At 35.8% G+C, this 72089-nt stretch overlaps 1 protein-coding gene and 3 long non-coding RNA genes across 16 annotated transcripts in view; 3 read left to right on the forward strand and 1 right to left on the reverse strand.

Moving 5' to 3' along the window:
- Nucleotides 1–8390: 8390 nt before the first annotated feature.
- On the reverse strand, nt 8391–19944 carry LOC141379968 (uncharacterized). Its single transcript, XR_012397106.1, has 2 exons — nt 19843–19944; nt 8391–11636 (listed from the first exon to the last, which is right to left on the reverse strand). It is a non-coding gene; the product is annotated as an uncharacterized lncRNA (long non-coding RNA).
- Nucleotides 19945–20289: 345 nt separating this feature from the next.
- On the forward strand, nt 20290–23004 carry si:dkey-93m18.3. The gene is made up of 4 exons (NR_170095.1): nt 20290–20484; nt 22264–22422; nt 22571–22629; nt 22717–23004. It is a non-coding gene; the product is annotated as a si:dkey-93m18.3 (long non-coding RNA).
- A 6649-nt stretch (nt 23005–29653) lies between these two features.
- si:dkey-93m18.4 lies at nt 29654–32434 on the forward strand. Its single transcript, NR_170101.1, has 4 exons — nt 29654–29879; nt 31384–31539; nt 32014–32072; nt 32160–32434. It is a non-coding gene; the product is annotated as a si:dkey-93m18.4 (long non-coding RNA).
- A 6457-nt stretch (nt 32435–38891) lies between these two features.
- fnbp1b (formin binding protein 1b) overlaps nt 38892–72089 on the forward strand; it is a 175508-nt gene continuing 142310 nt past the window's right edge. For all 13 annotated transcript variants that reach the window (XR_012397107.1, XM_073935755.1, XM_068215986.2 and 10 more), the window contains exon 1: nt 38892–39034. Coding sequence is in view for 12 of the 13 variants with exons in the window: in XM_073935755.1 (XP_073791856.1) it covers nt 39011–39034 (24 nt within the window). In the remaining variant the exon portion in view is untranslated. The remainder of the gene's footprint in view (nt 39035–72089) is intronic.

Consider the following 72089-nt stretch of genomic DNA (forward strand, 5'->3'; position numbering starts at 1 on the left):
CTTTATATTAGATCTATACCCCATTTCCCCAAAGCAGTGCAGTTGGAAGGTTTAGTGTGAAGTACACATATAGTATAGGATGCCCTGTATAAGAATTGACCATTGTTTTTTCTACTTATTTGAATAAAGGTTTTTATAGCACTTTATATTAGGTTAATACCCCTGTTTCTTTAAAATGCTGCAGTAAAAAGTTTTCATGTAAAGCACACACATAGATTAGGATGTCCTATATAAGAACTGACCATTGTTTTTTTTTTACTTATTTGAAATGGGGTGTTTATAGTACTTTATATAATGTTAATAGCCAGTTTCTTTAAATTGCTGCAGTAAAAGGTTTCATGTGAAGTACATAAATAGTATGGGATGTCCTGTATAAAAACTGACCATTGTTTTTTCTACTTATTTAAAATGAAGTCTTTATAGTACTTTATATTATGTTAATGCCCCGTTTCTTGAAAATGCTGAAGTAAAAAGGTTTCATGTGAAGTACATATATAGTTTAGGATGTCCTGTATAAGAACTGACCATTGTTTTTTCTACTTATTTGAAATTAGGTTTTTATGTCACTTTATAGTATGTTAATACCCCATTTCTTTAAATGCTGCAGTAAAAAGGTTTCTTGTGAAGTACACATATATTATGGGATGTCCTGTATAAGAACTGACCATTGTTTTTTTCTACTTATTTTTTAATGAGGTTTTTATATCACTTTATATTATGTTAATACCCCTTTTCTTTAAAATGCTGCAGTAAAAAGGTTAATGTGAAGTACACATATACTATGAAATGTCCTGTACAAGAACTGACCAATGTTTTTTTCTACGTATTTAAAATGCTGTGTTTATATTATGTAAATACCCAATTTCTTTAAAATGCTGGAGTAAAAAGGTTTTATGTGAAGTAGATATATAGTATGGGATGTCCTGTATAAGAACTGACCATTGCATACTTATTTGAAATGGGTTTTTTTTATATAATTTTATATTATTATGTTAATACCCCGCTTCTACAAAACATTGCAGTAAGAAGTTTTCATGTGAAGTACACATATAGTATGGGATGTCCTGTATTACAACTGACAATTGTTTTTTTCTACTTATTTAAAATGCGGTCTTTGTAGTACTTTATATTATATTAATAGCCCATTTCTTTAAAATGCTACAGTAAAAAGGTTTCATGTGAAGTACACATATAGTATGGGATGTCCTATGTAAGAACTGACCATTGATTTTTTCCACTTAATTGAAATGGGGTCTTATTAGTACTTTTTTCTATTTTAATACCAGTTTCTCCAAAACAGTGCAGTAAGAAGGTTTAATGTGAAGTACACGTATATTATGAAATGTCCTGTATAAGAACAGATCATTGTTTTTTTCTACTTATTTAAAATGGGGTTTTTATAGTACTTCATATTATGTTAATACCCCGTTTCTTTAAAATGCTGCAGTAAAAAGCTTTTATGTGAAGTACACACATTGATTAGAATGTCCTGTATAAGATTTGACAATTGTTTTTTTCTACTTATTTAAAATGCGGTCTTTTTAGTACTTTATACATTTACATTTAGTCATTTAGCGGACACTTTTATCCAAAGCGACTTACAAATGAGGACAAGGAAGCAATTTACACAACTGTTAGAGCAACAATGAATAAGTGCTGTAGGCAAGTATCAGGTGTGTAAAGAGTGTGAGAAGCAAAACATTAGTATTTTTTTATAGTTAGTGTAGGAGTCAGAGAGGGAGTTGCATATTAGCAAGGAAAGTGGAGACTAAATTGTTATATTAAGTTATATTATATTATGTTAATACCCCATTTCTTTAAAATGCTGCAGTAAAAAGGTTTCATGTGAAGTGCACATATAGTATTGGATGTCCTGTATGAGAACTGACCATTGTTTTTTTCTACTTATTAGAATTGGACTCTTTATAGTACTTTACAATATGTTAATACCCTGTTTCTCCAAAACGCTGCAATAAAAAGGTTTCATGTGAAGTGCACATGTAGTATGGGACGTCCTGTTTAAGAACTGACCATTGTTTTTTTCTACTTATTGGAAAGGGGCTCTTTATAGCACTTTATAATAGGTTAATACCCTGTTTCTCCAAAACTCTGCAGTAAAAAGGTTTCATGTGAAGTGCACATATAGTATGTGATGTCCTGTATAAGAACTGACCATTGTCTTTTTTTCTACTTATTTGAATTGGGGTCTTTATAGCACTATGAATAATGTTAATATCCCGTTTCTCCAAAATGCTGCAGTAAAAAGGTTTCATGTGAAGTACACATATAGTATGGGATGTCCTGTATAAGAACTGACCATTGTTTTTTTCTACTTATTTGAAATGGGGTCTTTATAACGTTTTGAATTACATAAGTAACTTAATACTCCAAAACCCTGCAGTAAAAAGGTTTCATGTGAAGTACAGATATAGTATGGGATGTCCTGTATAAGAACTGTCCACTGTTTTTTTCTACTTATTAGAAATGGGGATTTTATATGACTTTATAATATGTTAATACCCTGTTTCTCCAAAACGCTGCAGTAAAAAATATTTCATGTGAAGTGTACATATAGTATGGGATGTCCTGTATAAGAACTGTCGATTGTTTTTTTCTACTTATTAGAAATTGGGTTTTTATGTCACTTGATATTGGCTTAATACCTTGTTTCTCCAAAACGCTGCAGTAAAAAATATTTCATTTGAAGTGCACATATAGTATGGTATGTCCTGTATAAGAACTGACCATTGTTTTTTTTCCTACTTATTAGAAATGGGCTCCTTATAGCACTTTTTAATATATTAATACCCTGTTTCTCCAAAATGCTGCAGTAAAAAGGTTTCATGTGAAGGGCGCATAGTATGGGATGTCCTGTTTAAGAACTGACCATTGTTTTTTTCTACTTATTGGAAATGGGCTCTTTATAGCACTATAAAATATGTTAATACCCAGTTTCTTTAAAATGCTGCAGTAAAAAGGTTTCATGTGAAGTACATATGTAGTATGGGATGTCATGTATAAGAACTGACCATTGTCTTTTTCTACGTATTTGAAATGGGGTCTTTATAGCACTTTATATTATGTTAATACCCCCTTTCTCCAAAATGCTGCAGTAAAAAGGTTTCATGTGAAGTACAGATATAGTATGGGACGTCCTGTATAAGAACTGACCATTGTTTTTTTCTACTCATTTGATATGGGGTCTTTATAACGTTTTGAATTACATTAGTAACCTAATACTCCAAAATGCTGCAGTAAAAAAGATTTAATGTGAAGTGCACATGTAGTATGGTATGTCATGTATAAGAACTGAACATTGTTTTTTTCTACTTTTTTAGAAATGGGCTCTTTATAGCACTTTATAATATGTTAATACCCTGTTTCTCCAAAACGGTGCAGTAAAAAGGTTTCATGTGAAGTACACATATAGTATGGTATGTCCTGTATAAGTACTGACCATTGTTTTTTTCTACTTATTTGAAATAGGGTCTTTATAACACTTTATATTGGCTTAATACCTCGTTTCTCCAAAATGCTGCAGTAAAAAGGTTTCATGTGAAGTACATATATAGTATGGTATGTCATGTATAAGAACTGACCATTGTCTTTTTCTACTTATTTAAAAATGGGGTCTTTAAAGCACTTTATATCATGTTAATACCCCCTTTCTCCAAAATGCTGCAGTAAAAAGGTTTCATGTGAAGTACACATATAGTATGGTATGTCCTGTATAAGATATGACCAATGTTTTTTTTCTACTTATTTGAAATAGGGTCTTTATAGCACTTTATATTGGCTTAATACCCCGTTTCTCCAAAATGCTGCAGTAAAAAGGTTTCATATGAAGTACATATATAGTATGGTATGTCATGTTTAAGAACTGACCATTGTCTTTTTCTACTTATTTGAAATGCGGTCTTTAAAGCACTTTATATTATGTTAATACCCCCTTTCTCCAAAATGCTGCAGTAAATAGGTTTCATGTGAAGTACAGATATAGTATGGGATGTCCTGTATAAGAACTGACCATTGTTTTTTTTCTACTTATTGGAAATGGGCTCTTTATAGCACTTTATCATATGTTAATACCCTGTTTCCCAAAAACGCTGCAGTTAAAATGTTTCACGTGAAGTGCACATATAGTATGGGATGTCCTGTATAAGAACTGACCATTGTTTTTTTCTACTTATTTGAAATGGGGTCTTTATAGCACTTTATATTATGTTAATACCCCCTTTCTCCAAAATGCTGCTGTAAAAAGGTTTCATGTGAAGTACATATATAGTATGGGATGTCCTGTATAAGAACTGACCATTGTTTTTTTCTACTTATTTAAATTGGGGTCTTTATAACACTCCGAAATATAATAATATACAATTTCTCCAAAACACTGCAGTAATAAGGTTTCATGTGAAGTGCACATAGTATGGGACATCCTGTTTAAGAACTGACCATTGTTTTTTTCTACTTATTGGAAATGGGCTCTTTATAGCACTATAAAATATGTTAATACCCAGTTTCTTTAAAATGCTGCAGTAAAAAGTTTTCATGTGAAGAGCACATATAGTATGGGATGTCCTGTATAAGAACTGACCATTGTTTTTTTCTACTTATTTGAAATGGGGTCTTTATAGCACTTGATATTAGCTTAATACCCCGTTTCTTCAAAATGCTGCAGTAAAAAGATTTCATGTGAAGTACATATATAGTATGGTATGTCATGTATAAGAACTGACCATTGTCTTTTTCTACTTATTTGAAATGGGGTCTTTAAAGCACTTTATATTATGTTAATACCCCCTTTCTCCAATATGCTGCAGTAAAAAGGTTTCATGTGAAGTACACATATAGTATGGTATGTCCTGTATAAGAACTGACCATTGTCTTTTTCTACTTATTTGAAATGGGTTCTTTATAGCACTTTATATTATGTTAATACCCCCTTTCTCCAAAATGCTGCAGTAAAAAGGTTTCATGTGAAGTACACATATAGTATGGTATGTCCTGTATAAGAACTGACCATTGTTTTTTTCTACTTATTTGAAATAGGGTCTTTATAGCACTTTATATTGGCTTAATACCTCGTTTTTCCAAAATGCTGCAGTAAAAAGGTTTCATGTGAAGTACATATATAGTATGGCATGTTATGTATAAGAACTGACCATTGTCTTTTTCTACTTATTTGAAATGGGGTCTTTAAAGCACATTATATTATGTTAATACCCCCTTTCTCCAAAATGCTGCAGTAAAAAGGTTTCATGTGAAGTACACATAGTATGGTATGTCCTGTATAAGAACTGACCATTGTTTTTTTCTACTTATTTGAAATGCGGTCTTTATAGCACTTTATATTATGTTAATACCCTCTTTCTCCAAAACGCTGCAGTAAATAGGTTTCATGTGAAGTACAGATATAGTATGGGATGTCCTGTATAAGAACTGACCATTGTCTTTTTCTACTTATTTGAAATGGGGTCTTTATAGCACTTTATATTATGTTAATACCCCCTTTCTCCAAAATGCTGCAGTAAAAAGGTTTCATGTGAAGTACACATATAGTATGGTATGTCCTGTATAAGAACTGACTATTGTTTTTTTCTACTTATTTGAAATGCGGTCTTTATAGCACTTTATATTAGGTTATTACCCCGTTTCTCCAAAACAGTGCAGAAAAGAAAGTATATGTCAAGTACATAGTATGGGATGTCCTATGTAAGAACTGACCATTGTCTTTTTCTACTTATTAAAAATGGGGTCTTTATAACACTTTAAATCATATTGATATACATTTTCTCCAAAACAGTGCAGTAAGAAGGTTTCATGTAATGTACACACATAGTATGGGATGTCCTGTACTAGAACTGACCATTGTTTTTTTCTACATATTTGAAATGAGGTCTTTATAGCACTTTATATTATTTTAATACCCCATTTCTCCAAAATGCTGCAGTAAAAAAGTTTTATGTGAAGTACAGATATAGTATGGATGTCCTGTATAAGAACCGACCATTGTTTCTTTCTACTTATTTGAAATGGGGTTTTTATATCACTTTGTTGTGTTAATACCTCATTTCTCCAAAACAGTGCAGTAAGAAGGTTTCATGTAATGTACACACATAGTATGGGATGTCCTGTACTAGAACTGACCATTGTTTTTTTCTACATATTTGAAATGAGGTCTTTATAGCACTTTATATTATTTTAATACCCCATTTCTCCAAAATGCTGCAGTAAAAAAGTTTTATGTGAAGTACAGATATAGTATGGATGTCCTGTATAGGAACTGACCATTGTTTTTTTTCTACTTATTTGAATTGGGGTCTTTAGAACAATTGGAAATATTTTATACACAATTTCTCCAAAACACTGCAGTAAAAAGGTTTCATGTGAAGTACACATATAGTATGGGATGTCCTGTATAAGAACTGACCATAGATTTTTTCTACCTATTTAAAATGTGGTCTTTATAGTATTTTATATTATGTTAATACCCCGTTTCTTTAAAATGCTGCAGTAAAAACGCTTCATGTGAAGTACATATATAGTATGGTATGTCCTGTATAAGAACTGTCCATTGTTTTTTTCTACTTATTAGAAATGGGGTTTTTATATTACTTTATAATAGGTTAATACCCAGTTTCTCCAAAACGCTGCAGTAAAAAAGATTTCATGTGAAGTACACATATAGTATGGGATGTCCTAAATAAGAACTGACCATTGTTTCTTTCTACTTAATTGAAATGGGGTCTTTATAACACTTTATATTATGTTAATGTCCCACTTCTCCAGATTGCTGGAGTAAGAAGTGTTTATATGTAGTATGCATATTGTATGTGATGTTCTGTACAGGAACTGATCATTGTTTTTGTCTACTTATTGGAAATTGGGTCTTCATAACACTTTGAGTAATGTTAATGCCCAATTTCTCCAAAACGCTGCAGTAACAAGTCTTTATATGAGGTTTAGTATGGGATGTCCTGTATAAGACCTGACTATTGTTTTTTTTTTCTATATCTTTTAATTGAGCAATTTTTTTTCCAAATTGCTGCAGTAAAAAGGATTCATATGTTGTATATATGTATATAGCATGGGACATCTAGTATCAGACCTGATCACTCTTTTATTTAACTTATTTCAAACAATGTATTAATAGCACTTTAAAGACTTTATAGCTCATTAATAGCCCATTTCTCCAAAATGCTGCAGTAAGTTATTATGAGGTATGCATATAATATTGGATGTCCTGTCCATAGTTTTCTTCTGTTAACTTAAATGAGGTCTTTCACATGAGGTACGCATGTACATCCTGTATCAGAACCAAACTTTGTTTTTTTTTCTACTTATTTCTTTTTAGCACTTTAAAGTGTGTTAATGGTACATTTCTCCAAAATGCTGCAGTAAAACAGGCTTCATATGATGTATGCTTAGTATTTGACTTCCTGCATCAGATCTTATTGTTGTTCTATTCTACAATTAATAAGGTCTTTACAGTCATCTAAAGTGTAATAATGCCCCATATCCCATATACTGAAAGAAGCATACATTTTTAAATCCCCTTTAAATAAAACCAACATATATTTGTAACTTAAACAATGCTATGTTGGACTACTTCATGATTATTTTCACTTTCTGAGGTTAGCCACGTTGTATAAAATTGCATTCAACCTTATTTGCAATGTACTGTTGTTGGCTAGGAGAAATAAAAACGCATTCTGGGTATTTAGAAATCGTATATTTATTCTGTCCGTTTGATCTGCTATAAAATCATTTGAAGCAAAAAGATAAACTTGAGGAAATTAAAGGTAAGCCCAGAAACCAATTTCTTAAAATAACAACAGTCAAAAAAAAGCTAATAAATTGTTTAATAAAGCATACGCGGGAAGAAAGAGGGATAAACTTATATTTCGTTGTCATCTCTCTGTTCTGGGCGAAATGGGTGCTCTGTGGAGCGCTCTCTGTGTGGCTGCTGACATTACCGTAATGATAATAATACGCGCACACCGAAATATAAAGCGCGGCTGGCTTGACTGTGTTTTTCCGAACCGCGGCTGGCTTGACCGCAGTGGGGGTTCGGGTAGTTTGGAAGACCCACCCCTCACTGACAAAAGTCCAGAATTTGTCCCATACATGAGCTCATTTGTCCAATTTTAACTGCTATGCCATCATAAATAGTGAAAACAACCCATCGAAATTGGTTTTAACACCAAGCGGAATCCCCTGTTGGCTGTCGCTTCGGTGTTCAACTTCAGCTAATTAGTTTTGGCCAATGCAAACAATTATTTATCATGAGTTCAACATAAAGCAGGAGTTTCTGTAACTTGTAGATTTTACATTTTGTAGACTGTTTTAAACACTTATTTATTTGCGAGGGGGCTGGACAATTGAAGAGATTATTTGTTTATTTTTTATGAAGAGAATGTTATGGGGTGATGCAGTGGTGCAATAGGTTGTGCTGTCTCTTCACAGCAAGAAGGTCGCTGGTTCGAGCCTCGGGTGGATTAGTTGGCGTTTCTGTGTGGAGTTTGCATGTTCTCCCTGCATTTCCGTGGGTTTCCTCCGGGTGCTTCGGTTTCCCCCACAATCCAAAGACATGCGGTACAAGTTAAATTGTCTGTAGTGTACGAGTGTAAATGAGTGTATAGATGTTTCCCAGAGATGGGTTGCAGCTGGAAGGGCATCCGCTGCGTAAAACATGTGCGGGATAAGTTGGTGGTTCATTCCGCTGTGGCGACCCCAGATTAATAAAGGGACTAAGCTGAAAAGACATTGAATGAATGAATGAATGAATGAATGAATGAATGAATGCTTTGTATGTTTATGCAGGGTTCAACGCTAAGGATTTTTTCTACTGGCCCGATCGGGCCATTGGTTCTGATTTTTACTTGCCCGGCCAAAATTTTCACTGTTTTTTTCTACTTATTACTTTATAGCACTTTAAAGTGTGTTAATGGTACATTTCTCCAAAATGCTGCAGTAAAACAGGCTTTATATGATGTATGCTTAGTATTTGACTTCCTGCATCGATCTTATTGTTGTTCTATTCTACTTATAACAAATAATAAGGTCTTTACAGTCATCTAAAGTGTAATAATGCCCCATATCCCATATACTGAAAGAAGCATACATTTTTTTAAATCCCCTTTAAATAAAACCAACATATATTTGTAACTTAAACAATGTTTTGTTGGACTACTTCATGATTATTTTCACTTTTTGAGGTTAGACACGTTGTATAAAATTGCATTCAACCTTATTTGCAATGTACTGTTGGCTTGGAGAAGTAGAAACGCATTCTGTGTATTTAGAAATCGTATATTTATTCTGTCCGTTTGATCTATTATAAAATCATTTGAAGCAAAAAGATAGACTTGAGGAAATTAAAGGTAAGCCCAGAAACCAATTTCTTAAAATAACAACAGTCAAAAAAGCTAATAAATTGTTTAATAAAGCATACGTGGGAGGAAAGGGGGATAAACTTATATTTCGTTGTCATCTCTCTGTTCTGGGCGAAATGGGTGCTCTGTGGAGCGCTCTCTGTGTGGCTGCTGACATTACCGTAATGATAATAATACGCGCGCACCAAAATATAAAGCGCGGCTGGCTTGACTGTTTTTCCGAACCGCGGCTGGCTTGACCGCAGTATTTATTTGTCGCGGGCGCGGGCGCGGATGCGAGCGCTGAGCGCAACTGCTGGATATGCCAAACAAACCGCGCTAAAGGGGGAAACCAGACAGATTCCGAAACAAACGTCTCTGTGTGAAAGCACCATAATTGTATTTGCACACAATTGACAGACAGTCGCAGCTCGCAGCTCTGGCTCGATCTGGCAGGCAAAAAGGCAGCACTGGCCCGATCGGGCCAGTAACATTCTGTACACTGGCCCGAGTGTCTCGCACGCTGGCCCCGGGCCATCGGGCAGTCCTTATTGTCGAGCCCTGTTATGTTTTATGTCTTCCTGTCCAGACTCCAGTCGTTGTTGTCACTATGTGAGTTATGAAATGAGAACTCTTGACTGCAAACCAAATCTACCTTCAGGTATAAATAAAGTAACCTAACCTAAAACACATGAGACAGTCTGGAGACCTGATATTTTTTAAACATGAATCTATTTTTATCTTCCAACATGTTTTTTATGTTGTCATGACTACTGCTGATGTTGTAAAAGCTTAATCAGAGTGCTTAATATGTTTTTATTATACACTTTTAGATTATGAAATTAAAGATGCATAGCCTATGAAATACGTCGAGTACACAAGATAGAATATATGTAAATATGTACGAGTATGCTAATGTGATATTGTATATTTAAAAAAAATGGATAACTCATTTGCACAAGAAACACAGGCTTTGTAAACTATATTGCTAAATGATGTTTGGAAGATTGATCTCAAGCAAAGATTAAAGATCTGAACAGTATGAATCTAAGCAGTTTGTTCATTTATGCAAATAGTTATTGATTATGTATTCATATTTTCTTTGGGATTTATAAATACCTAAACACCAGAACACCACGATTGCATTTTTTATTTCATGCAACACTAAATAAAAACTAAAAAGACTTATAAATGATCCATGTGTACAGTCTCTGGAAAGAACAAGCTCACAGCAACCACAAGAACCACAAACGACACTGAGAAAAGTAAGGCGCACACGGCATGAATCGTGTAAAACCACATATGATATGAGTAACACAAGGTATTTTCCGTGTTGAGTTCATGCCTTACAGCTGACAATACTGAATTTCAAGTAAAACAGTGTTTTAGGCTACATGAACAGTTTGTGAATATTATGATTAATTAGACTATAATCTCTCTTTTAGAAAATCAACATTAATGTCCATCACTGATGTCTTCATCCTGTTTTATTCATATTCATCCTCGTTCTATTTTGTAAAAGCTATATGCCGGAATTATTTTTGTATTAAACTATGTCATCTAGTTCAATAGTAAAATTTGCACTGTGCTCTTGCAGTATTTAGATGTTGGTGTGTTAAACTTTTTAACATTATAATTCAAAAAGTCGTGATCCAAACTCTTTATGATCCAATTTCTTTATTTAACTTTCTTCGCAGAAGTATCCAAAGAATGTGAAATAATGTAATTATTTAATCACGATCACGATTTTTTAAAATTAAACTATGTTAAACCTACTACCGAAGACAGGCAGCATCTCTGAAGTCAGGTATTGACAAGGTTTTGACTGTATACTCTCCCTCAGTTGATGACTTGAAATTGATAAATATGTATAAAAAATCTGTATTTACTTTGAAAAAAATTGAATGTTTTGTTAGCACTGCTTTACCTTATTATGTCTGTCTTAAAACTGTCACTGTAGACAAGTGAATATTAATAAATAAAATAATTCAGTTTCCACTGCTGTTAGAAAAGCAATGTAGCCCTATATACATTTCTGGAGATTGCGAGTTATGTAGCCAGAGATATGGCTGCATTTCATCTTTAAAATTAACACTAGCAGCTGACCGCTTACCTCTGTATGGACAGCTTTTCTGCTGTTACTACTTTGTCCGGTAGTTTGACATGTACGTCGGCGGACTTGAGACACAGAGCGGAGCTGACCGCGACAACTGGATTTGAGTCCGTTGAAGAACAATTCCAGAAAGCGGGTAAGACAAATGCCTAAAAATAAAGTGAACAAGTAAATAACAGGGTGAGAATGTTGTAAATTTAGTATAGTATAATATAATAGTGTTTTTAAAACACTATTGATTGGGTTTAGGGAAGGTCAGTCAATTAGTCAGTCAGTCAACAGCAGCCTCTGATGGATTTACGTGAGAACTCCAGGCACAAATGGCACTCGTGAGAGAAATTTGAGAACTGAAAAAGTGCAAAAACTGCAAAAAAAACATAGCTCTTGGGATGTATTTTGTTCTTTCCAGATATGTATATATGGGTACGTAATCAGAGTGAGCCTGGGTTGTAGAAATGGCCTTTCGCAGGTTTGTTTGTTCTTTCTATTATTCCTGATCTTGTCTTCACTGTGCTGGTCTCTGGGATTTTTGTTTTTGTGGAATAACATTACTTTTGCTAAACCACTTGGAGTCTCATCTGTTGAGCAATACAGAAAATACTTTGTAGGTGACGAATATTCATTTGTTTAACTCATACTGGCAGGAGTAAAAGAGACAAGTATAAGAAAATAAAAACAAATGATAAAAATTATTAAAAACAGATTAAAATGTGTTACAACAGGTTATTAAGAATGAAAAAGAAAAGAAAGACACAATAGTGTGATCTGTTGGCTGTAGCACAGTGCTCATTCAGTAAACTCACAGCTAAACAGATGTGTTTTCAATCTTGATTTGGACGTGCCTAATGTTGGAGCACATCTGATCATTTCTGGAAGCTGATTCCAGCAGTGGGGGGCGCAGCAGCCGAAGGCGGATACACCCTGCTTTGACTGAACTCTTGGAATTTCTAGTTTATATGATCCTAATGATCTGAGGGATCTGTTAGGTTTGTATTCAGTGAGCATGTCTGTAATGTACAGTATTGTGGTCCTAGGCCATTTAGTGATTTTTAGACTAGTATTAATACTTTAAACTCTATTCTGAATGTAACTGGGAGCCAGTGTAGAGATCTGAGGACAGGATGTGTGCTCTGATTTCCTGTTTCTGGTCAGAATCCTGGCCGCAGTGTTCTGGATGAGCTACAATTGTCTGACTGTCTTTTTAGGAGGGCCAGTAAGGAGGGCGTTACAGTAATCTGATAAAAGCATGAACAAGTTTCTTTACGTCCTCACTGGAAACAAAGCATCTAATTCTTGCAATGTTTTTGAGATGATAGTATGCTGATTTACTGACTGTTTTGACATGACTACTGAAACTCAGATCTGACTCTAGAATCACACAATGATTCTAGACATTTTTTTGTGGTTTGACCTTTAAAGCGACCCGGAAGGGACGTAGTGGAGTAGAAAAAAATTGGCTGGGTGAAAAAAAAATGGGTGAAAGAAAAAAATGGGTGGGAGGAAAATATATATTTCTAAGTTTTTGCGTTCTCTCGCAAAGTTTTGCGTTCCCTCGCAATATGTTTTGCGTTCTCTCGCAAAACTGTTTCTCCACAAACACTTCCTGTTCACTGCACTCACGTAAACCCTCCCGTTTTTGCCGAAATTCTCCCGTATTTTACCATTCTACCCAACTTTCTTTACATCTATGTGCGCTGATCGTCGCCTTTCACTTTGCAACCTCTGAACCAGTGAATGCATGTATGAGCGCTGACTGACAGATGCGCTCCATACAATAAACTGATCCCAGATCAGCGTCTGTACGCGCCATTTACAGAGGAGCGGGTGTATGTTTAAACAGACAAATGCACTAATAATATGAAACATCTCCGTCCTGCATGTTTTATTTTAAACAGCTTATTTTCTCTTAAATGAGCACAAACAGTTTCTAAAGTAATTGAATGCTTTCATTATAGATCTGTGCATTTTTACAGAGACACCTCTGTTATCAAACTAAACAAAACATGGGGGGCCTGTTTCAGTAAGGAGGTTCAAACAACTTGGAGTTTAAACTTGAACTCTGAGTTGATTTACCGAGAGATTAAAAACTCTGGTTTTCGGTTTCAGAACAGCTGATCTGAGTTGGGTCAATCAACTCCGAGTTAAGCGCGCACACCGTGACTATAAAAAGGCATTAATAATTTTAATTAATAATAAAATTATTTTTAGACAGTTTAATAATCCCATTAATCTAGTAACAGTGCATGTCGAAGGTTAAGCTAATTATTTATGAAAAAAAGGACAAGCCTCGTACGTGACTTTGTTCTGTGTGTCAATAGCTATGTTTCCATCAAAATATAGGCTATTACATAAATTTGTGCAAAACTGGGGCCTGTTTCAGTAAGGAGGTTCAAACAACTCAGAGTTTAAACTTGAACTCTGAGTTGATTTACCGAGAGATTAAAAACTCAGAGTTTTCGGTTTCAGAACAGCTGATCTGAGTTGGGTCAATCACCTTCGAGTAGACCAACTCAGAGTTAAGCGCGCACACCGTGACTATAAAAAGACATTATCAATGGAGCGCAGACATTACGAGTGACTATGGCAACATCTTATAAAAGAGATCACCATTTCTTTCTCCAGCTGAACTTGATGTTCTCATGCAAAGTTATAGCAAATATGAGCGTATATATTTGAAAAGAAGCAACCATCAGTGAAGAAGAGACAGTTAGCGTGGGAAAACAGCTGCTCGAGTTAATGCCTAATTTCACTTTTTTAAGTATTTAAATATTTAAGTATAATAAAATAAGTAATGTAATTTGTGACATTTATATATTTTTTCTAAACTTTTTTTTTTTTTATACATTTATTAGTTTTAAATTATTTAACAGTGCACTTGTGTGTCTACCTTTTTTATTGATAAAGTGATAGAGGTTAATATAACATTTAGAAGGTAAGCAGTACTAAAAATTATTTTTAGAAAGAATAATAATCCCATTAATCTAGTTACATGCAGGCTTTTTATAAATATCAATAGAATCTGGCCCGCTATACAAAAATGAACGTAATTCAATAAATAACCACCGGGTGTCGCTATTACATGCATTCAATTAAGCAGCAGTTCTTGTTATGATCTGTCTGTCTGTCTGTCTGTCTGTCTGTCTGTCTGTCTGTCTGTCTGTCTATCTATCTATCTATCTATCTATCTATCTATCTATCTATCTATCTATCTATCTACACACAGTTGAAGTCTGAATTATTAGCCCCTCATTGATTTATTTATTTTTTTTTAAATATTTCCCAAATGGTGTTGGAGAAAGACATGTTTTATTTCGGCTAGAATAAAAAGCGGTTTAAATTTTTTTATGAACCATTTTAAGGTCAAAATTATTAGCCCCTTAAGTCTTCAGAACAAACCATTGTTATAAAATAACTTGCCTAATTACCTTAACTTGACTAGTTAACTTGATTAACCTAGTTAAGCCTTTAAATGTCACTTTAATAAAGTAATAAAATAAATAAATAAAATAAATCAGTTATTAGAAATGAGTTACTAAAACTAATATGTTTAGAAATGTGTGGAAAAAAATGTTTAACTCCTCCGTTATACAGAAATTGGGGAAAAAATAAACGGTGGCTAATAATTTAGGGGGGCTAACAATTCTGACTAAACTGTATTTATATATATATATATATATATATATATATATATATATATATATATATATATATATATATATATATATATATATATATACACGTGTCTGTGTGATGTATGTAAAATTTGGCCCGCGACAACGTTTGTTTTTTTGCATCTGCCCCTCGGCCCAAAAAGTTTGGACACTCCTGCAGTACACCTATGAACATTTACAGTCTTTGTTCTAGTGCAGTTTGAGATCAAGACAGAACTTATTGCATCTCGTGATGTCTTTGTAAGAATTGAAGACATCACTAAATTTGTTAAGGTTTAATGCAGCTAGAAAGTAAAGATCAACTAGAGAATATCAGCAGTGTCTAACCCACTGTTGTATTTACAGAAGTTGTATGAGAATAAGCTACAGGTTGATTTATACTAATCTGTTATTTTTCTTTTTTAGCACGACTGACTGAAGTTTTAAAATCATGCAACGTCATAAAGCAGCAGCTGGGCCTGATTCTCACAAAACCAAAACAGACGTGATGAAATTCCAGATGTAAACACATTTGACCTTCCTATGGCCAATTTGATTTGGAAAAGCTTGAAAATCAACTAAAGGAGCAGCCCGAACAAATGAAGAAACTGGTAAGTTCAAGCTCTTGCTAATTTCAAAGTGTTTTATGTTTATTTGTTTTTTTTTATTGTTTTTTTTTTTGCTTCGTAGGTAGCCTACTTTTTTCCTAATTTTTTCTTTTTTTTTTACATTAGTACTTGTTCACTACTAATTATCTGTTTATCTTTTAATCACAGATGGAGTGAGGACAAATGTCCATACCACGCCACTGATAAAGAAGTGGAAAAATGCATTACAAGGTAGCTACAACTTGCCCCTGACAGGGATGGAGGAAGAAATAAGAGAAAGCTAATGTGTCAAATGTCTACATCACTATTTTGTTTTATTTTTTAAACAACATTTTAAGTGTATTAGGATGTTCCCTGATACTTGAACAATTTGTTTCTTTCATTTGCATTTATATATATATATATATGTATATGTATATATATGTGTGTATGTGTGTGTGTATATATGTATGGTATGTATGTATGTATGTATGTGTGTGCGCCAAATTCTGAAGAAACATCTTGATACATTTTTAATAAACGTGATACAAATAAAATTATAAATATAAAATTGCACAAGACGTGTATATATATGAAATGTATAATCATCTCACTCATGTCTTGCTGTTTGTGCAATTGATTTTGTTCAAGTTTATTTAAAAATAAGTTTGACTTGTTTGTTTATTATTATTTTAATGTTTTATTAAAAAATGTTTCAAGATGTTTCTTCAGAATTCTGCAGTACTTTTTACAAGTTTGACTTGGATATTTTACGGATTGTCATTGGTATTTTTAAGATGTTTCTTGCTATATCTTAAATTGGTTTCTATATTTAGGTTTATATAAAATTTAGCTGTTTGTACAAATTTTTAATTCAAGTCTATTGGGAAAACAGGGTTGTTTTAAAAAACATCTGTGTTTGTGTAATTTTTAGATTTTTTGTTTAAATCTTTCTGTGTGTCTTTATTGTGTTGTTTTATTGTTGTTTTTATATTGATATTCTTGTGCACTACAAAATTATTTATAAAATTTTAGTACTATTTTTTTTCTTGCCATCAATAAACGTTTAACATTTATTTATTTTGTCATTTGTCTGATTATTTTCGTTACAGAATATGTATGCAGTTTGCACTTTATTCAAAGGTTAAACGCAGTGCTTACACTTTGTGTGTACATTATAGCCTGTGTTTGCTGTTGTATAAATTCAAATGGTTGTAATACCATATATCAAGTACCAATGTAATACTAAAAGGTTTTATAAGGTGTATAAATACGGAGTCGCGCCAGCTCCGGGCCGCAGCGCACATTACCCTCGCGCCGATTCTAACGCGGATGCGCAGCGTCGACTCGCTTACGGCCGCCGCATCTGGCCCGCTTGATTCGGGCCGGAATCGGGCAGTGAGTCCACAGGCATCCGGCCCGAGTCCGGCAGCCGGAGTTGGGCCGAGGGGTAAGTCTCCGGCAGGCGACAATCTAGCCGGAACTGGCCCGAGTGTATTTTGCTATCTGGGTAATTTCATCAATGTATTGGCAGAGGGTGTCAATATAGCTGTAGTCATTAGGCAGTAAGGCTAGGTAGATCTGAGTGTCATCAGCATATTTGGAGATTTGGTTCTTTCTCGTTTTTTTGGCTAAGAGGGAGCATGTAAAGGTTGAACAGTAAAGGTGCCAGAATCAAGCCTTGTGGGACTCCACATGTCATGGGTTTCCACCTTGACCTATGGTCACCTACACTGACATAGTAACCTCTCCCTGCAAGGTAAGATCTGAACCATTTAAGGACCGTGACAGACATCCCAACTAAGTTTTCCAGCCTATCCAGAAATATGCTGTGATGGACAGTGTCAAATGCAGCACTGAGATCGAACAATACCAGCACTGTTATTTACCTGAATCTGTATTTAGGTGGATATCATTGATTATCTTGATAAGGGCGCTCTCTGTACTATGATATGCTCTTAAACCAGATTGAAAATTGTGTAAACATCCCCTGAAGTTTAAGAACTTGCTAAAAACAACTTTTTCAATGATTTTGCCAAAATAAAGCTACAGTCAGATATTTTGAGAGGAGATCTATTTTGCAGACCTGGTGCAGTGCAGTCTGAGCTGCATCAAATGCTTTTTAATGGCCTCACCTAACCCCACCCCCAACCCTATCCCTCAGAGTGACGTCACTCGCTTCATTTGACTGCCTTGTGTCTGACATTGCATCGCTGAGTGATGCAGTCTCAGCTTGCAGCATAAAGGCTGCATCCAGATACTATTGGATATTTTTGCACACACACTGTATAGAGCAAGACATGACACCAGTATAAATTTGCTCTGTTTATGAGGCTTGTGTACTGTAATGTTCTTCTATAAAAAATTTACTTTGTATTATATTAAATATATTTGTCAACCTGGCCATTATGATAGCCTACAGTACAACATTAATAACTATTGAATTGTGTTATTTGTATTTTTGTCAGCTCATGCTTTATTCGATTTGTTTTGTTTATATTTTGTTCATATTATAGTCGGATGCCTGATAAACCTGATTTTTGAAAGAGATAAGCTTTCTGTGAACGTTTTTGTTTCAACATTTAAGGGAATTTTAAAAGCATTAAGTATGTTTTTCACAGTGTGCTTCACTTTTTAAACAAAAACTGAATTTCTCACAAATCTAATCACGTCTTCCAGTTAAAAGGCTAAAATAAAAATCTAATAAATAAATAAATACAATAATTAGATTATAATCAGAATTGAAGTCAATATTCAACAACAGACCAGAAGGCAGAGCTAAATGTGTTATAAATGTAAAGAAGAGACTGTCATGTAATAAATACTGAACTTATAATCAGTGAATATGAGGTGGTTTCACTTTCAAAATGTGGTATAAAAGGGCAGGCACTTTTTTCCAGGGGTTTCAGTACAGCGTAACCGCTACTACGTCATTGGGTGGGCGTGGCCTATCTGTGAATTTGCATAGGTCACGGATCATGCGCAGATTGTGAAAACAGCCGTTTGATTCAGATACCTGTACGTATTCGCAGGGGTTTCGTGTCCAATGTCTTTTATATGCAGTACAAAATAGCTGTCCTGATCGCAGGTGTTTCATGTGAAGTCAGTGTATGTTATATTAAACAAATTAACTTAAGATACCGCTCAGATTACATTAATACTGTTATAACTTAAGATACCTGTCCCGATCCCACGGCTTTTGTGTCAAATACTTTATATATCATATACAGTAACATCAGATACCTGTCCTGATGCCAGGGGTTTCATGTATAATTACTTTTATATTAGTTAACATCAGATACCTGTCCTGATCCCAGGGGTTTCATGTATGATCACTTTTATATTATATACATTAACATCAGATACCTGTCCTGATCTCAGGGGTTTCATGTATGATCACTTTTATATTAGTTAACATCAGATACCTGTCCTGATCCCAGGGGTTTCATGTATGATCACTTTTATATACATTAACATCAGATACCTGTCCTGATCTCAGGGGTTTCATGTATGATCACTTTTATATTATATACATTAACATCAGATACCTGTCCTGATCTCAGGGGTTTCATGTATGATCACTTTTATATTATATACATTAACATCAGATACCTGTCCTGATCTCAGGGGTTTCATGTATGATCACTTTTATATTAGTTAACATCAGATACCTGTCCTGATCTCAGGGGTTTTATGTATGATCACTTTTATATTATATACAGTAACATCAGATACCTGTCCTGATCTCAGGGGTTTCATGTATGATCACTTTTATATTATATACAGTAACATCAGATACCTGTCCTGATCCCAGTTGTTTTGTGTATGATGACTTTAAATAAAAATAGAAAATAAATATGAGTTATGTTAATTAACTAAGATCGAGAAAGAAAAATTAACCACGATTTATTACAGAAAATGTGGTATTTATTTGTTTAAACATGACTGAATACCATATTTTAAACTACAAAAACACGGTTAATCTTACCACAACCATTATTATTTGGTTTAAAATGGAAGTACAAAAGCCCAGAGACAGAAAAACGGAGTAAAACGAGGTCAGCCGGTTATGCTAATGAAATCTTTAAAATATAAGATTATAAAAACAAAAAAATAACCTGTATGATTGTTTTTTCCTTCGTTATCCACCGCGGTAGGTTCTTTATCCATAATCATCCTGTTTGAAATGACCGCGCTAAAAAAGAACCTGTACTGCGCATGATCGGTGACCTCTCAGTATTGTTTTTTTTTTAAGGGGGCGTTTCCCAAACACCGACCGAGCCACGCCCATTTTACGTCGTGGTAATGAAACCCCTGGAATTTTTGTGCATGCCGGTATAAAAGCGGCTGTTTTGCACGCAGCCACGATTTGTTAAAGGGGAGGCAGTCCTAATTCTAAAGCTTGCATACTCTTCTGTTGCACACTCAAGTATAAACGTTTCCTTCACAAAAACAGTACAGCAACTGATTATGTTTTAATGCACGCTCCTACATTCGCGCGCCCAGGAAAGGGCGTGGCTTCCTGTTTTCTGTGAACCAACCAACACATGACTCTGAGCGACTTTGTTTGTCAAGAATTAGAATATCCAGTAGTGTCTGAGACTATTTAAATACAGTGATTGATTGGTCCGTTCTGAGAATATATGATATATTCTCAGAAAGGTATGCAAATCTTTTATGCGCTCGCCCACAGAAAAGGTCTTTCGCCAAGATCGACGCTGCTTAACCGTCCTGAACTGTGTGAACATGTTTAACGCACGGTGAGTAACTTAGCTGTTTTTTCAGATTTTCACATACACACGTATCTTTGACGTGTGTGTGTGTGTGTGTGTGTATATCCAATTCAGTATATGTATATATATATATATATATGTGTGTGTGTGTGTGTGTGTGTGTGTGTGTGTGTGTGTGTGTATATGTATGCATGTATATATATATATATATATATATATATATATATATATATATATATATATATATATATATATACATATACATACATACATACATACATACATACATACATACATACATACATACATACATACATATATATATATATATATATATATATATATATATATATATATATATATATATATATATATATATATATATATATATATATATATATATATGAACGTTTAGTTGAAGTTGAGAGTAGTCTCTGGATTTAGATGATAAAACAGACAAACCTTGATTTTCGTTACTTTATCCATTAATAATTATACCTTTTTAATTGTTGATATAACTTGCAATAATAATCAAAACGTTAAAGATTTATCAATATAATTTCTTTAACTTAATTTAAATTAGAATTTTATTTTACAGAAAATATCTTGGGGTGGCTGGGGTCTTTGTGTTTGTAATTCATGCTTTATTCTGAGGTAGCCTTTGGATTGCTGTTTACATCTGGTATTTTGTCATTTTAATCACAAACACAACACCCCTAGTGGTGGCTAGGGTATGTCTGATGCCCCAATCCAGCTATTTTACTTTAAATGTTTATAGACTGGCACTCAGTTACACTTAACATTTTGAATATTTACAAATATGTTATTTTATTAATGTGTAAAAACAATGATTGCTGCCACTCAGTATAGTTTAAGATTTTAAATATTGACTAAAATTGACATTTAGAGAAAGGGTTTGTAGTACTAACCCAACTTAATAGCCATTTTATGGATCCATTTTTATATTTATATTTTATAAACATCATTTTATGGCTGGAATGATAAATAATTGCTGAAAATGTTTCAATGCAGAGTGTGACAGTATCAGTACTTTGGTGCTCACACTTTTTGCAGGTTTGTAATATCTGTAAAGAAACAAACTGAATTTCTTTTGTTGAATCAAATAACAGTTTTTTAAAATAAAAATAAAAAACAACCTGCCATAAATCAGCTGATTGGTTTATATGTAATTGCGGTAATGAAACAAACTGACCTAAATTGTGGTCTTGAAAATCAAATTATATTGTTAGAATTAGTCTGTAGACTTCAAATTCTGTTTCATGCCATCTCAGATGTGCTTCAAGTGTATGACTGTGATTTTATATCATGATTATGTTGTGTTGAGTTGACACGCTAGCTCAGTGGTTAGCACTGTCGCCTCACAGCAAGAAGGTCACTAATTTTAGTCCCGGCTGGGTCAGTTGTCATTTCTGTGTGGAGTTTGCATGTTCTCCCTGTGTTGGTGTTTGCTTCCTCTGGGTGCTCCGGTTTTCCACACTGTTCAAGCACATGCGCTATAGGTGAATTGAATGAATTAAATTTGCTACAGTGTATGTGTGTGAACTTGAGAGTGTATGGGTGTTTCCCAGAACTGGGTGGCAGCTGGAAGGGCATGCGCTGTGTAAAACATATGCCGGAATAGTTGGCGGTTCATTCCGCTGTGGTGGCCCCTGATGAATAAGGGATTAAGCTGAAGGAAAATGTATGAATGAATGAATGAATGTTGTGTTGACACCAGTGAGGAATCAATGCATTTCACTACAAATGGTTCACATCTAAATGTAATGTCATTTTTGTTTCAAACAGGTAGACAGTAAAACACAGGTTTAAAAATGCCCAAGAAATCACAGCTTGATCATCGAAAAAGCAAGAACCTGAAGAGCAAACCAAAATCTAAAGACTCAGGAGAGATGAACACAGAGAAACTTATGAGACGAAACAGCAAAGAGGAATTTGATGTAAATTGTAAGTATTTGATGAACTATCAGTGACACAAAGAGCAAATGACAAACCCTTTATTTCCACGATCATAATCACCATTGTCTTTAGTTGTCTTCAGGCTGTGAAACAGATTGTCTGACCTGTGATGAACTACGTCTTGTTTTCTCTTCAGTTTCTCGTGATCCGGCTGATGAGTCTCGTTCTGGTCCACAGGAGAAGCTCCAGGATGAGGTGAGTTTCTTTCACACACAGTCAGACTCAAGAATGTGTTCAGTGCTGTGTTTCAGTGTTTGTGAATAAACATTTATTCTGTTTTAGAAAACATGATGTTAACCTCCACTATGTGACGGGGTTCAGTCTCCATCCTGGACAACACAGTGTTTACTGTTACACAAACTACTCAATGGCTGAACTACTGGATCTGCATTTGTGTTTCTGTATCATTCTCACACACACACACACATCAGTTCAGATCAAACGTTATAATTTTTCTTATGCACATATATAATCGACACGTTTTTCTCTTTCTACTGTACTTTATTTTAATGTTTTATAATTGTTTTTACATATTTTCCTAATAAACTTTAAATGAACTTTAAAATGGAAGCAGCCTATTGTGTTTGATTGAGTCCCATTTTAGATTTTTTTCTGAACATTAAGCACGAAAGTCCAAAAAACAAACAAAAAAGATAAAATAATAATCAAATTCTGTTCTTTGTAGGTTGTCAACACTTTAGTCCACTAGATGGCGCTGCAGTTTAACTTTTTGTGTATTTGAGCTGTGTTAGTATCACATGATGCACCCGTTCAAAAATTTCACAGATAATCTTTTTCAACAGATGCAAATCTTCCAGTTTTGCAAACAATACATAGTTGACCAATGGAAAATCGAAATCCATTAATGTTTTTGGCAATATAAGTGAGCTTTTTAAATAAGTGAATGAATGAATGAATGAAGTCTTTCACCGAAAATAAGAGCTCCATAAAAGTGTGAGTAAATGATAAGGACCATTTCATTTTTGGGTGAACTGTTCCTTTACGATGCTTGTGGCTCATTTATCACTTAGGATAAAAAATCACCTGCTACAAGAAATGCATTCATTATTTTTCGCTTAATTATTACTGTTTTCTAAAATTGTTACAGTACTTTATATCATTTTTATTGGCACTATTTTAATTCATTGATTCAGATGAGAAAACACATTAAAGATGCTATTATTAGCCTATTGACTTGATCATGACAGCACAACACCCTCAAATTTCAGCTTTGGGACTGATCTTGGTGAAAAAAGAAAGAAAAGAGAGGAGCTGTGACAGTAGAACAATTGAAATGCCAATTAAGGCCTGTTCTATTTTAATAATTGTGTTTTCCTATGAACATCTTTGGCCTTTATTCACAACTTAAAAGTCACCATTTCTGAATAATCTTCTGAATTCTCAACAGTTATCAGGCCCGTAGCCAGAGGGTTAGGAAGACCCCCCCCCCCCCCTTTCCCCACTTACTGACAAACATCCAGAATATGTCCCTACATGAGCTCATTTGTCCTATTTTGACTGCTCTGTCATCATAAACAGTGAAAATAACACTTTGAAAAGGCTTTAAGACCAAGTAGAATCCTGGTGTGACTTCAGTGAATCAGTTTTGGCAAATGCAAAAGATTATTTTTCAAGAGTCCAACATCCAGCTGTGCAAGAGAACATCTGACATAAGCAGAGTCATCTTTCGCTACTGTATTGTTTTTAAAAGGAGAAAACATTTGACAAGTAAATCTTGGACTTTATTCTTGAAAGAAAACATGATCAATAAAAAAAGTGTGAAGCACTTTTACAAAAGAGACTATAAATTATTATTATTATTATTATTATTCATTAATTTTTCAGCTTAGTCCCTTTATTAATCAGGGGTCGCAACAGCGGAATGAACCGCCAACCTATCCAGCACATGTTTTATGCAGCAAATGCCCTTCCACCTGCAACCCATCTTTGGGAAACATCCATACACACTCATTCACTAGGGTCAATTTTAGCTTACCCAATTCACCTGTATCACATGTTTGGACTGCAGGGGAAACTGGAGCACCTATAGGAAACCCACGCAAATGTGGGGAGAACATGCAAACTCCACACAGAAACGCCAACTGACCCAGCCGAGGCTCGAACCATCGACATTCTTGCAGTAAGGTGACAGCACTACCTACTGCGCCACCCATCTTTAAAAATGGAGATAAATTTGACCCCAATAATTACAGAGGGATTTGTGTGAACAGCAACCTGGGAAAGTTATTCTGTAGTTTAATAAATGTCCGACTACTGGACTTCATCACGACACATAATGTCTTAAGCAGAAGTCAAATTGGATTTTTACCAAAATACCGCACATCTGACCACATTTACACACTGCACTCGCTAATTGAAAAACACACTGTCCAAAATAAAGGTAAAATATATGCATGCTTCATTGACTTTAAAAAAGCTTTCGACTCAATTTGGCACCAAGGCTTACTTTATAAGCTGATTGAAAGTGGTATAGGAGGAAAAACATATGACCTTATTAAATCAATGTACACCGAAAGCGAATGTGGCATCAAAATTAGCACAAAAAGAACAAAATATCTTTCCCAGGAGCGTGGAGTGAGACAAGGCTGCTGCCTGAGCCCAACACTATTCAACATCTACATAAACGGGCTGGCGCTCAGTCTGGAGCGATCCACCGCTCCGGGTCTCGATCTCCACGACTCTCAGATCAAATGCCTGCTGTACGCAGACGACCTGCTGCTACTATCGCCAACCGAACAGGGCCTACAGCAGAACCTGCAGCTGCTGGACCAGTACTGCCAGACCTGGGCCCTGACCGTCAACCTAAACAAAACCAAAATCATCACCTTCCAAAAAAGAACCAGACCCCAGGGAACACAACACACATTCACACTAGGCACCAATCAGATAACACACACAACACAGTATAATTATTTAGGCCTGAACATCACCTCCACTGGAAACTTTAATCCTGCAGTGAATGAGCTGAGAGATAAAGCCCGCAGAGCCTTCTACGCCATCAAACGCCAATGCCCCATAGACATCCCTGTCCAGATCTGGCTGAAGATCCTAGAGTCCGTCATCGAGCCCATCGCCCTCTACGGCAGTGAGGTGTGGGGTCCACTGACAAACCCTAAACAAGATCTGGCCAAATGGGACAAACACCCGATAGAAACCCTGCACACAGAGCTGTGTAAGAACATCCTACACGTCCACCGGCACACAAAAATCAACGGATGCAGAGCAGAATTAGGAAATACCCTCTGATAATAAAGATACAGAAAAGAGCTGTCAAATTCTGGAAGCACTTCAAACTCAGCGACCCGGACTCATACCACTATAAAGCCCTGCAGGACAGAGAACTGAGCAGAAGAGCAGACCCACTCTCCCAGCTGGCCCAGAGCTTCAGGGTCTCTGAGACGTCTCCTGAGGAGCTGAACACACTCCTGCCACTGACTCAGATCACACACCAGATCGAGAACAGCTACACACACCACTGGGACACTCAAACACAACTGCAAAGCAAAATGCAGTGTTATCTGGCCCTGAAGAGACAATATACTCTGGCAGACTATCTTCACACAGTGACAGATAAAGGTCTGAGGAACACCCTGAGCAGATACAGACTCAGCGGACACCAGCTGGCTATAGAGACGGGCCGGCACAGACAAACATGGCTGCCGGTGGAGGAGCGGCTGTGCCCACACTGCCCTCAGCAGCCGATTGAAACAGAACTGCACTTCCTTCCTACCTGAAACTCACACACACACACACAAAAACTTTGAGTCCCTGCCGAACAATGAGAAACTGCCCATCCTACTGGGGGAGTGTGTGTGCTGCTGTGTGTTAGCAGCTCAGTTTGTGCACTCCTACCACTGTCTGAGGAACCCACAATGATCCGCTCCACTGTCTCCAACACACAACTGGAACTCTTTACTTGTGGACCTACTGTGGATATTATTGTCATCACTTTTATCCTGTTTCACAAATGACCATTAATCTATTTTTATTTTTATTAATCTTTTTAGTTTTACTGGTATATTGTTATTTTTATTAATCTATTTGTTTGTTTTTTTTTTTACAATTTTTTCTTTATTTCTATATTATATTTTATGTTCATATTTGTTTGCACTACTGCCCTTTTTGCACTGTCTTGTCTGTACGCAGCGACGCTGCACTGCTTTGGCAATACGAATGTCAATTATTTGTCATGCCAATAAAGCACCTAAAATGTGGAAATGTGTGTGTGTGTGTGTGTGTGTGTGTGTGAGAGAGAGAGAGAGAGAGAGAGAGAGAGAGAGAGAGAGAGAGAGAGAGAGAGAGAGAGAGAGAGAGAGAGAGAGAGCGCGCAAACCAGAGTACTGGCATGAAACTTAACAGGTATTAAAGTCGTGCAATTTACAAAAATGACTAATAAAAGTCTGTTATTGATACTCTGCTGGCTGATTTGCTGTTCATTCTAATCGCGACAGGGGCGCCCCCAAGGGGTGGCCATTGTCATTGTCGTTCCCCCTTAGTGCTGGTTCAATGCTAAATGCTGGTGAAAGCAAACTGACGCATGCGCGCAGAAAACCATTCCCGCGCGCCTCGCGCACTCCTGTGTGAATCCCGGTTGGTTGTTTGCATGCACGCCGACAAAATACGCGCCGCTCATGCGCCGTGAAGGCTGATTTATACTTCTGCGTCAAACACCGGCGTAGGCTACGGCGCTGACGCATAGCCCTTCGCCGTGGCCGTCGTCGTCACTGACGTGCACCTCTAAAAAATTGTAACTACACGTCACAACAACGCGTAGCGCAAGCTCTGTGATTGGTCGGCTTGCTAGCGCTGACGAGTCTGGGCGGAACCGAGAGCCGCGCGAATGGCGCGAGCGATTGTTTACAAGTGTGGAGTCCCGTGTAGGAGCTCCGGATGGAAAGTTTTGTTTTGTGTTTACCTCATAGTTAAAGTTGTTGCACGTCCGCCGGTTCCTGAGCGAGTTTGAGTCACTTGTACATCCAGGAAGTGTTCAGAATAGCAAAACAGAAGCGAAGAAACTCGACACAGAGGAACATTTACACCTCACTGCCAACTAGCGTTTTGGAAGTGTTAATGCAGACCAACAGAGACAGCGCGCAAAAGTATAAATGCACAGCCACACGCGTTGCCTGCGCCGTGAGTTGCGCCGGTCACTTGACGCAGAAGTATAAACCAGGCTCAAACGGAGTAATAGCCTATTGTGCAGAGGTGAAAGTCGACTAAAGTTTATATAATAATATGATGATGATGATGATGTTACTTTCACTAAGCATGCCTTTAAAGCAGAAAGGAGGGATAATGAGTCAGGGAGGTAAGACTTCATAACATGAGTTCGCCCAGGGTGTCATTTAAACTAGAACCGCCACTACCCTTCCCGATCGTTGTTGACAGCACGCACACACCTTCAATAGACGGCAATGGCAATTTAATATTTACCTTAAGATACAGTATATGAATAGAAGAAGCTGCATTAATAAAATGGCTCAAAAAGCAATATGGATAAATGATATTATTAGGTATAGTGAGTGTGTATAGTAATGCCTTTTGTTCAGTTTGTTCATTTGTTTGGGTTATTAATAAACTCATTATTCTTTCATTCATTTTCTTTTTGGCTTAGTCCCTTTATTAATCCAGGGTCACCACAGCAGAATGAACTGCCAACTTATCCAGCACATTTTTACACAGCGGATGCCCTTCCAGCTGCAACCCATCACTGGGAATAATAAACTCATTAATCTTCATTAATTTTAGACATGGCATATACCGTATGATGTACAATAAAAGCACGTAAAAAGTTATTTATACAGTATATATATGAAAAGTGTTTTTAAACTAAACATAGATTTTTATTTGGTTTGCACATGTACTTCCTGAATTACTTCAAGGAATAAATAGCAATATTTCAAGAAGAATTAATTAAATGAATAAAAACTACATTATTACATTTACCAAAAACACAAATATAACATTAAACTGAATTCAGATTTTTTTGCGACCCCAAGATTTGGTGCGGCCTCTTCTGGCCACCCCTAAGAAAATTTTCTGGGGGCGCCACTGAATCGCGAGCCGTTTGTGTTTTATTTCGTGTGTTGTATTTACCACGGTTTGTGTTTTTCTGTCATTTCAAAATGACACTAGCCTATATTTTCACTTTGTCACAGCTATTAAATCAGTGGATCAGTGGACAGTACAGGCTACGTGTGTCACATTTTGGTGAACTACATTTGTTTGGGCTGGTTATATTTGAAATAAAGAGAAAATGTTGACTTTAGCGATGGCTTCATTTAAACAGCAGAAGATGCCGTCTGACAACGAGGGGAAAACTCTGTGACTGTTAACACGCATCAGCTGCCGACAGGAAGTTCTTCGCATTTTCCTTGTGCATACACGAATAGCATGGGTAATTTGTGTGTCAAGAAAAAGTTCTATACGCATCAGCTTTCGACAGCAAGTTCTTCGCATACACGCAAAGCATAATGGGTAATTGGTTCCAAGAAAAAGGTCTATAAAAAGCGGCAGTTTTGCACGCACGTTTTTTTTTCCTCAAAATGTCACATTTGCTGCGTCCCAATCCGCGCATACCATGCATCCTAAATAGTTTTTTTGAAAATAGAATTAGTATTTCCTAAACCATAGTATGTTGAAAAGATTTGTTAAGTGTAGAAGCGTCCATACTCTTACCGGGCGTAAATGCGATTAGAAACTACAAACGCGTGATAAGTGTAAATAAACTACAAACATATGAACGCGCGAGACCAACTTTCCTGTACAGAGGCTTCGGTAAAGATGTTTGAATGACTGTTAGTCAATATCTAGCCACTGGAAAATATTTAAATCGCATTATCTGTGTTATATTTCATCTGCAACAACAATACTGAAGACACGTTTGGACGTCAAAATTATCCAAAGACCTGAGGAGATTTCTCTGCATGAAAGACTCATGAATGAGATTAACCTGCTGCTGTTTCTCCAAAAAAGGTAGGACAATAAATACGACAGAAATGTTAATGATGTGTGGTTGACTGACAGGGGGAATGACTGCAACACAATGATCTGTTAAAGAGGAAGCAGTCTTAAAGCTTGCATACTCTTCTGTTGCACACTCAAGTAGGCTATAAACTTTTCCTTCACAAAAACAGTACAGCAGCAGTACAGCAGCCCCTTTTTGCGCGCACAGGAAAGGGCGTGGCTTTCTGTTTTCTGTGAACCAACCAACACATGACTTTGAGCGACTTTGTCAAGAATTAGAATATACAATAAGTCCGAGACTATTTTATACAGTGATTGATTAGTCCGAGACAGTTTCTCCCGGAGAAATGCTCTGAAATGCCAATCTTTTATGCGCACGCCCACAGGACAGGTCTCTCGCCAAGATCGACGCTGCTTAACCGTCCTGAACTGTGTGAACATATTGATATTGACGCACGGTGAGTAACTTAGCTGTGTTTTTTCATATTTTCACATACACACGTGTGTGTGTGTGTGTGTGTGTGTGTGTGTGTGTGTGTGTGTGTGTGTGTATACCCAATACAGCATATATATATATATATATATATATATATATATATATATATATATATATATATATATATATATGAACGTTTAGTTGAAGTTGCAAGTAGTCTCCGGATAATTCACTGTACTTTACAGTTTATTTGATAGATGATAAAACAGACAAACATTGATTTTTGTTACTTTATCCATTAATAAATATACTTTTTTAATTGTTGATGTAACTTGCAATAATAATAATCAACACGTTAAAGATTTATCAATATCATTTCTTTAACTTAATTTAAATTGGAATTTTATTTTACAGAAAATATCTTGGGGTGGCTGGGGTCTTTGTGTTTGTAATTCATGCTTTATTCTGACTAAGAAGAAGCCATTTGATTGCTGTTTACATCTGGTATTTTTGTCATTGTAATCACAAACACAACAACCCTAGTGGTGGCTAGGGTATGTCTGATGCCCCAATCCAGTTGTTACAGTTTACATTTCTAATATTTACAAATATGTTATTTTATTAATGTGTAAAAACAATAATTGCAGCCACTCAGTATAATTTAAGATTTTAAATATTGACTAAACTTGACATTTAGAGAAAGGTATTGTAGTACTAACTCAATAGCCATTTTATATATATATATATATTAGACATCGTTTTATGGCTGGAATGATAAATAATTGCTGAAAATGTTTCAATGCAGAGTGTGACCGTATCAGTACTTTTGGTGCTCACACTTTTTGCAGGTTTGTAATATCTGTAAAGAAACAAACTGAATTTCTTCTGTTGCATCAAATAACAGTTTTTTTTTTAAATAAAAATAAACAACCTGCCATAAATCAGCTGATTGGTTTATATGTAATTGCGGTAATGAATCAAACTGACCTAAATTGTAGTCTTGAAAATCTAATTATATTCTTAGAATTAGTCTTTAGACTTTACATTCTGTTTCATGCCATCTCAGATGTGCTTCAAAAGTCTGACTGTCAATTAAACCAAATTTATATCATGATTATGTTGTGTTGAGTTGACACGCTAGCTCAGTTGTCATTTCTGTGTGGAGTTTGCATGTTCTTCCTGTGTTGGTGTGGGTTTCCTCTGGTTGCTCCGGTTTCCCCCACAGTCCAAACACGTGCGCTATAGGTGAATTGAATGAACTAAATTGGCCGTAGTGTATGTGTGTGAATGAGAGTGTGTGGGTGTTTCTCAGTACTTGGTTACAGATGGAAGGGCATCCGCTGTGTAAAACATATGCCGGAATAGTTGGCGGTTCATTCCGCTGTGGCGGCCCCTGATGAATAAGGGACTAAGCTGAAGTAAAATGTATGAATGAATGAATGTTGTGTCGACACCAGTGAGGAATCAATGCATTTCACTACAGATGGTTCACAACTAAATATAATTTCATTTTTTGTTTTAAACAGGTAGACAGTAAAACACAGGTTTAAAAATGCCCAAGAAATCACAGCTTGATCATCGAAAAAGCAAGAACCTGAAGAGCAAACCAAAATCTAACGACTCAGGAGAGATGAACACAGAGAAACTAATGAGACGACACAGCAAAAAGGAATCGTATGATTGTAAGTATTAGATCAGTGATTCTCAAACTTTTTTGATCAAGTACCACCTCAGAAAAAAATTGTCTCTCCAAGTGCCACCAAAATGAGCAGTATTGAAATACAGTAGCATAGTAGGCCCAGTAAAGCAGGTACAACTCTGCAAAGTAAAAAAAAATGTGGCAGATTACCTCAGAAATATAGGCTATATGTCATATATGGCATATTATAAACATCTATTTTGATAAATTTTGAAATGTGTGTAGCATGTACATGACATATTTCATTCCTCTGCGTACCACTAGAAGGAAGCCCGCGTACCACTAGTGGTACACGTACCACAGTTTGAGAACCACTGTATTAGATGAACTATCAGTGACACAAAGAGCAAATGACACCTTTATTTCCATGATCATAATCACCATTGTCTTCAGTTGTCTTCAGGCTGTAAAACAGATTGTCTGACCTGTGATGAACTATGTCTTGTTTTCTCTTTAGTTTCTCGTGATCCGGCTGATGAGTCTCGTTCTGGTCCACAGGAGAAGCTCCAGGATGAGGTGAGTTTCTTTCACACACAGTCAGACTCAAGAATGTGTTCAGTGCTGTGTTTTAGTGTTTGTGAATAAACATTTATTCTGTTTTAGAAAACATGACGTTAACCTCCACTATGTGACGGGGTTCAGTCTCCATCCTGGACAACACAGTGTTTACTGTTACACAAACTACTAAGTGGCTCAACTACTGGATCTGCATTTGTGTTTCTGTGTCATTCTCACACACACACATCAGTTCAGATCAAACGTTATAATTTTTCTTATGCACATATATAATCGACTCGTTTTTCTCTTTCTACTGTACTTTATTTTAATGTTTTATAATTGTTTTTACATATTTTCCTAATAAACTTTAAAATGGAAGCAGCCTATTGTGTTTGATTGAGTCCCATTTTAGATTTTCTTCTGAACATTAAGCACAGAAGTCCAAAAAACAAACAAAAAAGATAAAATAATGATCAAAATCTGTTCTTTGTAGGTTGTCAACACTTTAGTCCACTAGATGGCGCTGCAGTTTAACTTTTTGTGTATTTGAGCTGTGTTAGTATCTGTTGTAAATGAGGGCGATGCCGATGCTACCTGGCACTGATTGCGGTCCAGGTACAGCTCATCAACTCCCGTGTATATATACCGCACTCACGCTCTGGTTCATTGCGAAGTCTTGATTTGCCTGGCTGTCATTTCTGAGCGTTCCATACTCCCTGCTTCGGACTGATCTGTGTTCTGACCTTGTGCTTGTTCTACGACTACGAAAGACATCTGCCTGCCCCTGATCTCCAGCCTGTTATTCTGACCAGTAAGATATCTGCCTGCCTTTGATCTTTTGCCTGTCCCATGTTCTGTCTCCTGGATTGCCCCTTTGTGTTTGTATGTATGTGTGCTTTTAATAAAGCTTGCAAATGGATTCAATGCCTTCTGACTCATCACAACAGTATCATATGATACACCCGTTTAAAAATTTCACAGATAATCTTTTTCAACAGGTGCAAATCTTCCAGTTTTGCAAACAATACATAGTTGACCAATGGAAAATCGACACCCATTAATGTTTTTGGCAATATAAGTGAGCTTTGTAAATAAGTGAATGAATGAATGAATGAAGTCTTTCACCGAAAATAAGAGCTCCATAAAAGTGTGAGTAAATGATACCACCATTTCATTTTTGGGTGAACTGTTCCTTTACAATGCTTGTGGCTCATTTGTCACTTAGGATAAAAAAGCACCTGCTACAAGAAATGGATTCATTATTTTTCGCTTAATTATTACTGTTTTCTAAAATTATTACAGTACTTTATATAATTTTTATTGGCACTATTTTAATTCATTGATTCGGATGAGAAAACACTTTAAACATGCTATTATTAGCCTATTGACTTGATCATGACAGCACAACACCCTCAAATTTCAGGTTTGGTATTGTTATTGGTGAAAAAAGAAAGAAAAGAGAGGAGCTGTGACAGTAGAACAATTGAAATGCCAATTAAGGCCTGTTCTATTTTAATAATTGTGTTTTCCTATGAACATCTTTGGCCTTTATTTACAACTTAAAAGTCACCATTTCTGAATAATCTTCTGAATTCTCAACAGTTATCAGGCCCGTAGCCAGAGGGTTAGGAAGACCCCCCCCTTTCCCCACTTACTGACAAACATCCAGAATATGTCCCTACATGAGCTCATATTTTTTCAATTTTGACTGCTCAGTGCTCTGCCATCACAAACAGTGAAAATAACACTTTGAAAAGGCTTTAAGACCAAGTAGAATCCTGGTGTGACTTCAGTGAATCAGTTTTGGCCAATGCAAAAGATTATTTTTCAAGAGTCCAACATCCAGCTGTGCAAGAGAACATCTGACATAAGCAGAGTCATCTTTCGCTACTGTATTGTTTTTAAAAGGATAAAACATTTGACAAGTAAATCTTGGACCTTATTCTTGAAAGAAAACATGATCAATAAAAAAATTGTGAAGCACTTTTACAAGAGAGACTCTAAATTATTATTATTATTATTATTATTATTATTCATTAATTTTCTTTTCGGCTTAGTCCCTTTATTAATCAGGGGTCGCAACAGCGGAATAAACCACCAACCTATCCAGCACATGTTTTATGCAGCAAATGCCCTTCCACCTGCAACCCATCTTTGGGAAACATCCATACACACTCATTCACTAGGGTCAATTTTAGATTACCCAATTCACCTGTATCACATGTTTGGACTGCAGGGGAAACTGGAGCACCTATAGGAAACCCACGCAAATGTGGGGAGAACATGCAAACTCCACACAGAAACGCCAACTGACCCAGCCGAGGCTCGAACCATCGACATTCTTGCAGTAAGGTGACAGCACTACCTACTGCGCCACTGCATCGCCCCATTATTATTATTATTATTATTATTATTATTATTATTATTAATATTCATGTTATTATTATTATTATTATTCATGTTATAACAATAATAATAATAATAATAATAATTATTATTATTATTATCATGTTTATGTAAATATTGTTATCATTATTATTATTTTATTATTTATGTTATTATTATTATTATTTATGTTATAATAATAATAATAATAATAATTATTATTATTATTGTTATTATTATTATTATTATCATGTTATTATAATTATTTTTATAATTATTATTATTTTATTATTCATGTTATTATTATTATTAATAATATTATTCATGTTATTATTATTATTATTATTATTATTATTATTATTATTATTATTATTGTTGATGTTATTCAGTTTTTATTATTTAACTGGCCAGATTCTGAGTGAGGACAGTTAAATGTGCTGGCCAGTTTGTTAATTGCTTAATAAATGACATAAGGCTACAGTTTTTAAACCTTTTTTTGCAATGATGTAATACATTTCCATTTTAAAAACAAATATTAGTCATATTTCTTTGTTCTAAATAGTTAGGAAATATTTTGGTATCTAAAAGTGTGGTTATGATGACCGTCCAACAAGCTAATTCAGCTAAAAATACATGTCACTAATAAATTATTTTAATCTCATAATTAAATAGAAAATGAGGCGAAAAACTGCAAGAAGGTCCACTTTTTGAGAAAATAATACCAACCCTTTTACCAGGCTGGCTACTGAACACAATGTTCCCCAATTTCTGTAGAAAAACACTGGCGGATGGTGTCCTCTAGATGGCGCTGTAAGCTTTTATTCTGTAATCTAAGCTTTGCTGCTGCTGTCAGATGTGCATTTCAATATAGTTTATGACGGTGCAATGCAGAGCAGATCTGTAATATATTTAATACAGTACATATAAAAAAATAATGATCAAAATCTGTTCTTTGTAGGTTGTCAACACTTTAGTCCACTAGATGGCGCTGCAGTTTAACTTTTTGTGTATTTGAGCTGTGTTAGTATCTGTTGTAAATGAGGGCGATGCCGATGCTACCTGGCACTGATTGCGGTCCAGGTACAGCTCATCAACTCCCGTGTATATATACCGCACTCACGCTCTGGTTCATTGCGAAGTCTTGATTTGCCTGGCTGTCATTTCTGAGCGTTCCATACTCCCTGCTTCGGACTGATCTGTGTTCTGACCTTGTGCTTGTTCTACGACTACGAAAGACATCTGCCTGCCCCTGATCTCCAGCCTGTTATTCTGACCAGTAAGATATCTGCCTGCCTTTGATCTTTTGCCTGTCCCATGTTCTGTCTCCTGGATTGCCCCTTTGTGTTTGTATGTATGTGTGCTTTTAATAAAGCTTGCAAATGGATTCAATGCCTTCTGACTCATCACAACAGTATCATATGATACACCCGTTTAAAAATTTCACAGATAATCTTTTTCAACAGGTGCAAATCTTCCAGTTTTGCAAACAATACATAGTTGACCAATGGAAAATCGACACCCATTAATGTTTTTGGCAATATAAGTGAGCTTTGTAAATAAGTGAATGAATGAATGAATGAATGAATGAAGTCTTTCACCGAAAATAAGAGCTCCATAAAAGTGTGAGTAAATGATACCACCATTTCATTTTTGGGTGAACTGTTCCTTTACAATGCTTGTGGCTCATTTGTCACTTAGGATAAAAAAGCACCTGCTACAAGAAATGGATTCATTATTTTTCGCTTAATTATTACTGTTTTCTAAAATTATTACAGTACTTTATATAATTTTTATTGGCACTATTTTAATTCATTGATTCGGATGAGAAAACACTTTAAACATGCTATTATTAGCCTATTGACTTGATCATGACAGCACAACACCCTCAAATTTCAGGTTTGGTATTGTTATTGGTGAAAAAAGAAAGAAAAGAGAGGAGCTGTGACAGTAGAACAATTGAAATGCCAATTAAGGCCTGTTCTATTTTAATAATTGTGTTTTCCTATGAACATCTTTGGCCTTTATTTACAACTTAAAAGTCACCATTTCTGAATAATCTTCTGAATTCTCAACAGTTATCAGGCCCGTAGCCAGAGGGTTAGGAAGACCCCCCCCTTTCCCCACTTACTGACAAACATCCAGAATATGTCCCTACATGAGCTCATATTTTTTCAATTTTGACTGCTCAGTGCTCTGCCATCACAAACAGTGAAAATAACACTTTGAAAAGGCTTTAAGACCAAGCTGAATCCTGGTGTGACTTCAGTGAATCAGTTTTGGCCAATGCAAAAGATTATTTTTCAAGAGTCCAACATCCAGCTGTGCAAGAGAACATCTGACATAAGCAGAGTCATCTTTCGCTACTGTATTGTTTTTAAAAGGATAAAACATTTGACAAGTAAATCTTGGACCTTATTCTTGAAAGAAAACATGATCAATAAAAAAATTGTGAAGCACTTTTACAAGAGAGACTCTAAATTATTATTATTATTATTATTATTATTATTCATTAATTTTCTTTTCGGCTTAGTCCCTTTATTAATCAGGGGTCGCAACAGCGGAATAAACCACCAACCTATCCAGCACATGTTTTATGCAGCAAATGCCCTTCCACCTGCAACCCATCTTTGGGAAACATCCATACACACTCATTCACTAGGGTCAATTTTAGATTACCCAATTCACCTGTATCACATGTTTGGACTGCAGGGGAAACTGGAGCACCTATAGGAAACCCACGCAAATGTGGGGAGAACATGCAAACTCCACACAGAAACGCCAACTGACCCAGCCGAGGCTCGAACCATCGACATTCTTGCAGTAAGGTGACAGCACTACCTACTGCGCCACTGCATCGCCCCATTATTATTATTATTATTATTATTATTATTATTATTATTAATATTCATGTTATTATTATTATTATTCATGTTATAACAATAATAATAATAATAATAATAATAATAATAATAATTATTATTATTATCATGTTTATGTAAATATTGTTATCATTATTATTATTTTATTATTTATGTTATTATTATTATTATTTATGTTATAATAATAATAATAATAATTATTATTATTATTATTGTTATTATTATTATTATTATCATGTTATTATAATTATTTTTATAATTATTATTATTTTATTATTCATGTTATTATTATTATTAATAATATTATTCATGTTATTATTATTATTATTATTATTATTATTATTATTATTATTATTGTTGATGTTATTCAGTTTTTATTATTTAACTGGCCAGATTCTGAGTGAGGACAGTTAAATGTGCTGGCCAGTTTGTTAATTGCTTAATAAATGACATAAGGCTACAGTTTTTAAACCTTTTTTTGCAATGATGTAATACATTTCCATTTTAAAAACAAATATTAGTCATATTTCTTTGTTCTAAATAGTTAGGAAATATTTTGGTATCTAAAAGTGTGGTTATGATGACCGTCCAACAAGCTAATTCAGCTAAAAATACATGTCACTAATAAATTATTTTAATCTCATAATTAAATAGAAAATGAGGCGAAAAACTGCAAGAAGGTCCACTTTTTGAGAAAATAATACCAACCCTTTTACCAGGCTGGCTACTGAACACAATGTTCCCCAATTTCTGTAGAAAAACACTGGCGGATGGTGTCCTCTAGATGGCGCTGTAAGCTTTTATTCTGTAATCTAAGCTTTGCTGCTGCTGTCAGATGTGCATTTCAATATAGTTTATGACGGTGCAATGCAGAGCAGATCTGTAATATATTTAATACAGTACATATAGGCTAAATATGACAAACAAACACAGATTCTGCCATTATGAAGAGAGATGATCACTTAAGTAACATGACAATCTAAAATGCATTTACTCAACATTAATTATATTTAATTACCTGCTTTATGTGCTAATGTGATTGTTTTTAAATTATGGTGAAACATTAGGACATTTGTTAAACAAATATTTAAGGCTAACAAATGTCACACAATCGTAAATATTTATGAACTATTCATGCAACACTTGTCAGCACACAAAACGGAAACAAGGGACATCACAGGAAATAAAAGACCTTGTTAAATAACACAATAAAATAGCAGCTCTTTTTGTTATGAACATGCTCGCCATCTGTCCAGCGATTGAATGATCGTCACTTATATTGATTTTTTCCTCACCAATCTTTTCCCGTTATACAGCGTGCGCGCTCCCGCCAGTGCAGCTGTCACCGGGGGCGCGTGGCCGAGCTCTGCGTCTGAGAGCGCGCGCAAATGAACGAGCGTGCATTTGAACATCATCCGTGACATTTTGAGGAAACGTGCGTGCAAAACCGCCGCTTTTTAGGCGCCTTTCTCATATCAGGAAGAAGTGAGAGAGATACACATTACGCTAAACCCCGGGAGACACACACACAACACACCCCCCACGCAAACACACACACATAACACGCGCACGCACACACGCGCGGACCCGAGGAGCGACAGACACGGGCTCTGTTCCGCCGCTGAGGTTTGGACTACAAACATTCATCAGAAACGCACGAATCGTGGATTTTTACGTGAAGACCGAGAAACCATGAGCTGGGGAACCGAGCTATGGGTGAGTTTCATACCGCTGTCGATTAACGGTTTAACGTCTGTAAAGCAAACGGCGTTGGGAACGTCAATGCAAATGTACAGCCACTGGATCTTACAGCACATCTTATACTGACAGGGTTTACATGAGTGTATATTAGAGAATCTGTCTGTGTTTATTGGCTATATTGCAAATATGATGCCCAGCAACAGCATATCTGCATCTCAAAATATTTTATGCTTTATATTTATGTTTAAATAGGTATATTAGTATGGATTGTGTATCTATAAATATTCAACGTGTTTAGAAAATTAGTTTTATGGTGGGAATAATTAAATAAAACGATATAGAATTGAAATACACTCTATTTTGCTGTACTTTATCGAAATAAACGCTGTTTTATTATAAAAATAAATGATAAATTTACTATCTATCTATCTATCTATCTATCTATCTATCTATCTATCTATCTATCTATCTATCTATCTATCTATCTATCTATCTATCTATCTATCTATATGTTCATTGACAGCCCAAATGTGTTTAATTTTAGTACATTTCTGTCATTTTTACACATATATTGAGAATATAAATAAAAACATAGTGTTTATATACACAGTAAAAAATGCTGGGTTCACAAATAAATTAAGTTAACTTAATCGTTTTTACAAATTTGAGTGGATTGAACATAATACAATTAAGTTGTCCCCCCTAAAAAAAAACTAAAGAATTGTGTTGATTCAACTTGTATTAAATAAGTAAATAAGCAACAAAATGTTTATTGTATGCATAATGAGTGCATATTAACTGCATTGTAAAACATGGACAATTAGTCATGACAGTAGGGTTGTCGTGATGCCATCAATTAATCTTACGATACTATACCAGCTGAAGTATCACAATACCAAGTAGTATTGTGATACTGTAATTCATAACTCAAATTATAAAGAACATTGTCTGAAATACTATATTTTATGTTGTAACAGGCCCACTCGAATGTAATTCATAATTCCCCTGAGGCCAAAAAGAATTATTTGCACCCCACTTCATCTAATTCATTAACTCTTTTTGATTATTTTGTAGATAACTGACCAACAAAAATACATTAAATAAAAGATACAAATTATACTGGGTGAAATTCATTACAAAAGTGCATTTTTCCAACAAAATGAGACCATGTGAAGTGGTTAAAAATCGTTTCAATGTTTCCTGTTGCCATATTAGGTTTCTCCTTTATTAATTTTTTTCAGTCTTATCAGGTAACAATCCAAGGTAATTTTAAAATTTTCACTTTGTGAGTTGTTCTTTTAAAGAGATTGTTGAAGGTGCTAATAAATCATATAGCAGGAACAGAAATGAACCGATTCAGATGTGCTCTCGAACTAAAACGTTAGAAAACGTGCAATAGGCTACCATAAAGGGCGCAAATTCAACACGGTTTTGCAACCTTAAAGTGCTCCACAGACTATTCAATAAAATGATTTATTATTGCACAAACGTATAAGCATTTTAGTGACTTTTCCACATGCAACATTACCTATTGTAGATAAACCATTAATGACGATACCACAGTTCACAAGCTACAGTGGCACTGTCAGTACTTTGGAGCCATACTATCGCGATATTACCATAGAACCGGTAAACAGTACAACCCTACATGACAGCATGTTTTTAGTTTATTGTAACTTATTAAACTAAGTTAATCATGTTTTAACTTAATTTTATAAGTTATCCAAGCTATTAGCCAGTTTAACATAATATAAGTTCAATGGACTCAAAGGGGTAATTTGATTCAGCTTAGAAATTTAAGGCGACCAAGATTTATGTACAGTGTGCATAACATCTCACTATACTATATGCAGTACATTTATATATGTATTTTCTTTTATAAATATACACAGTTTATATATGCAGCAACACTGCATAAGCTATGTAAATAATATATTCTCAAAAAATAAGTATAAAACGGTTGTAATATGTACTTAAATATGTATATAGCTAATATAATTACGCATTAATAGTCTTTTAAGTGCAGTTTTTTCCTTGTAATGTGATATTATTGTAGATATTTAGTGTTATGTTTGTGTTCATGTGTTGTTGGATTTGTTAGCTAATTTAAATATACATTGATAGTCTTTTAGTGCATTTTTTCTGCCTTGTAATGTGACATTGTTGCAGATATTTACTGTTATATTTGTGTTTATGTGTTATGTGATTTGTTAGCAAATATAATTATGCACTGATAATCTTTTTAGTGCAGTTATTTTGCCCTGTGATGTGATATTATTGTAGATATTTAGTGTTATATTTGTGTTCACGTGTTGTTGGATTTTTTAGCTAATTTAATTATGCATTGATATTCTTTCTAGTGGATTTCCTTTTGCTTTGTGATGTGATATTGTTTCAGATGTTTAGTGTTACATTTGTGTTCCTGTGTCGTTGGACGTGAACCATCTTGGCCTTTTCTCTTCTGCCTGCTGTTAGTTGTTATCACCGGAGTGTCTGTTCATCTCTGCGGGCCTGTTGTACTTGTCCAAGCACCTCGGGGGTATTTTTAGTCCGTATCGGTTGTGGTGCGGAAATGTCAGCCACACTGCCTGCCTTGTGTGTTGTGGGTCGATGCAATGCAAATTTTGGTGTAAGGACGCAGATTCTGTAACATCACTTTGACATAAGAGATCATAGCATGTCACGGATACTCGGTGTGATGACGTTAAGCTTTAAGATCAAAATTGGATTAGTTATTTGCATTATTATATCACAGCTGAAGGCAAAGTTATTAGCCCTCCTGAATAATTTAAATTCTTGTTCAAATATTTAGCATGCGAGAGAACATTTATTTAAACATCATTTTGATAACAAATTTGTCTTTGCATTGATGACAGTACATAATAATATACAAATTATTTTGTAAGATACTAGAATTCAGCTTAAAGTGCAGTTTAAAGGCTTAACTAGGCTAATTAGGTTAATTAGGCAAGTCTTTGGACAACCGTGTTATGTTTTGTTGCCAATGAAAAATAATTTCTTAGGGAGCTAATAGTGACCTCAAAAAAAAAAAAAAAAAAAAAAAAGGATAAAAAAAATGCTTTGATTCCATCCAAGCTAAAATAAATAAAGAATGATAAAATACTAATAAAAATATTTAAAAAATGAAATATTGATAAAAATAAATAAAATCAAAATAAAAAATAGCATATAAATTAAATGTAAAATAATAAATATAAATATAAAATATTTAATTTAAAATGAATATAAATAACTATACATAAAATATACAAATATGGAATATATAAAAACAGGAAACACAGTGAAAATTAACATACTGCTCTTTTAAACAGCACTATAATTATAATAGAAAATAAAAATAATTGTTAATTTAAATTAAACTTTTACTTGCTTAAAACAGCTTGACATTATACTTTTGTTGTGTATAAATAAGGTTTGGCTTGCTCTTTGTAAACATCCTCTTCTGAAAGTACTGCTGGATATTTAATACTACAGTACACTGCAATATCCCTTTTTCATTAAAAATGCTAGTCTTACATCCTTAATTTTAAAGGGCACCTATTTCACTCATTTTACAAGATGGTTTGATCTTGAAATACCCATCAGATTATTTATTATAGCCTCTAGAATCTCCCCATTTTGCTGTCTCAGTACAGTGTTGCTGTTTTTGTAGTCTGTGGCTTTAAATTCAAATGAGCTGCTTCTCCCCGCCCACTCTTCCCATGTGTGTGTCTGCTTCTCATGTGTTACATCAGATAAACAGTCGTCAGTGATAGAGACAGACACGGATGAAGCTGAAAACAGCTCATTAGTCAAAAAAACCAAGTGAGTTTATTTAATGTATTTGTGGTGGAGTTTATTCAAGCCTTTCTGAAATGATGAGTCACACACAAATGCCATTTGCAGTACACACACACACACACATACATATGCACGTATACTGACGCCATGCGGCCGTGGTGATTATCGCGGTTATGAATGACATAGTGATTCTACTTTCTTAATTACAAACATGCTCTGTTTTAAACATGTATTAAACTTATTAAAAAATCACGGAGAGTTGGAACAGATAATTTAATCCCAGTTTATTTGCATAAAAACGTTCTGCGGACATATGTATACATGTTATTATAGAAACATGGTGGTCAATCAATCGGAGGGCGGGAAACCGCTCCTACGTCATGCTGTGGTAGGCCTCAAAATCGCTAGGATTTGGGTCCTATTCTAACGTCAGGAAACTAAAAAAAGAGACTTATTGTGTTTATATCACGCCAATATGACTGTGGACACATTATACCTACACACAGAGATGATTTTCATTATAGATGTTTTGGCTGTGCGAATATTTGAATCGCAGTTAGCTAATCGCAAGAGGCTTCGATATGAAATGTATATTATTTAACTTCCCTCACCCAGAGCAAATGCTTGACTGCTGTTTGTGTGTGATAGTCTTACTAGCCAATTGAGTGAGCACACTTTCGTTCTGCCCAATCAGAATTGCGCAACCAAACTACGGGGAAAGCCCACAATAAAACAAACAAACAGGTAAGCACGAACCAGTGGGATGATGACATCTGCCGCTTCAGAAGCATTAATAGACTAACTAATAAGGGTGTCACGATTTCAATTTTAAATCGAAATCGATTGAAATTTATGCTCAATTTCGATTATCGAATAAAAAAACAGAATCGTCGATGCTGCCTCGCCCCCATGTCACGTCAGCTTGGCTTGCCAAGCGGGAAAAAAACTTGTTGAAGTGCTTGTTAAACTGCAGACGCAGGAGACCCGTCGACAGAACTTAAACCCTCTCCTCTTTCAATGAAGGCGCTGGTGTGTAAGCATTTTGGATTTCCAGTGAGTTATGTTGACAACGTTCGTGTTGTCGACCAAAAAAAAAAAACACAGTTTGCAAGCTCTGCTATGTATTAGGGTTAGGCCGATAGACAACACCAGCATCGCGATCCTCCGCTCCGCCTGCCCCCGTTGCAAATCCACTCTCGAAAAATACACACTCAGGCCCTGTTTACACTAATAGGTGTTAGTTTTTAAAGGGCATTTTATAACGATAACGATCCACATCCACACTGGCGTTTAGCATTTCTGAGCAGCCCTCCTTCCTCACTACCGCTGAAAACAGTGACCACACACACACACACACACAGACGCACACACAGCCATGCGCTCGAGACAGCAGGTCCAGGCAGTCAGCGGGTCAGTAGACTGCTTCAATCTTTCACTCACTTGTACTTAGTCATTTTAGCGAACACTTCAGATACTGTTGGCTGGTTCCTGTTGGTTGTGCGACTTTTTTAACGACGCCATTATAACAACACAGATCACTGCCTATTCACGAGTCCTGCAGAAAAAGTGATTGACAGGTGGTAATTATGTGTGCATCTTGCCTTTATTCATTTACTGTATGATTTGTTTACGGGTAAAACAAAGACCATGCAGGTCAGGTAGTTTAAACGGTAGGCTACAAATAATTAATTAGTTATTAATTAATTAATTATTCATAATCGAAAATCGAATGGAACCGCGACTTTAGAATCGAAAATGTAATCGAATCGAGGATTTGGAGGATCCTCAAAAATAACTAATATAAAAAAACAGCACGTCAGTAATATGAGAATAAGTCACAAACACCAAACAAAACCAGGTAATTTGTAAGAGCTATCGCTGAATTGTTGCCACAGCATGAGGAAATACAACAACCAGCACCTAAAATAGCACCACAGCAGCTATAAGAGTAGCGTCTTGCTAAAGTCAACTAAAAGTGTTGCCAGTGACACTCAATCTAGTAGCAAGCAAAGTACAATTTAAGAGTTGTTTGCTAATATAAACTAAGAGCTTTACCATTCCTTTTTTAACTAACGCACTGCATTTTTCGCAGTAAAAAGCTATGATACAGATTATTGAGCTGAAGCTTGATTACAAAATTAAATCGCAAATCAAAACAGAAAAATTGATATTTTCACCAAATCATACAGCTCTAGTTGGTGCCCTCTTAAAAGGCTATCACCACTGTATTGTGTTAACCATATGGGCGATCCGTATTGTGAAGAGTGCGATACAATATCTCTGAATGGTATATTAGAGGCTCCTATAGATGTCAGTGTCTGTGTGAAGAGTCTGGTTTAATGGGCCTTTTGCAGGTCAGGTTGGAGAGACCCCTCATGCCGGAGCCCGATTGATCGCTGACTGAATCCTCACAGTCTTTGTTTGTATTGATCAGCTTTTATAGACTGCATGACAGTAGCTCACTGACCTGCACTGTATCTGTGTAATGTGGTTTTTAGACTCTGGGTTGTTGTGCGTTTTATTGTCCTTCTATTCACACAATGAGAATCAGCTACATTAGATATATTTACTATTATACTGCCATGATTTTAGAGTTTAGTCTATTTCACAGCGATTTAAAAATACAACTAAAGATTAGACTACCAAAACAAGAATGTATAACAATGGTGGATTATATTATTGTAAATGTATATGTGCAGAGTTTATTATTGGCATCAAGTGGCATTTAGGTATTAACTATTGCAGGGGTCACCAACATGGTGCCCGCACATACTAGTAAGCTGCATCTAATATTTTTTGTAGCTATTCTTTTTAAATCACTCTTGCATTGGTGTAAAATTTAAAATGACAAAGTTATATATTTAAAAAAAACATATTCAGACCACATCTGTTTCCAATCATTGTTGACAACTATTTTGAGAAATCATTAGCATGATCAGTGTCTTCACATAGATGAATATCGTTAATTATTAATAATAATTGAGCAAATTTGTTATTAGGAAGTGTGTATCAAACTGGTAGCCCTTCACATTAAACAATACCCAAGAAGTAGCTCTCAGTTTCCAAAAGGTTGGTGACCCCTGAACTATTGTATTATATACCGTTACGAAAGGGTCCCAAAAACTGTTAGGGTTTCTATTTTGGTATTATTCATATCTTCCAAAGGTACCAATAGAAATAATAGCAAACTATTTATTGACCTTATTCTTCACGTACAAGCGGACGCAGCCATTGGAATATTTTTGGCTTGAAACTTCCCATCTCATTGACTTCTATTGATTTTTAGTTGTTAAAAAAGCTTGTTGTTTTGCTTGATGTTACAAACAGGTATTTTCTTCTTATATCTATTCTACATGCAAGTACTTGACAGTTTTTTGCTGTTTATTATTCATGGTAATTTGACCTATAGGAATATGTGAATCTTGAAGTTCAAAAACAATTGTATAAATGGTCAAAAAAGGTCAATACAGTACCAAACGGTACTGCTCAGTGGAAAATAGTGTTATCATCATCAACTGGCCTGATGCATAATTCAACGTTATTAGTTATTTTTTTGTGCATCCATTCGTATCACATAGTGATTTGTATGCAAACTTGAACACTTATTTTTTTAATAAATCAAAGTAAAAACGTTTAAAGTTTTAAAAACGTTTTGGCACATTTTTGACATGTAAACACACTCTTAAACAGCATTTGAGATGGTGTGGTTAAGATTTGTTCACTGGTTTGTCCTGTTATTTAAAAGCATCTAGGTTATTCGTGGTTTCTTTACATTTTAATAAAACATTTAACATTTTTATTACATAATAAATAGGTTCCCATAGAGTGTTAATTTATCTTATTATCATATAAAAATATATTCTCATCAACTGAGCTCCTCAGTAAATATTTCAGACATTTCTTCTTGATGTTCCCATTAATAATGATTTCCAAAATTCGCATATAATATGCATTTTTTTACGTTTGAAAGGAGACCAATTTTGCCCCTTTTTACAAAATGTAAAATAAGCCTGTAATGTCCCTAGAGTGTGTATGTGAAGTTTCAGCTCAAAACACCACACAAAAAATGTTTTATAACTCTTTGAAGTTTCCTCTTTTAGGCTTTGATTTTAATTGTGGTGTTAAGGTGACTGTCGCTTTAAATTCAAATGAGATTGGGCTCTTTCCAAAAGAGGGTGGAGCTACAAATGCTTATGTGTCAGCATAGTGGCAGTTTAAAAAACAAGACTAACGTCATGCTAATGAGGAAGAGATGGTCACTAATGGGCGGGGCTTTCCCACTCTGATGACACTTACAAAGGGAGAATGTCAAAGGGTTTCTGCAGTCTGTTTTCACCGAGTGTGATTATAAAAAATAGAATTAATTAATTTATACCATTAGAAGCTGTTTCCACATGAGCTCCTTATAAAAGTAATTTTTGCATAATAGCTCCCCTTTAAAATGTTTTTTAGAAGCATTTAAATGTTTGTCCTTAAATTATTTTGCAATTATTTTTAAAACTATAGTATGCAATCAAATACAAGATACAAAGAGGGCTGAACAATATATCCTTTCAGCCTCGATATCACAATGTGCACATACACAATAATCACATCTCAAGATAATATATTTATACAGGATTTATATAATTTATGCAAACAAAAATGATTATTTGTCTGGCTTCTAGTCCAAATATCCACATTTCAAAGCAAAAACAAGATACTTTAGTTACTCCATTGGCAGATAAGTGTGCTTGTTTCAAAGAAATACTCTTAACTTTGACTTGTTTCTTCTGAAAGTGAAAACAAATCAATTTTTTTTACTTGCTCTAAGAATTTTTCGATATTCTGAATAGGAATGAGACAAAGCAAGGTAAGAAAAGCTTTGTTTTGCATTGTGATTATTAGGGATGTAACAATATTGTAAATACCATCATACCTCAATTGCAATTTCTTTCAATATTACCGTGGTTGTGACTCAATAAAATCATAGGTCTTTTGGTGAAAAGTTTGCTCAGGCGAATGGAGCGAATGGGAGGTAGCGGAAACTACAATTTTCATCAGCCCAGGCGTGGCCATCATCCTTTGCGGTCTGTTGTCGCTACAGATCCAGTAATGCAGAAATGGAGGGTGCTGCGGTGGTGTAGCGGCAAAGAAAAAGAGCTAAAAAGGGTCGAACCTAAAGCGGGTTTTAAATCAGATGTGTGGAAGCATTTCAGTTTCTCTCTGAAAAGTAACAAAAAAGAAGAAAAGGTGACAGAAAAAAAGGGTATGCAGGCACTGCCAGACTGTGCAGAAATACAAGTCGGGGAATACGACTAACATGATGGGGATTCTTTTAGTCAAGTGGACAGCAGAACACAGCACACTGCTCAGATTGATGGAGACATTGACTTGTACCCCCAAGAGACCTCTATCTCACTCATGGCTTGTCCCTTCGAGTGGTGTTTTTTTTACATGGTTTAATATTTTTTGTTATTAAAATTGAATAATTTAAGTTCCTGTTTGAAAGTTTACAGATAGATAATTTGTATGTCATTGATCTGTTCAGTGTTGAGGTAACCTGAACATTCTCGCACTTTTTTTGAGTCTCTTCAATAGTTTTGTTTTTCCTTTAAATGATTCAATAAATACCGTACCGCGCCATTCATACCGAGGTGTTACCGTATCGTGAAATTTTGATACAACGTTTGTACATGAATACTATTAGACTCATCAGAAAACTACGTAGATCCGGAAGGGATGTGATGGTGGAGAAAAAAAATGGGTGGAAGACAAAAAATAGGTGGGAGAAAAAAAAACGAGTGATAGGTAAACATATTTAAAAAAAGTTTTTGCGTTCCCTTGCAAAGATGTCTTTCGTTCCCTTGCAAAACTGTTGTTCGACAAACAATTCACTTCATACATGACAACCCACCTGTTTTTGCAGGGATTGTCCTATATTTTACCATTATATCCTATTATCCTAGCAAGGACTGTCGGGATATACTAAACACAAAGAGCGGAAATTTATACATTTAAAGTCAGATTTGTGACCGACCTTGCTGCATAATATGACTTTATAGTAGTTTTATTTTTCATTAATAAGAGGAGAGAATTTAATATGAATTGTGAAAGCTTTTCTTTTTGTGGTTGTTATAATTTGTTTACTATACGTTCACTAACAAGATTACTGCAATCTGTGCCATTATTAAATGTTGTACGTCGCATGTTGTCTCCCATTTCGCTCCTGCGCTATTAGGAGATTACACACACTTTATCTTATCACTGCTCTCACGCTAATTGACCCCATTTAGTAAATCTGTACTATATATTGATCATTAGCCTCATATTTATCATCCCTGGTGTGAACGGGATACTCAAGGTTGACTTTTGTCCTCGAATTAAGAGGGTGAGGTGAGGCTCCGTCAGATTTAGACACAGATTTATAATGCAGCTTTGGAATTAAATGAAGAATAAAGTAAAATATGTTCATTTGTGTTCATTTTGTCTGAGTTTTAATTTTAGTGGTCAGAACATTTTGCACACTGGAAAAATGTTGGTGCATTCACTATCTGACTAGTGCATGACTCACACACACACACACACATACATACACGCACACACATAAAAGAGCCAAGTAAATGAGGAGGCCAATATAATGCGTCACAACCGTAAGCTGCCGTCTGCCATGTAGTGGATGCCCACTGGCACCAATCCAACATACACAAACACTTAAACACACACACACATTCACGCAACACGTTCACTTATCTCACACGCAAAGGTCCGAGTGTCTTCTCTTGTGTTTTCTCTATTCAGCAAATTAAAGCGATACCCTCAGCAAGCACGTGATGACCTTTTGTTAAAAAATCAGCACAAATTTAATACCACTGGTGTCCTTTGTGCTGCACAGGGAGAATGAAGAGACTATATTTGTGACGAACAGAAATAGTAAGAGTCGTAGTGTGCGGTTTTATAGTACATTCTGCTAATGTTTGTGATTTTATTTATTTAGCTTATGTCTGTGTTCACAATTGTATGCTAACATATCTCTGAAGTCAGTCCTTCCAGCAGTTTAATTTGTGTCAAATGTTTCTTGAGATAAAAAAAAAACACAATTTCTGCGTATTTTCACAGCAAAACACAAGATTTGAAGCAAATTATGCCACAAGTTTTAAAAAAAGCTGTCTTTTTAGGCCACAAATATATATTTATTCATAAAAATGTCCCTGTATATTCTGTAGGAACTCACTGATATATTTGAAGAATACATTTGCAGATGTTTATTATATAAGCACGAGATCCAGAGTTGTCAATGTTAACTAAAATTATATCTGTTATAACTTGAGACTTGAGATTATGTAACACATACCAACTAATAACTAGTTGTTTATAAGTTATATTAATTTGTTATTGTGGGTTACCATATTCTATATCTCTTAAAGGCACAGTTCACCCCAAAATGAAAGTGTCCTGCCAGTTTATTTTTTCTCAGGTCATTCAAGAACACGTATTTCACTATTTCTTGAAAGCTGAAAATGTAAGTTGAACTATATGATTTATTCATTGTTTCAACAATGTTTATTAGCATTTTTTTTAATTTTTATGATTTAATGATCTAAATTCTTATACTAAACGAAACGTGTAATAGATATTTCTTGATCTAATGAAATTTAAAGGCAAAAACAAAATATGCCAAGGTGCAAACAATTAGACTCTAAAACACTATAATGAACACCTCTGCGAATAATATAATTCTTATTCTCTTTCATAATTTTTTTCTTGTAACCTCCACATTTAGTATTTATTTTCAGCTCAGTTTCCACTTTAGGTCACTCCAGCCAATAGCAGAACAGCCCATACTAAGGGGGTGGGTATAATAAAAGTAAGGCCTCTTTGGTCATCTGATTGGTCAGTTTTTTTTTTTTTTTTGTATAATTTTTTAGGGGTTTTCACCTTTATTGAGATAGAACAGGGGAGATTTTACAAACAGGAAAGTATGGGGAGCAGAGATGGGGGAAGGATCGGCAAAGGACCTCAAGCCGGGAATCAAACTTGGGTCGCCGTGAGCACCTTGTTGCTAATGTGTCGACGCACTAACCACTAGGCTATTGGCGCCGACATGATTGGTCAGTTTTTGATAAACTACCAACATACACAACAGACAAATGCTTGACACTTAATATAAAGTTAATTTATCGCACCTGTCTCTAAAATGGGGATTGCATATAAAATGCAAAGCATACATGAGTATTTATGAAAATGAATATTATTATACTTTTTTTCAGTGAATATTTATGAATGTGTGTGTGTGTGTGTGTGTGTGTGTGTGTGTGTGTGTGTGTGTGTGTGTGTGTGTGTGTGTGTGTATGTATGTATGTATATGGGTGGCACGGTGGCTCAGTGTTTAGCACTGACCTCATAGCAAAATTGTTGCTGGTTCTAATCTCCGCTAGGTCAGTTGGCATTTCTACGTAGAGTTTGCATGTTCCTCCCATGTTCATTTGGGTTTCCTTCGGGAGCTCTGGTTTCCCTCACAGTCCAAAGACATGCGGTATTGGTGAGTTGGATGAACTAAATTGGCAGCAGTGTATGAGTGTGTGTATAAATGAGTGTGTATGGGTGTTTCCCAGTACTGGGTTGCAGCTAGAAAGGCATTTGTTGCATTAAACATATGCCAGAATAGTTGGTTCATTCCACTGTGGCGACCCCTGATAAATCAGAATGAAGCCGAAGGAAAATGAATGAATGAATGAATCAATATTTTGGTGCATTTTAACCAAAGTTTAATAAATTGTTTAGTTGATTAAAATAAGTGTTAGTTACCTAACATCTTTAGGAATAGAAAGATGAAACATTTTAGTTTAAACAAAATATTACAAAATAATGTATATATAATTACAAACTGCAGTATTTCAATTACATTTCATGTTTTTTTTCTCTTCATAAGTATGTAATATTTTAACATTAATTTGGGTGTACTAATTTTTGAACCGTTATCTTGTTAGATTAGCCCAATCTTTACATTTGATACTGACTAATCTAATGTACATGCGCAAATATAATACTGTATTGTAAAGCATCCTATAGAAAATTTTCATTTAAGAGCGTGATCTGTGAGGGGTGTGCTGAGCACTATACTGTAATCACAATACTCTCAATCTCAATTTATTATGTGTCCTACTTTGCAGTAAATTTCACTAATATGGTAAACATATCACTAGCACACTGTGTTATTTAGCGCTCAGTGACACACACACACACACACACACACACACACACACCACTAATTAGATGTTATCATTTTTTATCATATTATTTCCTTGTCTAAACCTATCCAGTTTTCTGTAGCAGGTGAACCGTTTTCTCCATTTTCATTTTTCATTATTCATTATTTCCTTGTATTTTCTTCATTGTGCTTCAGACTGTGTGTTTGACTCCCGCTGATCGTTTAATCTCAGTGATTCAGTGCTTGATCCCTGCTGATTCACTCGTGTTGACTCAGTGAATCAGCGGGGAGTCGATTCATAAAGGAGAGCAGTAAAAAAAACAAGTGGCATAGAGACAGTGTGGGATGCTGAAAGGCTATTGGCTGGACGCTTACAAAAAAATCTGGAGCACCATTGAGGAATGCTGGAATGTTATTAGCCTCTCCTGTTTATTACAGCTGGAGAATAGCAATCTATATACCCTGTAATTTCACTTATTAGCTTTTGTGTGTGCGTGTGTTGCATGACTAGTTTTTCTGAGCCAATGAACCACAACAGAATGCAACGACCAAACAAGTTCAGCTGCGACCACACCACATAAAACAACCCCCCAGAATGATCAGCATCTATTTTGTGCGGAGAATGTGTTGCACTTGTGTTGAATTCAAATGTGCTGCATAGAAAGGCTCTGCATACATTTATGTGCGTTTCAATTGTCGTAAATGTTAAACCTGGTGTTTTTGTAGGATTTTAGGGTCTATGTTCATTCATGGATAAAAGAAGAGCAGCGTAAACATTCTTCATAACATCATAAAAAAAGATAAAAAAATGTAAATAAATAAATAAACAATTGCAAAATACAGTAAAATCTTTGAAACCTTTGTTTACTTCAGAGTGTAAAAGATTATATGAATATCTGTAATTATTATATGAATTGTTATATATGCTATTGATAATATTTATTAATAATACAATTATCATAATTATTATTATCAATAATAAATCATTTAATAATAATAATAAATATAAATTATAATAATAATAAATGTTTATATGTTTATAAATATATATAAAATATTCTATATGTTTTATTATTATTATTTTTATTAGAATTATTAACATAAATTATTAAAATGAATAACCAAATTGTATTATTTCCCTGTAAAATGAAAAAAAAAGAATCATTTAAAGTACACAGTATAATTCACATACTCTACCCTTTAGATATTACTACTTCTATTATGTTTGCTTGTGGTAGATTATGTGAAATACTGTTAATGCTAATAATAATAATAATAATGTAATAATAAATTTTTACATTTACATATTTAACAGATATTAATATTGATATTAAGGGTGGCATGGTGGCTCAGTGGTTAGCACTGTCGCATCACAGCAAGAAGGTCACTGGTTCTAGTCCCGGGTGGGTCAGTTGGCATTTCTGTGTGGAGTTTGCATGTTCTCCTCGTGTTTGTGTGGGTTTTCTCCGGGTGCTCCGGTTTCCCCTCCAAAGTCCAAAGATATGTGCAATAGGTGACTAAATTGGCAGTAGTGTATGAGTGTGTGTGTGTGTGTGTGAATGCAAGAGTGTATGGGTGTTTCCCAGTACTGGGTTGCAGCTGCAAGGACATCCGCTGCATAAAATATGTGCTGGAATAGTTGGTGGTATTTTCCGCTGTGGCGATTACTGATTATCCGGGACTAAACCGAGGGAAAAAGAATGAGTGAATTATTATGATAATAATAATAATGGTGAGGCAGTGGCGCAGTAGGTAGTGCTGTCGCCTCACAGCAAGAAGGTCGCTGGGTCGCTGATTCGAGCCTCGGCTCAGTTGGCGTTTCTGTGTGGAGTTTGCATGTTCTCCCTGCGTTTGCGTGGGTTTTCTCTGGGTGCTCCGGTTTCCCCCACAGTCCAAAGACATGCGGTACAGGTGAATTGGGTAGGCTAAATTGTCCGTAGTGTGTGACTGTATGTGTGAGTGTGTGTGGATGTTTCCCAGAGATGGGTTGCGGCTGGAAGGGCATCCGCTGCGTAAAAACTTGCTGGATAAGTTGGCAGTTCATTCTGCTGTGGTGACCCCGGATTAATAAAGGGACAAAGCCGACAAGAAAATGAATGAATGAATAATAATAATAATAATAATCTCACTAAATAATGATTATGTTTATTAATAGTTTATTATTGCAGTATTATAATAGTTTCATATAACATTGTAATGAAGTGGGCGTCACAGTGGCGCAGTGGGTAGCATGATCACCTTACAGCAAGAAGGTCGCTGGTTTGAGTGCCGGCTGGGTCAGTTTGCATTTCTGTGTGGAGTTTGCATGTTCTCCTCATGTTTGCGTGGGTTTCTACGGGTGCTCCGGTTTCCCCTAAAAACACAATCAGTATAGGTGAATTGAATTAACTAAATGGGCCATAGTGTATGCATGTGAATGCAAGTGTGTATGGGTGTTTTCTAGTGTTGGGTTGTTGCTTTAAGGGCATCCGCTGCATTAAACATATGCTGGAATAGTTGGCGGTTCATTCCGAAGTGGCGATTAATAAAGGAACTAAACCGAAAAGAAAATGAATGAATGAATGCACATAATAAATAAAACTTTCATATTAATAAATAATACAAAATAATACTATAATACTAAAAGAAAGTTGAATGTTTTGCTGTAAATGTAAAAATCAGGAATTTCAGAGAAATAATTTAAAGGGTCAGCATCAAGGACACACTGCACCTTTACATCACTTCTGTCCTTTTACCCTTGAGTGTGTCGTCCTGCAGTGACTCTGTAATGAAAAAACATTCAACTGTATCTCCAGCCTACTTTACAGTCCCTGCGGGTGTCATTGTGTGTGTGTGTGTGTGTGTGTGTGTGTGTGAGAGAGGGATATATGGAGTGTAAGTGCTTTCCAGTGTAAGGAGAATAATTAGCTCGTCCTGTGAGCAGCAACAGCACTGTTAAAAGTGAAAGACAGATATGCTGGTGGAGACGCCATTAAGTGTGTGTGTGTGTATGTGCAGGTTTGTGTGCATGTGTATGTAGTGTGTGAGCATGTGTATTGTGTATGTGTGTGTACTGAATTTGGTGCGTGTGTGTGCTTGTTATACGTGTATGTGTTTATGTGGTATGTGTGTGTGTGTGTGTGTGTGTGTGTCTATGTAGTATCATAGATGTATGTTTATGTATGTGTTCATTTGTGCGTGTATGTATGTGTGTGTTCATGTGTGTGTGTGCGTTTTGTGTATGTGTATGTGTGTGACTGTTTGTATATCTATGTGGTATGTATGCCTGTGTGTGTGTGTGTGTGTGTGTGTGTGTGTGTGTGTGTGTGTGTGTGTCTATGTAGTATCAAGCACACAGTGGATGGTGAATGCCGGTGCAGTCATGCTTTAGCAGTGATGTCATAGCAGTAAATCACACACAGTTCATCCTCATGTCAGAAAGCTTACATTAGTGAGAATAAAAGCGCCGCTCGTCTCTTTCACTCTGTGAAATGTCTGCGAAGATAAGAAGTGTCATGGATGACCATGTGTGATTCATTTAGGAGCACATTCACTGCAAGCAACTATGTTTGTATCTTTACAGAAAAATATGATGATGTCGATGTTGTCAGCAAAGCTTTAACATTACAGGTCAGGATAATAAAATCATTTCAAGAGTTCACACTTAGCTGATGATTGATGATAAAGCTAGTTTGGCGTGCTGGCCTGGGAGAGTGCCCTGAGCTTATAAGATCCTCGAGCCCTGGGGTCCCACTCGTTGCAAGGCGAGAGGGGAGTTTGAGCTCAGGTAGACCTCGATGACTCCCCTTCTGCTTATTGTAGCTAAGTGTCAGATATAGATGCTGAGAAGGTGTACTCAGAGTTTGGCTAAATTATTTTGGATTAATTGTTTAGGGTGCTTGATTTTGAACTGTGGGAGGAAACCGGAGGACCCGGGGAAAACCCATGCGATCACGGGGAGAACAAGCAAAACTCCACACAGAAATGTCGCCTGGTTTAGAAAGGAATTAAACTAGGGACATAGTGCTACTGCTACATCAGGGGCAACAGCGCTAATCCCTGGCCACCGTGTCGCCCATTTGAAAGGAGGGAAAGTAAGGTTGGGTGGGTGGGTGGGGGTGGGGGGTTCTTCAAGATGAAGCTATTGAGATGAGAAAAGTCTGGTTATTTATAGTGAGTTAAGGATCGTCTAATAATTATTCATTCATTCATTTTCTTGTCGGCTTAGTCCCTTTATTAGTCCAGGGTCGCCACAGCGGAATGAACCACCAACTTATCCAGCAAGTTTTTACGCAGCGGATGCCCTTCCAGCCGCAACCCATCTCTGGGAAACATCCACACACACACATTTACACACACACTCATACACTACGGACAATTTAGCCTACCCAATTCACCTGTACCGCATGTCTTTGGACTGTGGGGGAAACCGGAGCACCCAGAGGAAACCCACGGGAACGCAGGGAGAACATGCAAACTCCACACAGAAACGCCAACCGAGCCGAGGTTCGAACCAGCGACCCAGCGACCGTCTTGCTGTGAGGCGACAGTACTACCTACTGCGCTACTGCTTTGCCTCTAATAATTATTTATAATAATTAATAGTATGTTATTAGCTAAAGTTGGAACAGCTGTGAACACATGATCCTCTTGGAATTTGTTTATAAATAAACTTCACTAAATAGACCTATCTGTAACACAATATTACTCTGCTGTGTTATTAAATAAAATATAATAAGCCAGAAGTAGGTCGCTGGTTCAAGCCTCAGCTGGGTCAGTTGGCGTTTCTGTGTGGAGTTTGCATGTTCTCACTGTGTTTTCTTCGGGTGCTCCGGTTTTCTCCACAGTCCAAAGACATGTGGTATAGGTGAATTGGGTAAGCTAAATTGTCCATAGTGTACGAGTATGATTGAGTGTGAATGGATGTTTCCCAGTGATGGGTTGCAGCTGGAAGGACATCCGCTGCGTTAAACAAATGCTGGATAAGTTGGCAGTTCATTCCGCTGTGGCGACCCCAGAATAATAAAGTGACTAAGCTGAAAAGAAAATGAATGAATGAATAAGCCAGATATCATAAGCATGCTATTCTGTGTGAGAGTTAAAGATCTTTCGATTTGTTTTTCAATGTTGTTTGTTTAATATGTGCAGTAGCTTATTAAAAACAAGTCTGCAGCTCTTAAATTATTGTTCATTAATGTGCCAATTGTAAAATGATATTCGCTCTATTCTGTTTTGGAATTTTAAATACTAGTTAAATTAAATCTGTATTCATCAAATCAAGAATCAAATCGAAAGCTTGGAAATCGAAATTGAATCGGGTAATCTGAATCGATGCCCAGTTCTAGTATTGACACTGAAATGCTGCTAGCATCACGTTGTAATCCTTTTTTCTTGAATTTGATTGACTTAGTTGTGTCAGTTCTAGCTCTGACACACATATTCGCTTTGAACTACTTCATGATTTTTTTGTGGTGAATGTAAGCAGAAGGAAGTGGCGTGACAGGAAGTGAAGTCGAACATCCTCATGAGAGGCTGTGTTGCACCGACTTTCTGAAAATGTGCCTCAGCTTTTTCATCCACTGTGCTGTGTTAGAGGCCCAGAGTGACTCAATGGCAGTGTTTTGCAACAGGAGGGTTTAACTCTCGTAGGCCATATTATAGGTTTAAGAGTTTCCTCTGTGAGCTAAACAATGCTGCGCTGAGGAACAATACTCCCCCAACCACTCTAATGACTGCTTTTGTCTGCTTCTGTTGCGGTAAACATGAATCATGTGTACTTTTGGCACCAGTTGATGACATCATTTCCAATACGGTGGTGCTTTCTGATGACATCCCCTGTTTGGAATGATGGCCTGTTATTTGGCGTAACATTATGCATATATCCATCCATCCATCCATCCATCCATCCATCAATCCATTCATCCATCTATTCATCATTTATTCTTTTGTTTCATCCAACTATTCATCTATTCATCCATCCATCATTTATTCTTTCATTTCATCTATCCATCCATCTAAAAGGTTTTTCTATTGTTTTATCCATCCATGCATGCACCCATCCATTTATCATTTATTTATTCTGTAATTTTATCCATCCATCCATCCAACCATCCATCCACCCATAATTTATTCTGTAATTTTTTCCATCCATGCATCCATGCAACCTTATATCCATCCATCCATACATACATCCACCCATCCATTTATAATTTATTCTGTCATATTATCCATCCATCCATCCATCCACCCATCCATATATCATTTATTCTGTTATATTATCCATCCATCCATCCATCCATCCATCCATCCATCCATCCATCCATCCATCTACCTATCATTTATTCTTTCATATTATCCATCCATCCATCCATCCATCCATCCATCCATCCATCCATCCACCCATCCATTTATTATTTATTCTGTCATATTATCCATCTATCCATCCATCCATCCATCCATCCATCCATCCATCCATTTATCATTTATTCTTTTATATTATACATCCATTCATCCATCCATCCATCCATCCATCCATCCACCCATCATTTATTCTGTCATATTATCCATCCATCCATCCATCAATCCATCCATCCACCCATCCATTTATAATTTATTCTGTCATTTTATCCATCCATCCATCCATCCATCCATCCATCCATCCATCCATCCATCCATCATCCATCCATCCGTCATTTAATTTATCATTCATTCATTCCTCCATCCTTTATTATTTGGTTTCATCATCCATCCATCCATCAATTTATCTTTTATTCTTTTGTTTCATCCATCCATCCATTCATCCATCCATCCATCCATGCGTCCATCCATCTTGTATTCTTCTATTCCATACATCCATCCATTCATTCCTCCATCCTTTTAATATTTAGTTTCATCCATCCATTCATTTATATTTTATTGTTTTGTGTTATCCATCCATCCATTCATAATTTATTTGGTCATTTCATCCACCCATCCACCCATCATTTATTCTGTCATTTTATCCATCCATCCATCCATCCATCCATCCATCCATCCATCCATCCATCCATCCATCCATCCATCCATCCATCCATCCATCCATCCATCCATCCATCCATCCATCCATCCATCCATCCATCCATCCATCCATCCATCCATCCATCCATCCATCCATCCAAGTGGAATTTCTACATATTTTACATATTTTACAGGTTGAATTGTTGTGTGATATGTTACGTGTTTCTCCGTGTTCTTTGTGAGTGTGTCTGTATACTTGTGCTGTGGATTTGTAGATTTTATGGTGCATTTGATTGCATTAGTTCAAATCTCAGAAACCTATGCTTTAATTTCGAGAACAAGCTCTTGAGTAAGAAAACAAGAGCTTTGTGGCTTTCCAGAGGAGTGTGTGTGTGTGTGTGTGTGTGTGTGTGTGTATGTGTGTGTGCGCTCCCCCTCCGCTTGGAAGCTCACAAATGCATCCATTCACAGAGGAAGTCAAGTGTGGCAAAACATGTGATTGTTTCAGAGACAGAAACAAAGAGGGAGAAGCGCATTTCATAACTGCAGCACATTTGAGAGGCTCCAGCAGAATCAGTTGCTCAACTTTTCGACCAGCAAATCTAAATCAGTTTGGTTTGCTTGTGCAAAAGATGCAACCAATATGCTGAGTGGAATTTAAGCACAGAATTGAAGAACAACAGTTTCCATGTGGAGCTCCTTCACGAGTCTTGACACTTGTAAACAATCGCTCCAACGGGCTCGCATGGCTCTCACCCTCACCCATACTCATCAGCTCTCACCCATACTCATGGCTCTCACCCTCACCCATACTCATCAGCGCTACCAAGCTGACCAATCACAGAGCTTGCGATAAAACATCATTGTGACGTGTAGTTATGAATTTTGAGAGGTGTGTGTCAGTGCTGGTGATGGCCAATCCATATGCGTGCGCTTTACGCAGAAGTATAAATCAGCCTTAAGCCAGGGATTCTCAACCGGTGGGCCTCAGTGACCCTGCAGGTGGGCCACAAGATAGCTTAAAATTAACTCTCAATATTTTACTATAATTCGTGAATTTCATTATTAATATGCTTAATTAAAAGGATCGAAGTAATGTACTTTTTCCCATTTCTCTGATTGATACTTCAATCTCTGCGCAAAAACAGCCTTATGATTAGTATGGGACGATAACGGTTTCAAGGTTTACCATGGTTTGGAAAGGTTACCGGGTCCGTGACGTCATCGACTTTCGCTTTAAGATTTAAAGGGCTAGCATTGCACCAGACCCCCGTAAGTGGTTTCGTTTGAAAGTGTAGAATCTATATTTTACATTGGTTTTTATTCTACTGTGCAAAAGTTATTTACACTTTAATACACAGTATTTTGATACCCGAGCTGGGTATTTTACATTGGTTCATTTTCATATGGTTCATATATGACACATGTACAAGTTATAGCTCAAATGAAAGCTCTTGCCGGTGCTCATACAGTTCTAGCATTCTTTTTACTGAATTATATTCACATATCAAACAGGTGCCGAATGAATCGTGGTGTTTCCATGGCGCAGAAATGAAAACAATGTATTTATGATCAATAAGCAGCCCCAGATAGCACAGACAGCTGTCATCTCTTACCTTATGCTGTGCGCTTCAGGGCTATTCTCCTCTGTTTTTGAGGTGATGTGCATAAGTAATCCTTATATATGTCTGACGTGGTCCGAACACAGTGAATTAAGTTTGGTCAAACCAAAGAATAGTGAAATATGAAAACAATAATCGATCAGCACTTCTCATCAGTTGTAATACAATAACTTTTGCATAGATTATGGAAGAGACATTTTTCTTCTTTCCTATGATTACAGACATTTGCAGGAACCACCTAAATTAATTACAGCAAGCTAGACCACACAGAACCTAAAAGGTACACTTTCAAATTTGAGTTTATAAAAAAAAAAATACAAAAAGCGCCTCTTTTTTTATGTTTTTATTATAACACAGACAACATATAAAGTTATTTTAAACACTTTCAATAGTGCTTTATGAAAATTCAAAGGGTTTTCTTTAAAGTTATACCAATGTGGATTTGGTAAGGTTTTAGATTTGGGTAGGCAAAATCCAGGTGGAAATCCCAAAATAGCAGCAGAGTTTAACTGGTTAAGGTTGTAAAACCGCTAAAAATTTCTGTTTAACGTTCTTAAAGTATATGCAAGTTTTTTTATTTTAATGTTTTTTTATGTTTTGTACATAAATGGGTTTTTGAAACCAGAGAAGACAGCTGAAGTCAATGATTATGTTTACTGTTCCAAATTGTTATAAATGTTTACTAAAATAAAATGTTTTGTGTTCAATGGGGAATTTTGTTTGTTATTTTACTCAGACTTTTTAAAAGAACTTATTGTAGAGCAGTAATCACAATATCATGATACTGTGAAGCCGTGATATTTTTATCCAAGGTTATCATACCGCCAGAAACTTATACCGACCCATGTCTCATGATTGTATCTGCAACTAAGACTACACATAAATCTGTTGATTCACAAACTTTGGGCAAAGTGAAGTCCCTCTTTGTGTATCTTTGTGTAAACTATTTATTATATCCGCGTAGTTGTCCAAATGTATGTCCTGTGAGTGTTATATAACAGACGCACACCCATACAGGAGGATCTATTGAAGCTCAATGGTGTTTCTGCCGTAAAATGTAAAATAAACTTGCATATAATCTTCAGACGGGTTGGCAGAGCTGTTTACTGCAGTCAGTGATCTCCCAATAATATCCAGCCGCAAACACAACCTCCATCAGATCGACGCGTTTCAACAGATTTAGGGTGTTTTACTGTATTTTACATTTGTCTGTATATTTTCGAATAGTAGATATTTAATAGTAAATATTCAGTCAGTCCACTTTAATGCAGAAGCTGGCCAATCTCCCTGCAATCTCCCAATATACATGATATAGTTTTAGTTTTTTATATATATATATATATATATATATATATATATATATATATATATACACTCAAATTTAAATAAAATTGTATATATTTTTTATAAAATGCTGATAATAGAAAATAATAAAATAGATAACAGTATATATTGTTATATAATGTATAAATTGTTAATAAGTAAAAGTTTAAATGAGCATTTCATACAAACATTTTAGAGAAAATGTCAGACGTGTGGGGGTTCAAAAATTGTGATGTTTGTGGTGTTAGTGACTGTACTATGGACTGGGTTTTTGGGCGGTCGCTGTGATCGGATATTATACCAAAATTGGCAACTCTGGGGTGTTACGGACTGTACCAAAAAGCTAAAGACCAGGGAAGGGGTGAGGTGGGGGGAGTCAGGAATGTGGGAGACTCCAGGGAAAACTAGGAGTGTTGGCAGGTATGAACAATGTCGAACCCTAAAGAATAGCCATTTCTGATCATAATCATATCATACTAGTAAGTGAACGGCTGAGAACGCCATAAATCTCTGTTCTCCACTGAAACAGGATATAACACAAAGAAAACCGTTTATGACATAAATGATAACCTTTACTTCATGACTTTCACTTCTATGTGTGTGTAAAAATATTTCTAAATGTTCAGTCTTATGGGAATAAGGCCTGGTGGACGCTCGCACACATATAAACACACACACACACACACATCTGTCATAGTCAGATTTGGACACACTGATCGGGCGATCAGCTGTCCTGCCGGGCGTGGCTACTGTAGTAGTGAAGGCTACTGAAGATTTGGGGAGTCATGGACACTTTTAAAGGGGAGACGCTGTTAAAAGTCCTGCAGTTACGGGTAGGTTAAGATTAAGCTGAGTGTATTTCTGTTGAGGGACTTTTATTACATTGTTATGAAGTTATAGTCATGTCAGATAATCAGTGTTGGTCATACTGACTGGTTAAAGCATGGTATGAATTTATGTTAGGATTATGAAAGGCATAAATGAATACGTGTGTGTGAAAGCTGCTGAGATTTGAGGTGTAGAATGTCAATTTTGCATATGTTGGAAATAATTATATGTAAATTGAGTTGATTCCTCGGACTTTGTGTCCAAATATTGCTTTAATGTTGAAACAGCCAAGAGAAGGAGATTATGGAAACCTGTTCGATAACAGTCTTTATTTATGGAATTCGGTTTGGTGACCGAAATAAAATTGAAATTGCACAATTCATATTTAAATATGATGGAAGCAAATTATCCTAAATAATGTTCTGATATTGCTAATAAAGTTTTAAAAAACACTAAAATTATACATTTCTATAGTATTTGTTTATGCAGTATGAAATATGAAACATGAACAATCAAACATGAAATATTTTAAGTTTAATAAAAGATTTCAAAATTGTAAATATAATAGAAACTGTATACTTAAAATAAAATTTTCAAACATATGCTATTTCATTTGTGTACTTAAATATTATATTTATGAATATATTATATTTATGAAATGTATTCTAACGTCAATAGGGAAATTAACGTCAATTTTTTAAAAAACTTATTAAAACAGATAACTCTTAAATCTTATTAATAATAGTGCTAATGCTACATGACCAGTGTTGAGTAAGTTAAATACTTAAATTAAATACTAATTACTTACTTACTCCCAGGGTCATTTATATCGACGTTGATATTTAGCCACACCATATTGGTGTTTCGTAGCATCTAGTTTTTAATGAGGTGAGTTGTTAGCCCAACGCTCAACCTTCAATCTGGAGGACCAGGACATACACGTATACACTTCGGGCAATTTAGCTTACCCAATTCACCTATCCGCTTGTTAAGTGTGACATTTCGTAAAAAAAAGCAGCTTTCGGCTCCAATTGCTCTATCAAGCTGTATTGGGAGACTCGTCAAATAGTAATTATAAACATTTTCAAAGCAATGTAATGCAATATATATATATCCATGACTAATATCCGATGGCAAAAAAAGTAATACATTTATTAATTGTTAAACTTATAAAATTGATACATTTTGCTATTTGTGATGCAGCAAGTTCAGGGACTGTTGTGTACACCATGATTTTATAAAAAATTTACTTTAATGTGTGAAGATATGAAGAAAGAGTGGTCAAACGAATATTTTATCAACTCAAATGAGTAGCAGCTTGGACCCGGAAACAGTATTCCATCCGTCAACGATACGTCACAACTTAACAAGCGGAGCATGTGTTTGGACTAGGGTTGTAACGGTATGATTTTTTTACGGTATGATAATCGTCTAAAACAATACCACGGTTTGACGGTTTCGCGGTATACGGTATGTTACAAATGTTACAAAATAATAGAACAGTGAAGCAAATTTGACTTTTTCCAAATAATATATTTTCAGTTACTATAAACAACACCACTTACAATGAACAAATAAAAAAATAAGAAAAATAATAAATAATGTGTCAAAGTCCAAATAAAGTCCAAATAAACATGGTGCAAATCCTCAGTAAAAAAATAGATATAAATATTTACTATACTATTAATAGTTACATAACGAAACTAGATTCAATATGGAACATCCTTAGGTTTTATGTGCCAGCATGGATATGGTTGTCTGTGGATATGGATTTGGATATGGTTGTCTGCAATGTCTTTTGAAAACAGCAAGAGCAGCACTTCGTCTTTGCTGTGTCACTGTTTTGTCATGTTTCTGTGCTGCTGTGCATGCAAAAGTACTTAGTATGAGAATTATTTCATGCAAAACTTTTTTTTTTTGCGTTTTATTTAGCCGCGCATAAATGTATGCCTCTCTCATTCCGTGTTGTTCAAAAAGCTCATTGTTGGTCCACAAACAAAAGCGAAACCTATGCTTATTGGTTGTGCTATAGCGAGTTTGAACCAATCTGGGCATGGAGGAGGGACAATGCATCAATGTATCATGTCTGGTTTGTCTGGAGACACAGTGACGAGCGTTTCTTTGTCAAATCAGCGTTGTCAAATTTTGATGACGTAACCGCACTGATTCCGGAGCCTCTGAAAGTCCGCGAATGTTATGTGATACAGCACTGGAAAGCTGAGATTCTCTTCTTTATACCAATCTTTGTATTGTATGAATCTGATCAGCGGATCAAAAGTTATTAAACATTTAAGAGCAATACTTATTTTTAGCCGCGGGCGGCTGTCTCGGTCTTTAAGGGTTAAAACCGTTGATATGCAATTGTTCATGGTATGATAATCGTGCACGTTCAAATCGTGGTAGACCGTCATACCGGTATATTGTTACAACCCTAGTTTGGACTGTGGGGGAAACCAGAGCACCCAGAGGAAACCTACGCCAACATGGGGAGAACATGCAAACTCCACACAGAAATGCCAACTGACCCAGCTGGAGCTCGAAACATCAACCTTCTTGCTGTGAAGAAACAGCACTAACCATTGCACCAGCATGCCATCCCATATAATTCCTAATTACATCATTAAAATTGTATTTAAATAACTTTTTAAATTACTGTGTCTGAACAGTAACTTTATTATGCAATTAGTAATTTAAAGACGCAACACTACTTAAGAAACTCTTTTATTTCCTTTATTTTGAGTCAAACGGGACCTTTTATTGGCTTTCTTTATTAGCTTTTACCGTTCATTAGCTTTTATTAGCTCAAAAAGCTAATAACAAATAAAATAAATTTTATTGCAATTTCATAATTACTGACTTTTACTGTTTCTTAAGCATGTTTAATCATAAACAAACATTATTTAGCTGAAAAATGTGATCTCGCATTATGGGCGGTGGCGTAGTAGTTAGCACTGTCGGCTGGGCCAGTTGACGTTTCTGTATGAAGTTTGCATGTTCTCTCCATGTTGGTGGGTGTTTCCTACGGGTGCTCCAGTTCCAGTCCAAACACATGCGAGTGAATTGAATAAACAAAACTGGTCGTAGTATATGTGTGTGAATGTGAGAGATTGAGTGTTTCCCAGTGCTGGGTTGCAGCTGGAAGGGCATTTGCTGCATGAAACATATGCTGGAGAAGTTGGCAGTTCATTCCGCTGTGGCGACCTTTGATGAATAAAGGGACTGAGCCGAAGGAAAACGAATGAATGTAATTCATAATACATTTGTATAAAATACACATTCCTCTGTTTCTCTGCATTGATTTATCCAGAGCTGTTGGATTTATTTACAGCATCTAAGGATCTAAGAAAGTACATTATAAGGAACTGTAATTTAATGAACTATAAATGAAAAGTAAACCCTAATTAACTTTTTTTCCCCAGAAAAGTAATCTAATTACATTGACTTGTTACTTTGTAACTAAATACACCCAACACTGTACATGACTGCTAAATAATAGCAATGACCGTAATTAAATATCCAATATCAGTCAATATCTGATAAATATTGTGCATCTATAAGTGAAAGTGATGAAGTGTTTGTGTGAAAGCGCGGGAATGCAGACATCAAGTAGATTCTTAGTGTTTTCTCTGCTTTTATGTGTGTGTGAGTGTCAATGGGTGTAGAGATCAAGTTGTTTAACTGTAGCCACATGCTGTTCGCTCAGACCAGTGAAGTGTACAGTCAGACGTGCACGTCCAGGTTAAATCTGTCCCATATGCTGGACGTTTGCATCATCTGGATGTTTAGTTTCCTCTCAGACCAGACGATTGTTTCTGGAGCCCAAAGATAAAAGGATTCCATGCTGCTTAACACGACCTGCAAATAGACTGCGAGACTCGGGCAGGCCTTTCCCTTCTGTAAAAACATACACGCATACGTACATGCACACACACAATCAATCACTCACACACACTTATACTTAAACACACGCACACAAACACACACACCCTCTCTGTCCTGCTGTTGGGGTCATCTTCTACCCTGTAACAGGAGCCTGCATGTTTCCTGCGTCATGTGTCTGTGGTCACGCATTGACATCTTAAAATCAGTGCTTGTTAAAATCAGAACAGGAGAAGATTGGCGAAAGTGAGAAATACTTAGAAACGTTCCCATGATGCATTGTGGCGCTGTGCTAGAAACTGTGATGAGGGAAGAGTGCACCTGAAGTAGGTCACACTTTACACTTAAAGAGACAGTTTACTTGAAAATGATAATTCTGAACAATTACAAAACTAAACATTGGCTTTATGTCTTCAGTGGAACATGGAAGGAGATGTTTGGAAGAATGTTCTTGCAGCAGTTTTGAAATGAAATGTTATTTCAGAATTTTTTTATAACTTAGATATTTGTAACATTTATGGACATTAACAAGTTTTATTTGTAATTTTTATAAAATTTGTTGGAAATTTGCACACATTTTAAAAAATATTTATATTTAGCTTAATCTTTGTTTACATTTTAGTAAATGCATTAGACATTTAGTCATTTAGCAGATGTTTTTCTAAAAAGTGATTTACAAACGTATGTTCTTTTGTCTTTGAATTAAAAAAAATATATATATATAATATTTCTTTTTTTAGAAATATTATATTTGTCTTCATTTTTATTAGTTAATGATAATGATAAATGTTAATTATTTTGTTAGTAGATGGCATGGTGGCTCAGCTTTTAGCACTGTCGTCTTACAGCAAGAAGGTCACTGTTTCGAGTCCCGGCTGGGCTAGTTGGCATTTCTGTGCAGAGTTCACATGTTCTTCTCATGTTGGCGTAGGTTTCCTTCGGGTGCTTCGGTTTCCCCCACAGTCCAAAGACATGCGCTATAGGTTTGTTGCGATACTAATAATTCATATTACGATACTATACAAGCTGAAGTATCACGATGCCAAGTATTGCGATACTGTAATTCATAACTCAAATTTTAAAGAAATTGTCAGAAAGGATTATGTTTTGCATGTCATAATAGGATGGGTCAGTTGGCATTTCTGTGTGGAGTTTGCATGTTCTCCCCGCGTTCGCGTGGGTTTCCTCCGGGTGCACCGGTTTACCCTACAGTCCAAAGGAGGATACAGGTGAATTGGGTAAGCTAAACTTGTCTGTAGTGTGAATGAGTGTGTATGAGTGTTTCCCAGTGCTGGAATGCGGTTGGAAGGACATCCGCTGCTTAAAACATATGCTGGATAAGTTGGTGGTTCATTCCGCTGTGGCGACCCCAGATTAACAAAGGGACTAAGCCAAAAATAAAATGAATGAATGTTTAATTGTGTATGTGAGAGTGTATGGGTGTTTCCCAGTACTGGGTTGTGGCTGGAAGGGCATCCAATGCGTAAAACATATACTGGATAAGCTGGCGGTTCATTCCGCTGTGGCAACCCCTGATAAATAAAAGGACTAAGCCGAAGGAAAATGAATGAATGAGGTGAGAATATTAGCCCTTATTTTAACTTCAGCTGTATGTCATGAAACATCCTTAGCATAGTTTTATTATTAAACTCATTGCTTATTATAACTCAGATTATATAATTGGTCATTTGAGTCATATTTACTACCTTTATGGCGTTTTTATAATGTTTATATCTTTCATTTTTGGAGTTCAGCAGCTCTAATTCACTTTGGTTGTATAAAAAATGAGCAGTGCGCCTTTTATAAAAGTGCTGTTTTGTGTTCTGGAGGAAGCAAATAAATAATATGTAAGCAATAACATGATGTATTTTTATTTTTGGTGTGAACTGTCACTTTAAATGTGTGTTTCAGCTGTGAAATACTGCAGTTCTGTGAAATATTACATTAACAGCTCAACCATGAATACTGTTTTGTTTATGAAAACAGTAGTCCAAGACTAGACTTGTTTGTCCACATATTTGTTTGTGGGACTTTTTCCGGAAATGTTCGACTCCCGATTGTGTTACAGATGTGGTGTACCTGTATATGACATTTATTGTGGCACCTCACAAATGTGTGCGTGCTTAAAATTACAGATGAGACAAATTACTAAGTGTAACTAACAAAGCCTCTAATAAAAGCTGGCCTGCGTGACTGCTGTAGATAACATACCTGCTTTACACTCAAACGTCTGATGATGTGTTGTCATGTTTCTCAGAAATGGCCAAATAGATCTGACACTCTAGTGGGAGTTATTTTCTGTATTAGTCAACACTGTTTCTGAATGAACTCAAACACCTCACAGTATTTTAAATAGTTCCCTCACAAAGGGGGCGGAGCCTGTTGGAGTTATGTTAATAGTGCTGGGAAATATGCGATATTGTTGAGTATTTTGATAGTGATATTTGTTGTGTTATAACATTTCCCTTTTATCTGTTTTAAAATCATTTGTTTATGTAATGAATGTTAAAATAATCAGATTTTTTCAGAACTAATTCATTCTAATTTAGACTAGAGTACTGTGTCAAGGTGCAAACATTAAGTCTTTAAAATAGTATGTGTGTCACGATCACCAGCGATCTAGCCTACAGATATTACTGGAGAACTACCCACACACCACATGAACTATAACTACCGGGATGCTTTGCACCAATCTCTCCTCCCTCAGCTGAGGGTCATTTGGACACACACTCGGCTGCGGTTTATTCCCACTGATTACAAGACTACAGGATTCAACACTAAGGATTTTTTCTACTGGCCCGATCGGACCAGTGGTTTAGATTTTTACTTGCCCTGCCAATATTTTCACTGGTCCAACAAAAAAAACAACAAAAAAATAGCTATTTTTTAGCCACAAATTTTAAAAAAATGTGTGAATCTAGAATCTAAATATTATAAAAATGTTAATTAATGTATGATGAGCAAAATTCAAAGTGTTATGCAAACAAAAGTAGCGGTATGGAAAATTTGCAGGTATTTTATTGCAAAACAAAAGTGGCTGACCTGCCAAACTGATGGCAAACTGTACAAAACATCATCTCTTTTTTTTGTCGTGATGTACCCTCACAATGTCTGCTTTAAAGAAGTTAAAAACAAACCTTTTCTTTTAGCATCATCATTTGATGTTGCCGTCTCTTTGCTGTACTGGTTGTTATGGAAAAAAATAACGTGCTTACAACATCCAATAAGATAAGAGGAACCTAAAAGTAATATAGTGCTTAGGACATCACAGAGAAGTGTGTTTCTCAATTCTGTATTTGCATGCTATTGACAAATAGTCACAGGCAAATTAAACTTTAGTGATGTAACCCACTCGCTCTGCGGGGTTACGGTGACAAGGCAGCACTGGCCCAATCAGGCCAGTAATGATCCTGTCTACTGTCCCGAGCGTCTCACGAGCTGGCCCCGGGCCATCAGGCAGTCCTTATTGTTGAGCCCTGAACTACTTATACCAGTTTGTGTTCCCCTATCATTGTCTGTTGTTGTTTTTTTTTTGTTGTTGCTCTCATGATACCCAAGTGTTTCCTGGGGTGCATTCTTTGTACCTTGCTTAAATGATCTAAAATGATTTGGCAGATCCTGGATTCTTTTGATCTTGATGATCTTTGATCTTTGAACTGATGTCTGGCTAATTTGGTTCTTCAAACAAGTTCGCGAATCAGATTGAAATGTCTGGATAAACTGATCTGAGATCGCTGCGTGTGTTGTAAAGGACAGAAATATAAATCCTCGAAATCATGATCAGCAATGCAATGTTTGGCTGACAGCAGAGCAGCGTAATGACATCATCTGATTATTATTCAATTATCCATGTGAGCAAAATTAAATAGAATTAGCAGTGAATGGTGTGTTAAATATGACATGCAACTTTCCACATTTGTTGTGAGCTGCAGGCTTCACACTTTCATGTGTCGAGTATTCATCATGTATTTCAATGCATATCAATGCATTTAGTTCTATATTTAGAGAATATTTTCTTTATTATAGTAGCCTAGGCCTACTCAAGTTTTTTAATCGGCGTAAGGAATAACTGTATAAATAAATTTGCATCAAAAAAGGCATTTTGATATTGGGAAAGGTGTCTGCCTACCGGCATATTAGCAATCAAAACACGTGCATGAATGCATAAGTTATTATCCTTTTAAAAAAAAAAGTTGAATATTGTGCATCTAGGCGTTTGTATCTAAAAATTTCATATCAATAAATTTTCTCTTTAAACCACCAGGTGGCAGTCTTTTACTTTTATTTCGGAGTGCAGAGTGCATTAGTTTATTAATATATATTTTTTTACTTTATATGTATATATAGTTTGGGCGACGCAACGCTGCAGTAAGTAGTGCTGTCGCCTCACAGCAAGAAGGTCGCTGGTTCGAGCCTCGACTGGGTCAGTTTGCGTTTCTGTGTGGAGTTTGCATGTTCTCCCTGTGTTCGCTAGGGTTTTCCCCCACAGTCCAAAGACATGCTGTACAGGTGAATTGGGTTGGCTAAATTGTTCGTAGTGTATGTGTGTGAATGAGTGTGTGTGTGGATGTTTCCCAGTGATGGGTTGCAGCTAAAAGAGCATCGGCTGCGTAAAAAAAACATGGTAGATAAGTTGGCGGTTTATTCCGCTGTGATTAATAAAGGGCTTAGCCGAAAAGAAAATGAATGAATGAAAATATATAGTTAAAATATATATATATTTGCTATTTTCCCAAGTGTATTTAACTGCTATAAGAAAATATCAGCATTCGGTACATACTTTCATTATCATCTTTGCTTGAACTGACCCGATCTAACCCTGCTTATTTGAAATGAGCCTGCTTCCTAACAGGTTTGAGCTACCAGAACTGTTGCTATGACAACAAGTCTCAGATGAGTTTTGAAGAACGAAAAGATCCTGGATCATGTCAAATCATCAACAACCAAATCCAGCTGAGTGAGCCACGTACAAAGAACGGACCCCTGGCATGTTTTGCCTTGTCTTAGGTGTAGTTTAGTTTTGTTATAGTCTTTCATTAAATATATGTTAGTGCTGCATTTGGATCCGCACTTTGTTTTTTCTACTCTGCATTACACAACGGTGCGTATAAATGAGGGACTGAAAACCTCCGCAGATAATCTGACTGATTGACTGCTGTCATTTTCCTCTCTTTAGATCTAGATAAACAACCAATAAAATAAATGTAATTTATCAAACGTCTGCGATATGTATATACTTCATTCATTTTTTTACTTTTTGGCTTAGTCCCTTTATTAATCTGAGGTCGCCACAGCGGAATAAACTGCTTTTGGTTTGTTGCATTTGAATTGAATCTTTTCAGTGAATCCGTTGACTCAGTTCTAAACGATTCATACACAAATCATTTCTTTAAGACTCTGTTGGGACGACTGAAATTAATGTTTACTTCTTCTGTAAAAATAGTCTTGGTAT

The sequence above is a fragment of the Danio rerio genome, chromosome 21, assembly GCF_049306965.1.
Source record: "Danio rerio strain Tuebingen ecotype United States chromosome 21, GRCz12tu, whole genome shotgun sequence".
In the NCBI taxonomy this organism is placed as follows: domain Eukaryota; kingdom Metazoa; phylum Chordata; class Actinopteri; order Cypriniformes; family Danionidae; genus Danio; species Danio rerio.